This window comes from Mustela erminea, chromosome 7 (genome assembly GCF_009829155.1).
Source record: "Mustela erminea isolate mMusErm1 chromosome 7, mMusErm1.Pri, whole genome shotgun sequence".
Lineage (NCBI taxonomy): Eukaryota > Metazoa > Chordata > Mammalia > Carnivora > Mustelidae > Mustela > Mustela erminea.
This window is the reverse complement of record NC_045620.1, coordinates 45640935-45713023: the sequence shown is the minus strand read 5'-3', so window position 1 is coordinate 45713023 and position 72089 is coordinate 45640935. Positions and strand designations below refer to the sequence as shown.

General features: G+C 44.0%; 1 long non-coding RNA gene across 1 annotated transcript; it reads left to right on the top strand.

The window, feature by feature from the left end:
* Window positions 1–39652: 39652 nt before the first annotated feature.
* On the top strand, window positions 39653–57511 carry LOC116596493. The gene is made up of 3 exons (XR_004288139.1): window positions 39653–39663; window positions 44894–44900; window positions 57455–57511. It is a non-coding gene; the product is annotated as an uncharacterized LOC116596493 (long non-coding RNA).
* The last annotated feature ends 14578 nt before the right edge of the window (window positions 57512–72089 follow it).

The window sequence follows — 72089 nt, the reverse complement described above, 5'->3', positions numbered from 1 at the left end:
TTTCTTTTTTCTACTGCAGCCCTTCGGATTCTTCCCATAAAAACAGCCTGATTCTTAAGGCTGGTCTCAAGCCATGTACTTTCCATAGACATTAAAAGATGAAGGGCAGAAAGAGCATTCTACCCTCCTCCTCTGCTGAAGAGCTGGCCTCTTTTAAGCGTCTTTCCAGACCATGCAGCCGACACTCAAAACCCGATTCAGAGCCAGATCTCTAATTGCAATTCTAGAGGGGAAAAAAATGGAGCAAAAATAGAGATTCGAGGATTCCACACGTTTCTCTGACCGCATCAAAAATATTGTCTAGAGATTCAGAGAATCGTGAAGTTAACAGTTGAATAATCTCGGAAGAGCTCAGGCCAGCACTGAGGTATTCCAACAATGCATGTTTCTTTTTGCCCTTTAACCAAGGTCTACTGGCTTCAGCTTAAACCAGTGAGGGATTCTACCCTGACACTTTCCACCAACATCAGAGAACAAGGTGCCACAGTCACCACACACTTCTACTTGGGTCAACATTTGGGAAGTTCTGGTCTATGCAACATTGGGCATGAAATCATCAACAGAGATGGCTTCTCCACCATAGAGGGGTTGAGCAGAAGGGTATTTCAGTGGTGTCATGTAGCTAGGAACTCTTGTGTTTCCAGGGAAGAAAACCATCTTCAATTTAAACTCTTCTTAGGAAAAAGTTCTTTCTCCCTAAGGAATTTGGAATCCCCATTCTTCCATTGAGGAATGGCAGAAAATGCTGCATAGCCAACAAGGGAACACAGACAAATGCCTAGGACCCAGGTTAGAAGGTGGGAGAAAGCAGGCAACCATTCTAAGCTGCCATTCCCAGGGTCTCAGTTAGAGTGGAAAGCCAACTCTACTTATGAGATCTGGATCATGGGCAGGACAGTGTGAGAATGACACGACCTCAGAAGACATCAGGAGAAGAGAAATTCCCCCTTGGCCACTGCAATTTCACCATTTTTTTTTTTTTTTTTTTTTTTTTTTTGGTGAGAAGAAACTAATAGTTCACATCAAAATCTTTTAGCTGGTTATATTTCCATTTTGGTTTCTTTATGGTAAAATGCACATTGTTCTAATTCTCTGGGCATGGGTCCAATTGTTGGCACATCCATTTGTCATCTTCATAAAAGCTACAAGTTAATGAATCTTGCAAAACGATGTCATGTGTGGCCACCAGGATGGAATGGGCCATGCTTGGTTGTGTAGTCAGGATCCTAGAGTGCAGAGCAAAGTAGGCAAACAACTGCCCACATGGAACTGTGCTTTATGTAAGCTCATTTCTATCAGGTCATCTGAAGGCATGATATTAAAATATTGAGAATGAAATACCAAAAAATGATGTCTTTATTTTTGAATGCGTCTTTTCCCTTCTTTCCATTATATTATTATTTTTTTTATATATATATATATTTTTTATTTATTTCCAGCATAACAGTATTCATTATTTTTGCACCACACCCCGTGCTCCATGCAATCCGTGCCCTCTATAATACCCACCACCTGGTACCCCAACCTCCCACCCCCCGTTCCTTCAAAACCCTCAGATTGTTTTTCAGAGTCCATAGTCTCTCATGGTTCACCTCCCCTTCCAATTTCCCCCAACTCCCTTCTCCACTCTAAGTCCCCATGTCCTCCATGCTATTTGTTATGCTCCACAAATAAGTGAAACCATATGATAATTGACTCTCTCTGCTTGACTTATTTCACTCAGCATTCCATTATATTATTTTTTAAAAAATATTTAATTAATTTATTTATTTGACTGAGAGAGAGAAAGAGAAGGAGAAGCAGATTTCCACTGAGCGGGAGCCCTATGCAGGACTTGATCCCAAGACCCTGGGATCATGACCTGAACCAAAGGCAGGTACGCAACCAACTGAGCCACCCAGGCATCCCTTCCATTATATTTCTATGCCAAAGACTAAAATATTTGCCCAAACCATGCTAGCTCCATCTTTTCCCTCCTCTTCAAGAAATCTCTTGAGTGGTGGGAGCTTTCCAGCATGGATAAGGAGAAAATGCATAACATCAACCACACTGTAGGTGGGTAAATGGGCAAACAAATGGATTAGATGGGTTGGTGTAGAAAGCCATGTCTATTTGTTTTAGATTTTCCTTGGTGTGTAAAAATTGAGACTAAAGTCAATACATGTGTCATTTCCCTTGAATGTGGGGGTATATTAGAGACTCAATCTCCTAATCCCATCAAGTGCTCTATAACTCAAGGACTTTTTCTTTATTTCTCCACTAGAAATTTCTTGGGGTTTTCTAGAAGTGGGGACCTGAAACCCAAAAGGGCTTCCCCTTCACTGTGACTCTGACCTTTTGAAGAAGATGGCCACAGAAGAGACAGAGACATGGGCAAAACCAATGAGACACATGCACTGTTCCCTCACTGACGGCACACTAACATGCTCATAGTGATTCTGTGCGCTCTTGTTTTCTGCTGTTGAACATTTCTGTTCTTGGCATATTATGCTTCTATGCCTCTGTTATTAGATGCATCTGCTCAGACAAGTTTGCTATCATTTATCTCACTTACAGTAACATTGAGAACACCATTAGTGTTGCTGAGAATTACCTCGGCTCCATGAAGATGCCTTAATAGTTTTGAAGGAAAGTCACCCAAATTACAGTGTATGGGGGAGAGAGTTCACACCAGTCTATAAATGTGAAGATCCTCAAGCATTGTGCTGCATTCTTTTTTATTCGTTTTCCCTGGAGTAGGTTAAACCTCTTGAATTAAGATCCATGCTCAGATGCCAATGGGAATGGAGTGTGTACAGAAACTGATACGTTTACTTGAATGTGTTTATTGCTTAAGTATCATTTCTGCCTTCATCTCTTTCATTGCCTTTCCGAGCTTACAGAAAAGAATCTGGTATTTACGATTATTCTATCATTTCCCCCAAATGTGTGCTAGCAGTCTGCTGGGAGACATAACAAGTTTTTTTTTTTTTTTTTTCTTTCTTTAGTTCTTTTAAGTTATTGCTGTGGTCGATTTGTAAAATAATGGTTCTGGAAGTTCTAGCTGGCTTCTGATTTTTTAAAAAACAATGAAGAGATGCTACATAATTGCCTTTAGTTCAAACAGCAAAAAGAACTTGCATTACTTTTCTAAATCCATGTACAGCCTGACACCAAAGCCATTCCCTCCTAAACCGCAGAGGCGGAAGAGAAAGAAAATTGCCGTCAATGACAGAATTACAAGCAGTATTTCTCTCTCTGCAATGACACTACGTGTGTGCGCCCCCTGCTGACTCAGGTTATGGTAACAGCTGTTGAGGAATTTGGTCTCATTTTAGTATTTATTGTTAAGTGGCTCCAAGCAGGACACTTGGTCTTGGAGGAGGTAGCAGGGTGTGCTTGTGTGTGTGTGTGTGTGTGTGTGTGTGTGTATGAGAGAGAGAAAGAGAGAGAGAGATAGAGAGAGAGAGAGAGATTTAGTCTAAGTTTGCTCATTTATCAGCCCTTCCATTTTTGAAAAATATGGGCGGGCGCCTGGGTGGCTCAGTGGGTTGGGCCGCTGCCTTCGGCTCAGGTCATGATCTCAGGGTCCTGGGATCGAGTCCCGCATCGGGCTCTCTGCTCAGCGGGGAGCCTGCTTCCTCCTCTCTCTCTGCCTGCCTCTCTGCCTACTTGTGTTCTCTGTCAAATAAATAAATTAAATCTTTAAAAATAAATAAATAAATAAATAAATAAAGAAAGAAAGAAAGAAAGAAAGAAAAATATGGGCAAGTGGCATTTCCTCATGGGTGTTACACAACTTCTATAGGGTGTTATACAAATGCACATCCAAGACCCCCACTTCCACCTTTGCCATTTTCAGCCACATGACTGCTTCTAGATGGAAACTGTGGACCACTTACAACGTATTGAAATGTATCTGTTTACCTGTAATGGAAATGTTACCAAATGGTGACTCTGAAATTTCCATGTGCCTCCAAAACACGGCTCACTTTTCCAAAGCAGCCATACTGTGGTAACAAGCTAGTTCCCTAACCTCTAAACAGTTGGCTGAAGCCCAAGTGGTGTTCATCTCTGGATTCCAACACTCCTGGACACTTTAGGAGTGTGGAGGTGTTGACCTGGCAGGCACAAACTGGATCCAGTCATTAGTACTGTAAGTCAGTGGTCCTATGGTGCTGAGACCTCAGACTGGCACAGTAGGGAAATAGAATCTCCTTGGATTGGTGCAGAACAAATATGGTGTCTAATGCTTGGCCAGGGTGGGCTGTGGTGAAACAGCATTGCTTGGTGCAGTGGCAGGAAGGACCTGGGCTGTGGTGGCCTTCATGTCTCCACCATGGCCACACCCTGTCTATGTTACGGCTATGTCTCCCCCATTCTAATAACAATCTCACAACTGCTCTCTCCATTTCCATCTGTCCTCCTTCAACCTACAATTCCATTTGAGTCAAAGTGTTCCTTAAAACACCCAAACTGATCACCTCATTCTTTGGATTAAAACTTTTCAAAGGTTTCCAGTGCTTTTAGAATAAAGACTAAAATCCCCAACCCATAACTTACAAGGCTCATATCACAGTGGAGTGTCATATTGATCTTTTCAATCAACCTCAAATCTAAAGAGTTTCCTCTGTTTGCATTGCTTATTTTGTGAGTGCCTCTAACATCAGATTCTAACTTCCATAAGGTCAGGGTCAGAACTAGTCACTGTACACACCGTGCCTACATCAAAGCCTGGTATCCAGTAGTATAGTATTGGATACTATGGTATCTAATAATTGTAACTACTTAATGCATAAATGAAAGAATAACTCAGGTGGTGGCATGCATATCTTCAACAGCAGGGAGGCAGAGCCAAGAACAAGTAGCACCAGCCCCTTTGGGACCCACATACAGGAAAGAGCTGCCTTGGCAAGAGAATTGGTAACAGGAGCCAGCCTTCCTACTGTTATGGCTTTATTGGCTGCAAAATAATCAGCCACAAACATCTCCAAGTGGGGTCAGAACAGGGATGAAGGAAGATGGCGGGCACCATGCTTCAGCTGGGAGAACTTGATATTAAGCAGAGCTGAGACACCTCTTGGCCATATGTTGAGAAGTGTTGGGAGGGGTGGAATTCCAGAAATTTCTCTGGCAAGGCTGGAGTTCCAAGAAATATGCTTTCTCTATTGCTTTTCACTTGCCAAGATTTTAGGAGTAGGCATATCAAGTTACCAAGCAACAGGTAGTTTTCTGGTACTAGAACATAGGGAGAGGAGTATAACAGTTCAGAGAAGGAACATCAAAGATTCAATGAGCTTCAAGGGTTTCAGTGACATTTCAGTCAATGGGATCATACCACAAAAGCCTGCTCCAAGTCACTGAGATGTTGTCTCATCTGATTGCACTTCCTCTAGTCACATATCAGAGGGATAAAAATACTCACAACTTCAACATGTGGTTTAACTGTATCTTAATCCTCCTTATAAACCTATGTTTCTGGGATATTATAGTCTTATTTATTTATTTATTTGTTTGTTTATTTATTTATTTTTAAAGATTTTATTTATTTATTTGTCAGAGAGAGAGCGAACGAGAGCGAGCATAGGCAGACAGAGTGGAAGGCAGAGTCAGAGGGAGAAGCAGGCTCCCTGCGGAGCAAGGAGCCCGATGTGGGACTCCATCCCAGGACGCTAGGATCATGACCTGAGCCGAAGGCAGCTGCTTAACCAACTGCGCCACCCAGGCGTCCCTATTATAGTCTTTTAAACATTTTTTCTTAGATACCTTTTGTCATTTATGTGTCTCATCACATTGAGGGAGAGGGATAACTTTGGTTCCTCTTACATATTTCATGTTAGCCTCAGTAAGTCATTTGAGCCCTTTGTAACCTTGTAAAAGTCAAGTGTACACCACTGTGTCACATTAAACTTGTTCGGATTTCCTGGAGAGTTTAGTAAGATTCTCTATGGCATAATCAAAGACAATAGAAAGAGACCAATCTGGGTTCCTCCAGAACCAGTTGGTTCCTCCAACTGGTCTGCTCCAAACACCACCAGTATAGATACTACAAAACACCATCTCAGTGCCCCCCTGTACTTCCCTATGTGATCCTTGGTGAATGACGCCTGCTGGAGCTTTTCTTTCCCCTCCTTGGCAAGAACGACAGCCTCTGTGGTACTTTCTGTATCATCCAGAACCTCTTAAGCAGGGAAGCCACCCCTCTTACTCTGCTTCCAACTCCAGGGATATTTCAATGCAGCATGAGTCTCTAAGTATGTTCTGGGCATCAAAGGTTCAATTAACCCCACTCAGAGAAAACTCCAGATGACCATAAGGCTTAATCTCTTGCAATCTCTTGCACCAATCTAACCAAATTATTTAAGGGAAAAACATAAAGTGAGTGGAAAAATGAGCAATGTGAAGTTCTTTCTAAGTCTAGGAAGTGGTGTTATTTCTTTTAACCAGTATCCCCTGTAAAACATAATAATAATAATAATTTATAAATGTTATACATGTTTTATATGTAAATGTATATGTACTTATACATTTATATATAAATATAGCTATTTTATACATATACAAAGTGATTTATAAACATTATAAATAGTCCCTAGAACATCAAGCTCAACATATCAAGACGCTTTCATTATGTCCCCCTTCCAAACATGCAGTCCACCCTCAACTCTGATTTTGGTCAATGGCATGACCCACCTCTCAACAAGAAGGTTGCAAATTACATTTGATTTGTTTCTTGTCTCCTTCATCTCATTGGTTCCCCAGATAACATCTCTTTTCCATTCCTACTGCCACCTCCTGGGACTGAATTAAAAACACATCCCAACAGATCTTTCTGAATTCAATTCTTCCTTCTAACAGTATGTCTGCATAAAACCACCAGATTAATTTAGCTAGGTCCTCTATGGTTTGGTCAGGTACCCTGCTCAAAACTTTCAATCCCTTTGCAGACTTGGATTGCAAAACTCTTTGCAGACTGGTCAGAACCTGGCTGTCTAATCCCTATACTCTGAACAAATCTCATTACTTCCCATTTATATGCCTTTCCCTTTGCAGTCCTGCTCCCCCAGATGGTACACTCCATGTTGTAACTAAGAGCACTTATGGCTGAGCATCTCTAGATACCTCTTGGACAGGGGGTTCCTCAAGTTTTACTAAAGTAACTGTTCCTTCAAGCAACTCCCCTATTGTCCCAGTCTGAATTTCTTACTTTCTTTGGCTTTCTTCAAACTCCTCGGTGGTACCCTCTGATGGTCTTTGTGTACCTGCCTCTCTTCTTAGAAGGGAGTCACCTTCATGATTAGAGACCACATTTTTATATGTTTCTGCCACCACCACACATAACATCTTATTTAGGAGTCACTCACCATCTTAATAACGGTTTTCAGAAGGGAAGAATAGTCACTAGGTGATGTTGTCTGGCTTGAGTGTCTTCCTTTCTTCTAAAAGCAAACAAAAGGGCACACGTACAAAGAGAATGCCATCCACACAGTGGCAGGTACACATCTCCATCCACAAATGCCCTTATGCACTGAACTAAAATGACTTCATTGGGAAATTTTAAAAAATATGTTTCTTTTCTCATTTTCCCCCAACTAAGAAGCTAAGTGACAAAAGCCAAGGAAAAGAACAAGTACTTTCCTAAGCTCATGAAGAAGACTTGTAGATTGCCATGCTCAGAACTAACAGGAAACTCCAGTGGGGAAAATATTGACTACCTTTATGTAAGAATTATTCCCACTATTTTAGAGAGTTCTTACCCAAAATGGCTCTTGTGGACATTATCCTGCTTTTCTTTCAAAACAACAACAACAACAACAACAACAACAACAACAAAAACAAACAAAAACAAACCAACAACAACAACACATGGTTTTTATTCCCTTTAGCTAAAAAAATCTGATAATAATGAACCAGAAACAATAATCTAGAGCAGATATTTTCCAGAAGGAAATCTTTCTTCCTAATATAAGTCCACTGGAAAATATTTCGGTATATATAGTGACCTTTTCCTAATTGTGCTGCTATTAACATTGATTTTCAGGAATTTGTTCACCAACTGGAGGACAGTTTGCTAGGATTTGACAACACCTTATTTTAAATATAGTACTTGAATCCATAGCCACTCTTTCTTCATAAAGGTGATGATTCCACCATACTGTCCTGTAATGTCAAGGCTACACGCCTGGAAGGAGCCACCTGCTCCTGGGATGTCAAGAACCCACTTGGAAGCATTGGCAGTGATATAGCAGCTGTTCTTGGGGACGAATCATCTCTGCCTGCCTCCCAGCCCCTCCTGATCTGAAGGTTGATGGACATTTAGATCAAACCTAAGGAAATGAGTTTTTGCTCTCTCCCCATCTTTCACTTCCTCTCTGAGTTTTCCTGCAATAGAAATATCAACTAGGATTTCTACTAATTTAAAAACTCTCAAGACAAGATGAAAACTCAGAGATTTCTTAGTTCATTTCTTGCCCCTTGGTCCAACTGCTCTTAATCCATCTGGCAGGTGGTTCTACAAAAAACAATAAAAGAGCCCTACTAAACCAACTGTAACTTTCCCCTACGGTCTTTTTGGTCTTATTTAGTCTGTATTGTCTTATTTCTCTTTTTAAAAAGATTTTATTTATTTATTTATTTTTGTATGAGCGGTGTGTGTGAGAGAGAGGGAAAGAGAGAACAAGCACAAGAGGGAGGAGGGACAGGGGGAGAAGCACTAAGCAGGGAGCTCCCCACTAAGCAGGACCCTGGGATCATGACCTGATCTTAAGGCAGATGCTTAACTGACTAAGTCATCCAGGCACACTATTTTGTCTTATTTCTGAGCTGAGGCTTTATTAAAACCTGTTATTTGCTTATTTGAATGTCTTCATCTTCTGGCACTTAAGTTCCATGAAAGCAGACCTTTGTCTCAGCCACCGCTGCATCCGCAGCACTTAGAAGAGAATCGGGAACTTGGTAAGTGCTTAATCAGTACTTTTTGACCAATTGTCAAAGAAGGAAGGAAGCATCAGTTTTCCCTGATATTTTCACACAAGATGGAGAACTATGCAAAATGGTTGAGCTAGGTACGAAATGGATCTATCTATCCAGCCACCTACCTATCTAGAGACAGGCAAGCAGAATATGAGGAAAGTTGAAACTGATCTGTAGCAGCTGTGAGCACTAAGGAAAGTCAATCTGAAAAACAGAACCCCTCTCTCCCAACCAGACAGCCTTGAGATCAGTGTTTTTTAAACTTTTATAGGCATTGGAATTCCTTGGGGATCTTGTTAAGAATGCAGATTCTGATTTAGGACATGTTGCATGGAGTGCTCCAAATTCTGCATTCTGTCAAGGTCACGGAGAATGCCAACGCTACTTGTCCGTGAACCACATTTTGAGTAGTGAGGCTGTAGATAACCAAAGGATGTTTAAAATAACTGAATCTCTTATTTTGTCTTGAGAACAGAACACTGACCAGAAAACAAAGTTGGTTTTTTTCCCTTTTCTTTCTTTTTTTTTTCTTGCCAGACATTCTAACTCCAGAAAATTCACTAACATATAATCACAACAGAAATTATTCCAAATACAGAAATAAGCAGCTTGTTGGTTGTCAGGCTGCTTAATACACTGGGAAAAAATAGGGTTTGAAAAATTATATGGAAGCAATTTCATGCCCATTAGACGTTTTAACCTGTTTCTTTATGACCGTTGATGTAAAACAAATATACTCAGATTGATCCGGAAGGGAATCTTGAGTCTTCATACATATTATTTCATTGCTTCACAGATGTTTGGAAGAAGAAGAGGAAAGTGATTCATACGCGAAGAGTGACTGTCCTTCAAATCCACTCCACACAGAGATTTTCCAGTTCCTTTGCTGGTTCAGCCCACGTACCATTTTGCCTCTTTGTGGGGAAATATAAGATGTATTCTTCCTTTAAGCTATTTACTGTGGCTAAAATGATACTCGGCCCTCCAGATGTTTATGTAACAGAGAGCTAAAGAGAGAAAGACAAAAGGAGAACAGTTCTGCATCAGAGACACTGAGAGCTCCATTCATTGGGAAAGACCCGCTGACTTCCACGTTCAGCCCTGCTATTTATTCTAAAGTCACCAGACTGTTGAGGGTTGCTGCCCCACTGCTGGATGATCTTGGTGGGAGAAATCAGAACAGAAGGGTGTTAGCGCTTCTGGCACCTTCTGGGGGTGTTCACCCCTTGTAAGGCTATACAAGGGACACTAGAGTGTGAGGTCGCTCAAAGCTATGGCTACTTTGGAGCCCAATCCCCCTGACAGCCATGGTCCTATCCCTTTCCCTTGCCCAGCCCCCTTTTCTGAAACACAGGGAACTTCAATCTCCTAGTGTCTTGAACAGATGGAGGCCCCAGAAAGATAAACACAAATATAAAACATCTTCTGGCCTCTCTCTCTGGAGCCCTCTGTTCAGGACGAAGGAAGTTGTTTTGTCAAAGCTCACCTATCAGTTTGCCCATCTGACAGGTGGAAATTAAACATGGGTGAACGTCTTCTGAGAAAATGAAAGTAGACTTCAATCCCTCTCTTGATAAACACAGCCCACCATTGGATGTGGGGTTATTGCTCTCCGTCTTCTGGCCACCAACATCTAAACTGCTACACACACACACACATACACACACACACACACTCACACCCCTGCACATACTCACCCCTGCACACACACGTCTCTGCCCACGCTCATAAACACTCACCCCAAACCCCTGCATATGCACACACATACATTTCTCCACACACTCACATCCTTGCACACACATCTGCATACACCCACACACACCCTTGCACATGTGTTCCCTTACACTCTCACTTCCACACCCTGGGTACACATATAGACCTTTAAATTCACACTTTTAAACCTAATAATACCCAACCAGTGCCCCAGCACAAAAATGCCCTAGCTGGCACCCCACTTCTTTCTGCTGTTTTCATATTTAGGACCACACAGCAGCCCTTCCCAGGGTAGAAACTTTAATGTTCTAAGAAAATTTTTCAACAACTTCATAGTTCTGCAACACTTAGGCTACTTTGGGTTGTGTTTGCCCTCAAGGGTCTTGCCCCAACTCAAGCTCAAGTTCATTTACTTGCACCCACATCTCTTTGTCCTGCACATACCTCCTTTTGGGGAGCTTTCACACTAAGGGAACATTCTCTCTCTCTTGCTCTTCCAATGGACTGATGTCCCGTATCTGCAGCTGGCAGATGTCCCCAGTGCTGACCCGCTGCCTGGGTGTCTGAATAGTGCTTGCCTGCATGGCTGACTTCTGTGCGCACATCAGTCCCCATCATCTGGGCCCACAGTCACCCCTTGATGGACGTCCTCTAACCCTACTGGTTGCCCGGGTGACCGCTAGTTGCCTAGCATCGTATATTACCAGCCAGATGGGCTTTCTATCTTTGGCTGTCCTGGGTCTGTCACTATACTTCAGCACCTGGACCACCAGGTTCCATCTCCAGGGCCACCCCAACTCCCCCATTCTGGCATCTATCTATGTCAGGAGATAAAATTCTTAGATAAATAACAATAAGAGGACCCATTCTAACAACCTGCTCTGTATAATAACACTGCTGCATTATTTGTAACAAGAGACACCACCTACTAAGAAATGGATCACAAAAGCTGTCCCTCCATCTCCTTTTGGAATCTGCAATCTTTTCCTGATGTTCCATCACAACAGAGCTCAGTGGTTTCACAGGACAGAATGAATGTTACAAAAGGCACACAAGGCATTCAGAAGGAAATAAAAAGAACTTCTTTAAGCAAATTAAGGAAACATCTTGTCAGCCCAATTATGTGCAAAGTAGCAACATCCAATACTAAAATGATGTCACATCACCAAACAGAAACTAGAATACACTAAAAATAAACTCTTAACTGAAGAAAGGTATATACCTGTATATTGACAAAATAGAAAAACCAAGCTAGCAATAGTTTCTACCAGAAGACATTTGATTTCTTGGTCTGTTTCTGTGAGTCAGCACTGTTTTCTGAAGGAGGATTGTCTGAAGATGCTCAGGAATCCTTCGGAATCCACACTTTGGCTTTTGACCATGAAAACGACAAGTTCAGGTGCCTGGCAGGACAGGCGTGTGTTTAGATCAGTTGCATGAGAAAGGAAGTGGCTTATCTGAAGAGAAGGAAGAAAGGCCAAACAGCAGCTAAGGACGGAGGCCAGGGAAAAAGGACAATGACAGTGGGGGGTTTCCACCCCACGATTCCTCCCCTCAAGGCTTTGAGGACACTGAATACATCTGCCACATATCAAAGAATAGTTCCCCTGTGGGAGTAGGGGGCTCACACTGTTCAGACATTTTACATTTTAAAAAATCGTAAGTGTACATTCTGATGTGAAATACTGCAGTATTTTTAGACCGGTTAGAGAGACTAATATATTGATTGGGCACTTAAACAAGAAACTTTAAACTCCCTGGTCCTGGCTGGCAGGGCTCACAGGCATACAAGCCATAGGGAACTGCTTTGTCACCTCTCCCGGGATATCTGAGCAGTATCCTCGGCCCTATTCCTGAACCGGAGTTTACCAAGTTGCCCAGAGCCTGGAATGTCCACCGTGACTAAACTGGGTTTCTGTTTTTTCTTGCCTTATTTGGTGCATACACAAAATGAATGCCGATTCTGCTCTCTTTCTAGCTTATTAGGGCATATGACCTTGAACTTGCACAAAGCATCTGAAGACTGAAGCACCACGTCATTGAACAGAAGCTCCAGACCTCAGTCTCCCACTCAAGAACATACTCAGAAACACTCTGCTTGTTTCTGGGGGAGCCTACCTGCTGGTACAAGCTGCCAGTGTGGAGAGAGGGTGTCTCAAGTTATCCTTTTTACAAACCTACGAAATATACCATGTCGGGACAGGATGTTTCCTTGCCTGTATAAGAACAATTCCTCCTGTGGTGGCTCCTAATTTTTTGTTTGTCACTGATTCACTTTGATGACCTCCTAAAGTTTGGAGTTCTCTCCGTAGAGACCATCCCTGGAATAGACATGTAGAGCATTTGCAGGCTTCATGATGCCCAACCTTGGATCCCACAAGCTCCAGGTGAAGAGCCCCTGCTCTTTGTCATAACTGTTGGAAGAGAGTGTACTTCTATCAACATGGTTGTGGGAGGCTGCCTAGAGATAGCATAAGGACGACATCACTGCAAATTTTACCCTGCTGGTTGTGATAGGGACCTTCTCAGACCAAAGGTAGTACTTCGGGATGGAAGGGGAAAATGCAAATATGAATGCGGGGTGGTTATCTGGAGGGAGAAAGAATTTCAAACAGAAAGAAAAGCTCTTAGAACCCTTTACAATTTCATTGTCCAGGATACTACTTTTTCTATTTATTTATTTATTTATTTATTTATTTATTTATGAACATACATGGCACCGTTTGTCTGGATACTTCCTGAATTATACAATACCTCTGTGTGTCTGGTTCATGGCAGCCTCTTCTCAGCGCGTGTAATTGTTTTGCTGGTACATTTGGGCGTGGTGGTCATCCTTTCCAACACAGCAAAAGAACAACTTCAGTTGTGAAGCAAATGAACCCACACACACACCAATAATGTTACAGACACAACTTGAAAATCACATTATACAACCGTGCAGAGAAATATCCTTCAAGGGAAGCTTTTCAGGGGATGAGAGTTCTTGGAGCTTTTCTGTAAAATACACCACAGTGATGGCTCTCTGCACGCTCTCCCTTGACCCTCTCAAAAGTTCACTTGTGGAGCATGGAGGATCCAGTCTGGAGAGTGAGAAGCTTTCCCAGCTGAGGAGGGGCCCCTTCAGGGGAAGTGAGGGCTGCCAGGCTACAGGGGCCGGGGTTCAGATGGGGTGTGGAGGAGTTGGCAGGGGAAAGTATTAATGACTTTAATTGTGTCAGCTGCTTAGGGAGCGTCCACTGTGGACTGGGCTGCCATTTTCTCCAAAAGCTCTTTGTAGGTCAAGGAAGGACATGGGGTGGGGCGGAGCATGGTGGGAAGCTGAGAAAGTACACGGAGGAGGAGTGCTCCCCCTCCTGACCTCTCCTGTGGAAAAGGAGAACTTTCAGGCATCTTCAAGCTGGGGAAGCCAGCCAAAGGCCTCCAGAACGGCAGCAGACACTGTGTCACAAAGCCATAGGATGCCAGCACATTTTTGCAGTTTGGGAAAATAGGGTATGACCAGTTCCATGATATCTTTGAGAAACATCCAAATCAGAAGTCTAAAACCTTGTTAAATTTCAGGCTTCATGCTGCTGGAATATTATTTTAATACTTTACTATCAAATCCCATGAGGTCTGGGAGTGTCATAAAGAAGTGATAGCCCAGCATGGGGAGTGCAAAGGCCAGCCTTTCTTTGTGGGAGCAGTTTAGCTAACCAGGAGGAGGAGGACATGCACTGTCCCCATCCAAAACAGCATCACTGGGGATGCGCCCGCACTTTTCCATCCAAAGTCCAGGGGTCCTGGGATTTCTCACACTCCAAACTTTGCTCCTAACTTCCATGTGGCCTGGAAACTTTGTAAAAATATCCAAATATCAATAAATTGATCCAGATAATGTTTTCTTCTGGTCGGGAAGGAAGCTAAAGAAATGTTATGTCTAAATATGTATTTAAATGCACAACAGGGATGCCTGGGTGGCTCCATTCATTAACCGTCTCCCTTCAGCTCAGGTGGGGCAGAGCCCCACATCGGGCTCCTTGCTCAGCAGGAAGCCAGCTTCTCCCTCTCCCTCTACTCACTGCTTCCCTTGCTTGTGCTCACTCTCTGTCAAATAAATAAACAAAATCTTAAAAAAATAAAACATAAATGCACAACAAATGTTCTACTGAATCAAGATAAAGCACTTGAAAGAGAATCCCAGAAAATGGCAGAGGAAGGAGGCACTTTTCTGTCCATCGTAAGCCAGAAATGAGATATGATTTTTTAAAATCTTTTCTTTAATGTGCAAAATACACATGAAATGTAAGCTGTAACACACACATCCTCCTAGTCTTCTGAAGCCTCCGTTCCATCAGGAAACATCCTGGGGAGCTCACCCATCCCTTCCCTTCCCTAATACATGACGCCACGTGGGGTCTAAGTGTGCATGCTCTTTAGCTGATGACTTGGCTGTTCCCAAGGCATTCACTTTCCTCCCCAGCTAGAGAGTAAGCTTCTCAGACACAGGGGATCTCTTTTGTCTTTTCTTATAGTTTCAGCAGCATTAGGCATTGTCTTTCATCTGTTGTAATATACTTTCCTCCATAGTAATACATTCAGGTAAGATTTGTTTTATTCAAAGGCCACAGTGCTGGAAATTGTGGCACTTTATGCACCATGCCATCCCTGTGAGTTTGAAGGGGGAAAAAAAAAATGAGAGTTTGGGACTGTGGACCCTGCCAGTGGTATTCATTTCCTTTTCATTCAAGGGAGATGGGTCTGGAATCAGGAAAGCAGAGTTTCGTTCTCAGGTCTAGCCTGTAAAGACTCTTAAGAGTCATGGGATCTCAAGTCTCAATTTTCCCACCTATAAGATGGAAATGTTGATCACTGTCCTATGTGCATACATGCACAAATAATCTCATGTGAAGAGTGCTCTGTGTATCATGACACTGTTCCAGTGGAAATATTGGAGAGAAGCATGTTATCCTCTGGGTATAGTTCATCATGGCAATGTGCCCGTGCATCATCCAATGTTTATGTACCAAGAGGAATAGAGTGCACTGAGCTTTCATAGCCTTACATATTTGGATGAGATGTTATCCACCTTGTATGTCATGGTAAACTGATTTTAGGTCCTGAAACGGAATCACTGAAAGCCAGAGAGGAAACTGCATGCTGGAAAGCCAGCATGCCACCTGGAAGGTGGAGGGGTCAGTGTCTGGACTGCAGGCAGAGAACAAGTAGGCAGAACTGGACTTTGGCCCTGGAAAGACTTGGACATGAAGCTGGAATCTAGGTCTATTCCCAAGGATGGATTGACAGCAAGAAAGGAGACCCGGGCAGGGGACATCGCAGGTGCCCTGAATCTATCACTTAGAAGTTTTGTCCCTGGGTCTTACTGGAATTGAAGTGGTTTTGAAGGCTAGGATCTGAAAGGGGTGGGTGACTTAAAGACAGAACTCAGGTTATTAATGAAGGTAGAATACTGCCTCCCATTAGGTTTGGTCTAGGACCCAAGTCAGGACTGGGGTAGCTTGAGAAGTAGATTTATTTAATAAGCTTGAGACAGGCTTCTGATAAGTGATGTTAACAAGGAATGGTCTACTAGAAACTTCCAAACAAAGGTTAATTCCCAAGAGGTTGCAATGATTTAAAGATCACTAGATCACAGAAACTGAACTGTAGCCTTATATTATAAAATCTTTGATTTTGAGCTCCCAGCAAGTTGAAGATGTTATGACTGGCAAGGAAAACATATTCATTTATTCCATTTGCACATGAATGGGCTTGTGCCAATGAAAGTTAGGTTTATAGCTAGTGGTAGAGAGAGGACTGTACACCCATCTACTCTATACCCACAGCAAGTTTCTAGGTAAAGAAATTTCTTGCCAGAACTGGTCAGCCACTTCATTCTTCTGCTGCTTAACAAAGCATCCCTAACTTAGTGGTGACCAGAGCAATGGGGGTGGGGGTGGGTACCTGAACCAACTATCCCATGTCCTTCAGCAGGTTACCCCAGGCTTGCCCATACAGAAGTAAGGTAGGATTCTAAGATGTATAAAGGAGGCATACAAGACTTCTTGAGATTTAGGCTCAGAACTAACACACCATTGCTCTGCCACATTTAATGGGCCAGAGGAAGTCACAAGGGCAGTCGGAGTCAAGGGGTGGGAAACCAGACTCTACTTTTCAATGGGAGGAACAGCGGAGTCACACTGAAAGGCATAAATACAGGGAGGGGACTAATTGCAGCCCATTTTTGAAAATAATTTGCCAGAGCTTCAACCCCCAATGTATCCCAAGTTCTGGTTTAGACTTCGAGCCCTGCTCTTACCCTGTAACGAAGAGCTCAAACTGAATCCCTAGAAGGTATCTCACCCAACTCCCTCAGTCTTCCAGGAGCTGGGTTGGAAACTTCTGATGCAACTGGCCTTCTTGAGGCATTCACTGGGTCATGGGCTTCTGCAGGAGGACTTCCAGTTCTCTGGAGACTTTACTCTCCTGAAAGAGGAAATCACAGACTGGGGGGCCTTCTATTTCGCCAGTGCCACATGAGTGGTCAATATTGATGGAAGCAGCCTCACAGCTCAGTGCCCTCTCTCTGCTACCTACTGTGTTATCTTATGTAAAAACTTTGTGCCTGAGTGTAAGATAATTAGGAAAGTGCCTACCTGTCCCAAGGTCTGTCTGTGCCTTCAAGAAATCATTTTGGGAGGAAAGAATGATAGGTTATGATGGTTAATTTTATCTGTCAATGTAGCTGGGCCATAGATATTTGGCCAAACATTATTCTGGTTGTTTCTCAGAAAGTATTTTTGGGATGAGACTGACATTTAAATCAGTGGACCTTGAGTCAAGCATACTGTCCTCTGTAACGTGGGTGGGTCTCATCCAATCAGCTGAGGGTCTTGAAAGATAAAACTCAACCTCCCCAGAAAAAGAGAGGATTCTGCCATCAGACCACCTTTGGACTAAACTGCAACTCCTCCTTGGGTCTCCACACCAAACTGGTCTGCAAATTTGGTCTGCACACCGAATTTTAGACATTCCAATCTCCATAATGATGAGTCTATTTCTTAAAATCTCTCTCTTTCTCCCTTTCTTTCTCTCTCTCTCTCTCTCTCTCCACACACACACATACACACACACACATCCACACCACTGGTTCTATTTCTCTGGAGAACCCTAAGGCATGGATGAAAATACTTGGTGAAAGAACAATCCCCATCAAACACCCCAGATTCTGAATTAAACAAGAAGTTTAACAACTGGACCTAAAAACTGTACATTTCTAGTATCCTGGGTTAAATACTACTTTTTTTTTAGTAGGTAAATGGGGGAAGAAACAAAAAATGTGCACAAGGAAGGAAGGAGAGCAGAAAAAAATTGTAAATTCTATTCTCATATGTTATTCCACTTCAATAACTGAAGTGAGTTAAAGCTAAGGGACCACATTTCATATGACCTATTATACTTTCATTTCTATTTCCACGACTTTGTTTGTTCCTTTATTACCAGAATGATTGTTTAAATAGGATTTCTTTTGAAATTTTCCCCAAAGGACTCAGTTTTTCCCCTTAAATCTAAGTCAAGTGTTTTGCCAAGAACTGGGAGTCAAAGATGAATATTTTTTTAAAAATGTGACCTTGTTTTCATGTAAACCATCCAGGGAACCAAGATTTAGAAACAAATGTTTAAAAAAAACAATAAAAAAACAAAAAACCAATAGTGTAAACTGCTTTTACGTTGAAGATTTTTTCCCCCATTGGGTTGCAATACAGTTGCCATAAATCTCGGGGTTGAAGCAAAGAACAGCAAGGTTGCCAACAAGGGAGGGAGGGGGGAAGAAGCCAGAACAAGCCAGAAGCAGAACCCACCGGGTTGAATCCAATGAGCTAGCGAAGTGAAGGAACTCCAGAAGGCCACCCTGGTGACTGTAGGCCTTCGGAACCAGGTGCCTTGCTAGCTGCTTTGTGCGGTGGCCCTTTCCAGACTCGAGAGCTTTGTGCATAATGTGACTCTTGAGCCCCTTAACAGAAGGCCTTCTGGAAAACTAAAAGGCCTTTTAATTCAAAAGCTCTTCAAAAGTAGTAAATAAACCTGGAGCATCTTACCCCGAAAGCCTGAGGGCCCTGAAGAAGACATTTTTATTTTCTGGTGCACACTGCCACCTGCTGGTCTGGCCATCTCTCTACCGCAGACACCTGCTGTTTGTGGATCCAGTCATTTATAACCTTCTAGAGAAATCGTTATTAGAAGTGTTGCTTCACCGTGTTTCCAATAACATTAAGGGAAGCGCTTGATAAACCAATTCATGGAACACAAGTTCCTGATGTTGACTGTGGATATGAAGTGAAATAAGAGTCAAGAAGCTAAAAATATAAATAGGTGACTCTGCACATCCCAAATCTCATTTGGATAATTAATATCTGCACTTGTTGGCTGTGTGATTGCCCAGTAATTATGGTTTAAGTTAAACAGGTAAATCTGATGGGTACGTATTTGTTTGTGGACGGGGTTAACAACGCCTGTTGATGAAGCCTCTCTTCCTCATTCTTTTGGAGCTCCATGGTAATTAGTGAGCTGTTAGGGGGTTTTTATTTATGCAAATACATCTCTAACACAGAAATGTCTCTGGATGACAGACAACAGGTTCATGAGAAGCAGCCGTTTGTCATTAGCACAGACTACTTCAGGGACATCAGTTAATACAGGTAGTCAGGAAACTGTCAACATGTGTTTGGAAAGCCATTACAGAGGGTTTTCAAATAATTTGCTTATTTAGCTGTCAAATACATAATGAATTAGCAAAGTCCCTCATAGGTTAATAATGATGGTTCTCCCCCTTTTAGCCCTAATTTTACTCTCTCTTCTCATCACTTTTCACCGCTAAATAAATAAAGGAGAAGAAACTAAAGAGGTGTAAGGTGATAGAAAAAGAGTGAAAATAAGAAGAAAAAGACCCCCCACCCCCCACACACATGAAGTTCCTGGGGTAACTATCAAACAGTTGCATACATTTAAAAGAAATCCCTAGGTCCTCAATAATATACTTTGGTGGGGGCGGGGCTTGAAGTCCCTGTGTTTACTCTTTCAAGAAACACACACACACACACACACACACACACACACACACACACACGAAATGTTTTCAATGAACACAGAACTTCCAATATTCTCTGGTGAATAAATAGCATGTGTAAAACTAAGTGCGTTTGGGGGGCAGGGAAGTAAAGGGTAGGATTGACTGAGTCGCGGCTCGCAAATGATCAGACACCAGATCATCAGAGGAACACCTCGTTCTTCATCAGTTGCCCCTAATTTTCGGTACCCTAGTGATAGGACTGCTAATGGAACTGGAAGTTACCCTACACAGCAAGAGGGACCAGGATCCTTCTCCACTTAATGCTAAGATAGTCAACAGGCCACTGGTAGGTTCTAAAAGAAGCATAAATTTAGCAGAGGCCACGTCCTACTGTCCCAAACTCAGAGCTCCTTTGGGCAGCAGGTTGCGGGTTGCAGGAGTCAGGTGTGAGGCTCCAGGACCCTGGATTCTGCTCCTGGCTCTGATGTGAGTAGGGGATGACTTTGCACCAGCCCCATATGTATACCAAGTGGCTGGAATTATTACCGTGTCTCCTGCTCTTAAACAGAGAATAAAGTCACTGTTTAAGTAGCTCCACCACTTTTTAAATGCCTGGATCTTATCAAGAGGACCCTTTAAAAATCTTTCTTCTTCTCCTCCAGATAAAAGAAATGCATAAACATGGGCGGGGGGGAAGGAGAGCAGTGAGGAGTTAAAAAGCAGAGAAAAGACGAGGAAGCACAATGAGCATTCCTTCAGCTCCCCTTCCAGTGACCACCTCAGCCCTCTTCCCCCATCACCACCTTGCTTTTGAAAAGAGCTGCCTCTTGCTCTAAGTTGGCTCATTTTCTGGTCTCACCTTCGCCCACCCGTTCTCCCAGACATTACACTCCATGCAACTCAATCTGATGGACACTCTGCAAAACTTGCTCTTTAGCTTTTGAGCCACACCTCTCCTTGGCTGTTGCGGCTCCATATGGCCCTGGTTTGCTCTTGCTTCTCCAGCCACCTCTTCATCCTCATTTGGAGACTCATTCTTGTCCACCTGGCCATAATCTGGTGGACCCTTTGCTGCCCACTGGACAATCTACTCCTTGGCCTGAAGTTCCAGTCCTGTCTGTTATTAGAATTGCCTAGAGGCCTTTAAAATCTACTTATCAAATTAAAAATAGAGCTATCCTATGACCCTGCAATTGCACTACTGGGTATTTACCCCAAAGATACAGATGTAGTGAAAAGAAGGACCATATGTACTCCAATGTTTATACCAGTAATGGTCACAATTGCCAAACTGTGGAAAGAGCCAAGACGCCCTTCAGCGGACAAATGGACAAAGAAGATATGGTCCATATATACAATGGAGTATTATGCCTCCATCAGAAAGGATGAATACTCAACATTTGTATCAACATGGATGGACTGGAGGAGATTACGCTGAGTGAAATATGTCAAGCAGAGAGAGTCAAGTATCATATGGTTCCACTTACTTGTGGAGCATAAGAATAACATGGAGGACATTGGAGATGGGGAGGAGAAGTGAGTTGGGGAAAATTGGAGGGGGAGACAAACCATGAGAGATTGTGGACTCTGAGAAACAAACTGAGGGTTTTGGAGGGGAGGGGGGTGGGGGGTTGGGTGATCCTGGTGGTGGGTATTATGGAGGACGTGTATTCCATGGAGCCCTGGGTGTGGTGCATAAACAATGAATTCTGGAATACTGAAAAAATTTAAAGAATAAAAATTTTAAAAAATTTAAAAAGCATGTAAGCTACTTAAAACCAGGAGAGAAGGAGAATGGAGGTTTAAGTGAGCCTGGTGGTGGGTATTATGGAGGGCACATATTGCATGGAGCCCTGGGTGTGGTGCATAAACAATGAATCTTTTTTTTTTTTTTTAAAGATTTTATTTATTTATTTGACAGAGATCACAAGTAGGCAGAGAGGCAGGCAGAGAGAGAGAGGAGGATGCAGGCTCCCTGCTGAGCAGAGAGCCTGATGCAGGGCTCGATCCCAGGACCCTGAGATCATGACCTGAGCTGAAGGCAGAGGCTTTAACCCACTGAGCCACCCAGGGCTCTTGGAACACTGAAAAAATAAAATAAAATTTAAAATATTTATTTTAAATAAAATAAAATTTAAAAAATAAATGTGTAATTCCTTACTGAAAAAAATTAAAAATTTAAAATCTACTTATCCCTGGTAATTCAGAATTTCTATAAAAGGGTTCTAGGGAGCTCAGTATTTTTAAAAACTTCCCAGGGGATTCTTACGTTCAGCCAGGATGAACACCTGGGCCCTTCCGTATTTACACTAAGATTATCAGCAGGCCACTGTCCGTTTCTGAAATTAGTACAATTTCAGTAGTGACCTTCCTCTGGGGTCCAAAGCTGACAGCTTCTTTGGGCTGGGACACTGGTTCTTGAAGTTGGTTGCCCAGGTGGAATCACCTAGGGAATTGTAAGAGCTTCTGATGGCTGGATCTGAACTGTCTGGTTTGGGTGGTCTCCTGGGATGCAGGACTTTCAGAGTAAATCTGGGACAGGTCCAGAGAGCCCCAGGCAAGATTCGGATCCTGGTCCCAGAGTTCTGATGTAATGGTATATGACTGGTGTTGGAAATTTAAAAAACTCCCCAGATAATTTTAGTGTGAAACAAAGTCTGAGCTCTCCTGTGCATCTGGATCCCTTTGGTGGGCAGGTTAAAATACAAATGACTAGCCTCACTTAGCAATTTCTGACTCAGTAGGTCTGGGATGGGGCCAGGGATTCGGTATTTCTAACACGTTTCCAGATTCTGCTGCTGGGGTCCAGAGATCACACTTGGGCACTTGCATACCTGATTTCAACTCAAATTACCATCCTCGTAGTAACAAAGGCAATGTGCATCTCCAGCCCAATCCTCCTTCCAGCTCTTGACTCATGTGACTAGCTGTGCATTTATTTAACTTCTCCACCCGGTGCTTTCAAGGCTCCTCAAATTCAACATGACCGCAATGGAATTCATGGTTGTCTTCACCAAGCCTTGTTTTTTGTTTGTTTGTTTGTTTTTCTTTTTGTTCTTTTAAGATTTATTTATTTATTTGTGTGGAGGTTGAGGGGCAGAGGGAGGAGGGAGAGAGAGAATCCTCAAGCAGACTCCCCACTGAGTGTGGGGCCCCATGCAGTGTTAGGTCCTGGGCCCCATGCAGTGTTAGGTCCCAGGCCCCATGGTAATCTGAATCAAAATCCGACTGAGCCACCCAAACATCCTTCCCAAGCCTGGTTTCATCTGATGGTCCCCATCTGCCACAACTCAGAAAACTGGGTGGCAGTTTTCTGGAACCAAAATCTCCCTCTGTCTATCCCCAGACCTGAGTCACCACTAATTTTTTCTTGGTTTTACTACTTCTGGGTATCTTGGGTTCTATCTATTTCTCTCTCTCCTTCACACCAGCCCCTGGTCTAAGCCCCATCATGGCCCTCTTTCTTACAGAGCCTGTCCTAACTCACCAGCCCCACAGTGGCCCCTCCACTCTGCTGTCCATGGCATCTTTCCTGCAGTCAAATCTGATGGCGGCTTCCCCTGCTCAGATCTTCAGGAGTTGTGCATACCTGGGTTGGCCTTTGCCTCTCTGTGCCTCCCTCCTTCTATTTTATCCCTTTCCAGGCACACTGTTTCCTTTCAGGCCTTTCCTGTCCCTCACCCCCCCGATCCCCATACTCACTGTTCTTCATGTCCACATACATACTCCTTCACTCTGCTAGGTCATTATTGGGTCCCGCATTTGTCACCGTCCTGTCTGTGCTCTTCTTCCCTACACAGCTGCCCAGATATGGCTGTGGTGCCACCCCAGGGAGACCTGCTGGGACCATGACTCCCAAGGGCTCTCTCATGAACCATCACGAGCTCCCTGTGACTTCCCCACAGCCTCCCCATGGCCTCTCCCCACAACCCTTCCCACTCCCTCCCCACAGCCTCTCCACAACCTCCACAACCTTCATGACCTTCACATAGTCTTCCTACTGCCTTCTGATGACAGAACTTTCCCCTGACCCTCCTCAGCAGCTCCCCGCACCACCCCACCTCAGTCACTGGACATGCTTGCCCCAGGACCCCTCTAGCACTGACCTGTGGGCCTGCCCCAGGCTTCACAGGAATGGTCGATGCCTCCACTGATCCTCCACACCACTTTCCCAAACCTACATCCTGTCTCCTCCTCTTTGTGAAGGTCCAATCCCCACATCAGACCCTTGTTCCCCTGCTGCTTGCGGGGCTCTGGTCCCCTGCAAGAGCCAGACTGATGGCAGCACTCAGCAGAGTTCTCAGCAAAGATAGTCTCCATGGTGGCCACCACTTACTATTGCTGTCATCAGAGTTAATTTCAACTACTGGATTGTCTGTCTGTCTCTAGACCACTGTTTCTCAGCCTCGATGCTATTGGTGTTTGGGCCAGATCATTCTTTGCTGCGGGGGCTGTCCTGTGCATGAGCAGCATCTCTGACTCTGCCCACTGGATGCCAGTAGCTCCTCCCCTCCCAGTTGTCTCTGGACACTGTCAAATGTCCCCCTGGAGGATGGGGGCGGGGGGGCGCTTGCAAATAGTCCCCTGTGGAAAACCACTGATCTGGACTGTAAGAAGGCAGGAATTGAATATGTGTCCCGAATGCTCCTGGGGATAACCCAGAAGAGCATGCCTTCATGTCTTCATCTCTGATGGTAATGAGCATGAGCTTCTGGGGTCCAAGAGCACAATGGGGCAAACAGGTCCTGGACTTCGGGTGCTTGGGTGTCAGACAAAGTGACGGACTCTGGGACCTTGGCTGATTATCTTTCAAAGCCTCAATTTCCTCACCTGTAAAAAGTAGATAAGATTTTCCACCAAGACACTGGGGGTGGAGGCTGATAAAATTTGGCGGGGGTGGGGGACGGTAGGTTGGAAAAATATTGACTTGGAAAACATATCACTCAGTGACTAAGTCAGATGTGACTAAGGAACTGTTTCTTTAATCTAATGTAGTATTTTTATTTCACAAATACTCTCTCTCTAATCTTACAAAGAGTTGATCTGCACCCCGTGTAAGGTGCTGGAATCTAACTGGCCTGAGACTCTCTGCTTTTTACTTCATCTTTGGTGGATGGGCTTGTCACCTAAGCTTCTATCTACTTAAAGGTCATTCTTCCAGAGGATGCAAATAATTTAATATTTATATAAAATTAGGTAGCCATTTAAAAAGTGCTTGGCTTGGGATAGACTCCAAGCTGTGTTAACTCCTATCTAGAATATGAGAAAGAAGAAATATTGAAGACAGTTGTTATAAAATTTTACTTCCTTTTGTGTAATGCTTTGCAGTTTACAAAGTGTCTTTCTTCCAATTCCCATCTGAGTCTCAGAGTTGCTGCAAAAGGCTGGCAAGACCTTTATCATCATTTTTTGTTGTCAGTGAGCTCACGGAAATCCCAGCAGGGTGGAGAGCTTCACGGAGTGACACAGCTATAGGGTAGCAAAGCTGGGATCGTAATGTGGTGTCGCTGCCAATGCCAGGTGGTCTGCTTTGCACCCACTCCCTCTCTGCATTTCTCATATCTGGAAGCATCAAACTGACAGACCAGTATCAGACCAGGGAGTGTCAGAATCTTCACACATTTCCCCATGACTGTATCAACATGCATGTTAGTTTGGATTCCCTGGAGACAAGGATTCCAGTGCAAATGGTTTATGTTGGGGAGGAAGGGTATGCAGAGAACCTCGCAGGGGATTGAGGGGATTGAAATGGGGGTGGGAGTTTGACAAATAAAGGTACAATTAAGCTTTGACTCCTCAGTGCAGTCCTACAGGGATAGTCGGGAAGCAGCCTAGAGCACTCTCTCCAGAACCATCCCACAGGTTGGGTGGTGAAGGGGGATGTAATTCCCTGGCATTTCAAACCTGCTGGACATGCACTGAGATGTCTCTGAGGCTTGAAGGAATGGCCCCCAGAACTTGTTCACTCAGACCCTCAGGTTGTGGACTGCTGGCCTGGCACTGTCTATTACAACCTGACTTTTCCTCCTCTCCCACCTTTGGCTCCCAACCCAGGTGGGCTTTCTTTCTTTTCTTTTCTTTCTTTTTTTTTTTTTTTTAAGATTTTATTTATTTATTTGACAGACAGAGATCACAAGTAGGCAGAGAGGCAGGCAGAGAGAGAGGAGGAAGCAGGCTCCCTGCCAAGCAGAGAGCCTGATGTGGGGCTCGATCCCAGGACCCTGACATCGTGACCTGAGCCAAAGGCAGAGGCTTTAACCCACTGAGCCACCAGGCACCCCCAAGTATACATGCCTGTCACTCACCACAAGAGGGATTAGACAGAGGAGGACAGGTAACTCCAGGTAAAACCATTCCCCCTTACAGAAGAGCCAGCAGTGAAATACCTCTACTTTTCTCATGGATCAATTAGGTAGATCTTGAGGTATGCAACTTAAGGGTCCTTGAATTTTTCTCTGTAAGCAAAATTCTTGCAAATCCAATACTTTTCCCAGAGGTTTTGTTTGTTTTGTTAAACTTTATTTATTTGTTTATTTATTATGTTCAGTTAGTCAACATATAGATAAAACATATCATTAGTTTTTTAAAAAAAATTAACATATAATGTATTATTTGCTTTAGGGGTACAGGTCTATGAATCATCAGTCTTACACAATTCACAGCACTCACCATAGCACATACCCTCCCCAATGTCCATAATCCAGAGGTTTTTCAAAGGACTCCCTTGCAACAATTTTTGAAAAGCAATGGCTCCTGCCAATTGTTTTGGGGGCATTGAAATCTTTCACAGAGATACAGACATGTTCAGTAAGTGAAAGTCCATTAATTTCAAAGAATGGCAGGTACAGAACAGAACGTGGGCTCTCAGAGGTTTGGTGGAGCAGGACCTAGAGAAAAGGGAGCCAAGGTGTAATGTGCAAGTGTGTAGAAAGGACACCTAATCTGGAACCTGCATCCCCAGCTGGGACAAACGCCATCCCAGGCTCCAGGTAGAGCTGCAACTCAGTTTACTATCAGGGTCCTCTGACTTCATTTTTATACCTTCCTCTCACCCTCAGTCACCACATATTGCCTGAGTGCCCATACATAGGGCATTTTCTGGGGCTCCCTCCACTCCCTTTCACTGAACTACAGCTCTCTTGGTTTCAGGTTCTCCTCTGCGGAGCCCTATCTACCCTAGAGTCATCTTATCTGACAACAGTAGGCAACATCTGTTCCTAATGAGAGAATGCACAAATCGCTTTAACTAGTGGACCCTCAGCCTCAGTAAACACCTTGTGAATAGGACCATGCTCCATTTTCCAACCTCCTTCCCTCTGACTCCTATCACATTCCCCTGTCTTAATAAATCTCAGTGTCAGCAGGAAAGCAATTCTGGTGACTCAGGAAGAGGAGGCAGGAGGCAGGGATGAGAAAAAAGAGGAGAAGGACCAGTATTCAGAATCGTCTGTGTGCCAGGAATGTCACATGCATTATCTTGTTTCTCAGCCCGAGCCTGTGGTGAAGGTGAGAGATGAAGAGAGAGCAGCTCAGAGAGGTTCCAAGACTCACCCAGGGACCTACAGCCAGGGAGTGAGTTTGAGTCAACACCAGTCTTTCCAAATTGTTAAGTAAACAACTGAAGGGCTTAAGTCTTCCAAGGAGTATTTGCATCTTAAAAAACAGAACCTGTGGTCAGTGTTTCAGATAACAAAAAGGGTTTCATCTGGCTTAATTAGTTCAAGATGACAGTCAGTCACAGTAGATAGCATTTGTTATTCCCCAAAAAACTCAGGGAGAAAGGCAATTCGCATTTGAATTTTGTATTTGAAATTATACGTAGAGTATTAACAAGAAAGTTGCTGTCTTATTAACTCAGGCAATGTGGCTGCTGGGGCAATGTGCCTGTCAGGTGTCCTGCTGTCACAAACATAATTGACCAAAGGCTCCAGGTGCTGCAGCTGACTCCATGCCCTGCGTCAGCTAATGACTGAGTTTAGCAGGGACACTGAGGCAGGTCTGTTCCTTGAGACCTGGGCAATTTTGGCTTAAAGACAGACTCCGCATCAGATTTGCTGAAGTGCAAAGACCTTTCCCCTCCCACCCCCCTTCCCTCCCTCCTTCCTTCTCTCCTTCACAGAGATCAGCCCTGCATCTTGTTCCATGAGTTCTGCCAGCCTCCTCTGGCTCTCTCCCCATTTTTTCCAATAAATCTCCTGCAAGTTTAATTTTATCTTGGCATCTGCTTCTTGGAGGGCCCAAACTTATACAATCAATAAGGAAGATACTACAAGACTATGAGGGTTGTCCGTAAACTTCCCAAAGCTTTCACCTGCTTTTCTTAGTTTAAGAGCTTTGCTGGCACCAGAGCTCTTTGTCTGTCCTCCAGTAGGCCAGGAGAGCCTGGGAATGAGCACAGATCATTCCTTGTTCGGTAGTTCTTTTAATGATGGAAGAGCATTAGAATGTATATACCCCAACAGCCTCATCCCTCTGGGGCATCTCTATACTGTTTCCCAGAGACATCAGCAAGATCATGCCCCAGAGGCCCATGGAGATAATCCACTTGGTAACACAGCCATTGCTGGCTGTCTTCTCTTCCTTGTCTTGTTCCCTCATTCACTTCCGAGGGTTTTTCTTCATATCCCAAATAAACTCTTAACTTGGTCCTTGCTCAGAGTATATTCTGGGAGAACCCACACTATATGGTGGTATGTTGATACAATGGGACACCATACTGCAGTGATAATGAATGGTCCATTACAGCATGCAACAATACAGCAAAATCTTATACACATGATATGGAGCAAATAAAGCCAGATAGAAAAGAAGACACATGCCACCAAAGGAGAACCCACTTAGATAAGAATTTCAATAAGAACAAGTAAGAAGCTGTAAATAAATAATAATTCTAAAAGAGAGAGGGCAATATATTATTCTACTTTAAGTACAAAAGAAGACCAAGCAATCCATGTGGCTAGTGGCCACTTCTAGGGACAGATTGTGACTGGTTGGTATGAGGACTGCATCTGGGAATGCTCCCTTTCTGGATCTGGGTACTATTTACAGAGGTGAGTTTAATTGTAAAAAATTCATCAAGCCATACAATCATTATTTTTTCACTTTTCTTTGCATAAAGACTTAAATGTTTAAAAAAGGAAACAATGAGAAAAAAAGATTATGTCATTTATTTGTCTTTCCATCTGTCTACCCATTCATCCATCAGACAATCAACCACTGAGCTCCAACGAGGTATAGGTATCTTTATCTCAAGAAACTTGGTCATAAGAAGGAAACAGGCAAGTAAATACTGCATGAAAATTGTATTTCAACATGGAGATACTTTGTTGTTGGCAAAAGTTTCCATATGCATAATATCGAGGGAGGGTCCTGGAGAATAGCACTTGTTTGTCATTTTGGAAGAAAAATATAAAAATAAATTCTAGATCTAATGATCTAATGTACTTACCCCTTCAACTTCAAGGATAAGTTTTGCTTTTTTGTTTTTGTTTTTGTTTTTGTTTTTTACAATCCCCTAAGAGGAATGGAAATGGAGCTAAAGAAACTCCAAGTGCCATCAGGAGGTGGACTTTACTGGTGACTGATTTATCACCTGACCACTGCTGAACAGGGAGGGCAGAGCCACACACCTGGCCAACCTCTCTGTTCACAGAATCAGGTTGGCAATTCTTATCTCAGGTGCCTCCTGAGATCACACTGGAGGCAGAGTCCTCCTCCCTGCCTCAGGAGTCCCTCCTTCCTCCCTCAAGAATGCCTCTTGACAGCCCAGGAGCTGCTGTTTTGTAGGAGGTGCTGGGCTTTGGAGAGAGCACTGTGAATCACTAGATAAGCCCCAGAACTGAAAAATACTCACTACGCATCCTAAATAAATAATTCTAGTTGTCCTCCAGCAGAGGGCACTAGAGAAGAGCCGGTCAAGCCCGAGAACCCTTGACCAAAACAAAATTTAATAAACCGAAGGAGCAGTCTCACTTCCCCAAGGTTTCTATCTCCTCACCAACTCAGCCCCTCCTAATTTTCCACTTCAAAATGGAGCCCCCAGCCCTGCTCTTGCACATATGACAGAGCAGGAAACAGACCTTGGAACATTTTCCTAATCAAAAACATATATGGTGGGTACCTGGGTCGTTCAGCTCGTTGAGTGTCTGTCTTTGGCTGGGGTCATGATCTCAGGGTCTTGGGAATGACTCCCTAATCAGGCTCCCTGCTCTGAGGGGAGTCTACTTCCCCCTCTACACACCCTTCACGGATAAATAAATAAAATCTTAAAAGAAAACAAAAAGAGCCTGTATGGTGTTTATAAGTGGTAGTCATTATTTTGGGGGTAAGACTTTGGACCCTTGCTTGATGCTCAGAGCACTTTATGGTGATCCATGGGGTGGGTGCCCACAATCTTCCATAGGTCACACTTTCTTTACATATGTCAGAGTAAGCCTCCCATTTCCGCTTTCTTTCTTCCTCCCTCCCTCCCTCCCTTCTTTCCTTCCTTCCTTTCTTCATCCTTCCGTCCATCCTTCCTTTCTTCCTTCCCTCCCCCCGCCACCTTCTCCTTCTCCTTCTTCTTCGTCATCATGGCTGGAGAGAAACTGGGAGCGGAGCAGAGGGGAGGGAAGAGGGCAGGGAGAGAGGCTGAGGCCTGGGAGACAGTTATCTATTGTTCCTCTGTGATTGTGCCAATACCCACCATCTCCAAATGCAGGTATTGAATTTCCCACAGCTTTTGTGGAAGAGGAATGCAGGCATAATGCGGTGTGTTTCCCCAACTTCAAGAGACCTCAGAGCCTGGGGCTGTGACTGAAGCTAGACTGCAGAGGATTTTCCCCCAAATTAGCTCCCATATTTCAAGAAGCCATTTGGACTCAGAATCTGAGTTCCTGTGTGTCTTTGGGCCTTGGCACTGTCTCAGCTCTGCCCTGTGAGCATGTATGGATGGCAGCTCAAAACATCTGTGCTTGATTTTTGGTTCAGAACTAGAGAAGAAAAAGGGAAAGAGGGAGAAGGAGAACATGAGAAAAGTAACTAGGAAGTGAGAAACTCTTTGCATGACATCTACAGAAACTCTACGCATGATATATCATCACATTGACTGTAACCTATGGCTCAGAAGGCAGTCCCTTACCACCTACAGGTTATAGAGCAATGCCTATACCATAGGTCAGGACCCCAGGGAGCCATTGTGAAGGCTTCTCCCCTCATAGACCAAAATGACGCAAAGGGGTCTCATTCTAAATCTAGATGGGAAGCGACTGAACAGTTTCTCTACAGAGGATGATAAAGCCTGCATCTTTGTGCATTTCTAACTCATTGTGGTCCCACATTATAATGTCAAGAAGGAAAGAGATAGTTCTAGCATTACATAGCTGGAACTTAGGCCTCCTTTGAGGGGTCCTCCAGGCCAAGTCCTACTCCTTCTTTTAATTCTTCCATCCTTCAATTGGCACTTCAGATACACATGATACCATCCCACACACATTATAAATAGGATCCACATACACCCGAATATGTCCAAAGGAAGTCGATTCTAGCCTGGCCCCACTATGCAGATTGAGAAAGTGGGGACTATGGGAGACACACAATGACGTAGGACACAGAACTGGGAAAGGAAACAGAAAAAAGCTCTGACTTCTGTTCTGTATCCTAAAAGGTCAGAACCTAGTTACATTTCCAGAGAGTTGTGCTTATGGCATTGTTGGCTTGTTGTGTAGTCTCAGAGATGACATGGGGAAGAAAGGTATATAGTCAACTGACAAGAAGGGTCTCTGAAAAAGTGTGACTGAATGAAGGGCCCCACATATTAGAATCTTGGAAGAGTGACCTCACATCCTTTGTGATAATCTCCAACTGAACTTACAACTTTGGTAACCAGGCAGCCATTTTCAAAAGACAACCTGCTCTCTAGCTCACTTGAGTGGAGACATTTGAGAGAACAAGATGTTCTGTTGTTGTATTCATAGGTTTGGGGCACTGGGCCCAAGAAAGCCCAGAGCGAGAGATGCTAATGTAATTGTAGATGTAGGCTCAGCCCTCTTTTTCAAAGCTTCTGGTCATGCGGCAGGAGAGACACCAACAGGTAACACAATGCAGCTCCGGTCAGCCCACTGGAGAGCCCACAACAACTGTGATCCCACCGCAGCAGGCCTACACTTATTGCCTCTCACTCTGTGTGTGTGTGTGTTTGTGTGTGTATATGTGTGTGTGTGTGTGTGTGTGTGTGTGTGTGTGTGTGTATAGAGGTGGGGACAGGGGATGAGGGACATGCCTTTCCTGAGCAGAAGCAAGCTACCAGGTTTTGGAAGCCTGACCCATCTTTTAGGTTCATATCCCAGGTCATAGCAGGCAGGATGAGAAGGTGAGTGCTGAGGAGCAAGCTCAATTCCCTGTATGGTAGTCATGAGTCTTAGAGTTTCCTCTGGCTACCTCCTTGTTGGAAGCCTTTTCAGCTGCCATTCTTAGGCTGAAATGGAAAACACGGTTTCTAATAGGGGTGTAGCCTTGTGGCAATGTCTAGGAAGGACACTGGTGTTTCTTGGACTTGAGTATATGGGGTACTGCATTTTCAGAGTGGCACCCAGGAGATCTTGGATGAGCTGGTCTGTGTCTTGACCTATACCAAGTCCCTGGACAAGTGTCAGGTGTCTCAGGTCACCCAGGATCAGTGTTGCTGTAAGGTGAGAATGGGAAGTGTTCTGCAACCCAGGGCCCCCACACAAATATGGGGACACACCTAGGGCCTTCTCATAGTGTTTCCACTTGAGTGTCCCACAGGCCCAACCACAGAGTAACCTGAACATCCACATGTCTGCCACTAGCAATGGCTAGTGGGAAGACTACTCTTCACCTATGTGGGACTGGGAGAGAATAGAGTGAATGCCTTCTGTTGTTTGGAGGGGAGTTGTTTTCTTTCATTTGCTTTTGTTTGATTTTTCATGAATCCATGAGTACCTCTGTCTTTTACAACTGTTTTTATGGTTTTCCCTACTCACTGCAGCTATCCTGTGGAGAACCCAGCTAGTCTGTCCTTGGAGAACTTGTCCAAGCCCTTCTAAATCCTCATACCAAATAGGGTGATTGAACCGAAAAAAGGGACAGTAGAAGGAACTCATTCTATACATTTTTCTGTAATGTATCATCTCTCAGAACACATCAAGTCATTGTAGGTCCACCAGGCCACAAGCTGTGTCCTTACATGTCTTCAGAGTTCTCATAAAGGAACTCATCTGCCACAGGGGTTCAGCCTTCCAAGGCTGGTGGGACTTGACATGATTCAATTTTTTTGCCACTTCAGCAATGCTGTAAGGAACAAACACCTTAAGTGTCCTAACAGACATTCTGAGTTGCTAGATCTGCCAGAACATAGAACCACAAGATGGGTGGAAGGCCTCAGATGCCCCCTGGCCTGGATAGCTGGCTCTGTGTTTTCAGAGCTCCACCTGGGACATCTTTGGTAGGTTGCTGCAAGGGGTCAGTTCCTCCATCTCCATTAACAAGCAGCAGGGGCCTCAGGCTACCAACAATGTCCAATACTGGACTGGGGTGAGAATGGGTCCAGATTCATGCCCAGTCTCAGGATGCAGAGATGATCAGGGCAAGGACACAACCCAGACTATTACAAACAGTTGGCTGCCTTTGAGCCTGTCAAGGAAGGTGGTTTTGCCCTGAACCTTTTTCCCTACGTTAGGACAGACCAAGCCTCATCAGCATAGGGGAAATGCCATGCAGCCCATGCTCTTTGGACAGTTCTCAGGCCCAATACAGATGATTCTGAGCAGCGTTGCAGATTCTAAGCCTCTCTTTTCTGGAGAACAGAGCATCAAATGTGGTGTGCAACTTAGACTACTGGGTAAACTCAACTGCAAAGGCTCTTTCAAGAACATGCTAGTGAATCTGTGGACACTTGTTAACTGGGAGGCAGCAAATTCAGGCTGGCATGCTCCTCACACTGAACATCCTGCATTCTACCTTATTACAAAAGTTGGAACAAGGTTTGTATATCAAAAGATAGAGTAAAGCCATATGTGGGAATAACCTTCTTGGCAGTTAGCTCCCAGACACTGACTCAACTTGATAGAGGAATTAGAAGTTCCTTGAAGACATGTGTCACCCACACCACATTCATCACTCTTTTTCATGTAAGAGACTATGTCTCTCATGTGATGAAGAAACGCTTCAAACATTAATGTAGCAGAGTGCAGTAAAAGACTCACTTGAAGAAAGGCTGAGTTTGGGGACATGTCCAGTCATATGTCTCACTGCTCCCATCATCCACACAGGTGGTGCCCAAAATGGGCAGGGTACCATTTCCAATACACATTTCCTGCTGGCCCGGCGTACATATTCCTACCATCTTGCCATCACATAGCATCAGGACCTTGTCTTCAGGCCTGTGCTTCTCCAGTTCATGCTGCTGCCTGCCTCCACCAATGAACCTTCTTAATCTCTCAAGCTGGAGCTCAATTGTAGTCATCATCTCAGCTTCACAAAACAGGATTTGTCAATGATTTAATGGATAGGACCTGCAAGGCACAGGATGGAAAAGAAAAATAAATTCACACACTGGACATTCAGAATAGCTAAAATCTTTGTGACTTTTAAAGACCTGGTCAACAAAGGAAAAGCACAGTCCACAGGATGGGATACCATATTTGCAAACCATGTATCTGACAGGGGCTCAATATCCACAATCCATAGAGATCACATAAACTCAACAGCAACAAACAAATCAAATGTAATGTGTGAATGTACAGGTAGGGAATAGACATATCCTCAAGGATAGGCACATGGAGAGAAATTTGAAAAGATACCTCCCATCACTAATTTTTGGGGAAATCCAAATTATGAAAAGCAATGAGATACTATATCACATCCATTAAGATGACTCGCCCCAGAAAAAGAAAGACTTAGAAGAAGAGAAAAGATCAAGTGCTGGCAAAGATGCAGAGAGGTTGGGACCTTGTACACTGTGTGTGGTAGGAATGTTTTAACAGTGTTGTTGTGAAATCAGTATGGCAGTTCTTCAAAACAATCAACATTAGAATTACCATGTGGTTGAGTAATTCCACTTCTGGGGTAGCTACCCAACTCAATTGACAGCATGGTCTTGAAGATGTATCTGAACACACCATTTCATGGCACCATCGTTCATACGAGCTAAACCGAGAACACAAATGAAGAATCTGTCCAGGGAGGAGCAGATGTTGCATACACACACCCACTGGAATAGAGACGGGGGTTGCGTTATGGACACTGGGGAAGGTATGTGCTATGGTGAGTGCTGTGAAGTGTGTAAACCTGGTGATCCATAGACCGGTACTGGTGCTAATAATACATTATATGTTAATAAAAAATAAAAAAACATTTTAAAAATATTTTTCTGGGGGTGATATTTGGACATTGTATGTTCTGCAAAATAAAATATATTTGCAGATGTCAATAAAAAGAGAAGGAAAACATTGACACATGCCATAACATGGGTGAACATTGAAGATATTATGCTAAGTGAAATGAGTATTCATAAAAATACAAACTCTGATACCACTCTTAGCACCTCCCTAAAGTAGATTCCAAAAGACAGAAAGTAGAATGCTGTTTGCCAAGGGCTGGAAATAGGTGGTCATGGGAATATTCTGATTCATGGTGAAGAGTTTTAGTTTCACAAGATGCCATGAGATGTGAAGACAGGGTACAGGGAGGTGGTACAAAGATATTAGTGCATTTAAAACATTTAGAACATACTCCATGAACTTCATGTACTTAATGATATAAAAGTAAATTATGCTGAAACACTGCAGAGACAGAGTAATGAATTTCATCGGGCTATTTATACCTTCCCATATAGGTCCTATCTCGGGCATTTTACTTCAGCCATTTTCCCCAAGACAACTTGGATCAAATTAAATGTTACCATTCTGCATCCACATCAAACCTAAAAATCAGAGTTGTTCAAAATATGAAAACTTTGAGATGATAATTTTCAGAGGCAATTTATGAAGGTATTTTATTCCTTGATCAATTATTTTACATAGAACACAAATTTAAAATTCTACTTCATCTTCTTTCATTTTAATTCACTGATTTTTCAACTCAGAATCCCTTGATTATGCAAGTGGCTTGGATGCTTTTAGCCCTATCATACTCTACTGACTTTAGGTTCTGCTGGTTTCAGTTTTGTTTACCCGTCATTCTTTTTACCAAGTCAACTTTACTGAGGCTCGTTATGAATAGTAAAATATTTTTTGCCCCAGTTTTATTGATATTGACACAGAGCACTGTGTATGTTTCAGGTGCACAACACAATGATTTCACTTTCATAGGCCCTAAGAAGATTACCAGAATAAGTTGAGTTCACCACCACCATCCCTTAGATACAAAAAGAAAGGAAAGAGAAAAGAAAGGACACCATTTTCTTTGTATGATGAGAACTCTCCGAATTGGCTTTCTTTTAACACCTCTCAAATATACCATAGAGTAGTATGAACTGTAGTCATCATGTTGCACACTACAACTCTATCACTTATTTCTCATAAAACTGGAAGTTTGTACCATTTCACCATTCACTCCATCCCTGCCCCACTCTCCGCCCTCTGCTTTTGGTTCCTTCAATGTGATCTTCTTCTGAATTCGTTTGACTCCATTTCACTCCTTTGTTTCTGATTCCATGTCTGTCTGTCTGTCTATCTATCTATCCATCTATCTATCTATATCTACCTAGTATCTACATATGTATATGTCTATACCTGCATATACAAAGTATTGGCCTTCCTCTGTCTCACTTATCTCACTCAGTATAACCCTTTTACTGTTGTCACACCTAGCAGGATTTCCTCCTCTTATGGGTGATTAATATCCCATTATATTAGTAAACACTTCTTTATCCAGTCACCATGAATGGGCACTGATGTTTTTGGTGTCTTGGCTGTTGAAAATAATTCTTCTTGAATGTGGCGGTGGGTGCAGGGATTTCTTGGACACATTCCTTGTGTTTCTACAGGATGTTACTAGACGTGGAACTGTGGGATCCTATGGTAGATTTATTTATATATTTTTCAAGGAACGTACATACTGTTTTGCATAGTGACTGTCCCAATGCGCATTCCCACCAATGGTGCCCAGGGCTTCCCTTTCCTCCATATCCTCAGCAGCATTACATAGCTCTTATCTTTTTTATGATAGCTAAATTCCAATTGATGTGATGTGATATCTCATTATGCTCTTGGTTGCATTTTTCCAATGGTTAGTCATGGTGAGGATGTTTTTTCCTACCTGTTTCTCATGGGTTTATGTTGTCTGGGAAAATGCCAGAGCACTACACACTGTGGCTGGGATCCAGCAACAAGACTAGTCTCCATGAGAAGTACAGGGTCATCTTTGGACATACTGGGGTGGGTGCAGAAGCACTCTTCTGGCTGAGGTGAGGGTGCCAGAATAGTAAAGAGGACACCATGGGAGTGGACAGAAAAGAAGGAAAGGGAGGGTTCTGAGATCCTTTCCTCTGCCCCTGGAGCCTGCAGATCTTGCTCCTTTGGCCCTGTGATTCTGGAAAACCAGTACCTTGAGGACCCCCGAGAAAAGGAATCTCTTTTGTGGCTGGTCTGCCTGCTGGGGCTGTCCCAGAAGAGCTAGAGAACAGGATGCTGGGTGTTTCCCTGTCCATGGTACCTAGGGAGATCTGCTGGAGGAACCGAAGCAGGAAGAGCCAGACCCAGGCCATCGTGGTTGTCCCTCTGCCCAGAAACAGCTTGAAACTTGGAGTACCACTTCTCCCTGCTGTCTAGGTGCTTAAAAGGGGAGGTGGGCTTCGAGAACTTCTCAATTATTCATTCACTAGCTCTACACTTAAGCAATCCTCTACACCTGGTACACTGGTGGGCCCTGCAAGCCACTGAAGATACCAAGACTTCTTCCCTTTTAGAAGCCCACAGTCTAGACATGGCCCATAGCAGAGAATAAAGACATGTGAAAGAAAAGACAAAAGGCTATATAGGACAAATGAAGTGTTCTCTGAAGAAAGGCTGCAGAGACATTGGACAGGAAAGCCTGAAAGGCCTCACTGAGGGCGATGTTGCTGAGAACAGAATGAAAAAAAAAAAAAAAAGGGAGTTAGCCCTGCATAAGTCTGGGTGCCGTGTGTCAGAAAGAAGGGACCTCTGCTGCAGAGACTCATGACCAGAAGCTTGTTTGACCAAAGGAGAGGAAAAAGGCATCCAGCATGGCTGAGCAAAACTGGGAGCAGAGCAGAAGGAAGGGAAGAAGGCAGGAAGAGAGAGGCTAAGGCCTGGGAGACAGTTATCTATTGTTCCTCTGTGACTGCATTGCACCAATACCCAGCATCTCCAAATGCAGATAGTGAATTTCCCACAGCTTTTGTGGAAGAGGAATGCAGGCATAATGCGGTGTGTTTCCCCAACTTCAAGATACCTCAGAGCCTGGGGCTGTGACTGAAGCTAGACTGGCAGAGGATTTTCCCCAGGTTAGCTCCCATATTTCAGGAAGCCATTTGGACTCAGAATCTGAGTTCCTGTGTGTCTTTGGGCCTTGGCACTGCCTCAGTTCTCTGCCCCATGAGCCTCTATGGATGGCAGCTCAAAATATCTGTGCTTGATTTTTGGTTCAGAGCTAAAGAAAAAGGGAAAGAGGGAGAAGCAGAACATGAGAAAAGTAACTAGGAAGTGAGAAACTCTTTGCATGACGTCTAGAGAAACTCTAGACATGATATTTCATCACAACTGTATCCTATGGCTCAGAAGGAGGTCCCTCACCACCTAGAGATTACAGAACAATGCCTATACCACAGGTCAGGATCCCAGGGAGCCATTGTAAAGGCTGCTCCCCTCATACACCAAAATGAGGCAAAGGGGTCTCATTCTAAATCCAGATGGAAAATTGAACAGTTTCACTAGAGAGGATGATAAAGTCTGCATCTTTGTGCATTTCCAACCCATCATGGTCCCACATTATAATAAGGTCAAGAAGGAAAGTGATGGTTCCAGCATTACATGGCTGGAACCCAGGCCTTCTTTGAGGGGTCCTCCAGGCGAAGTCCCACTCCTCCTTGTAATTCTTCCATCCTTCAATTGGTGCCTCAGATAGATAATACCATCCCACACACATTATAAATAGGATCCATCCACATACATGTAAAGATGTCCCAAGGAAGTAGATTCTAGTCTGGTCCCCACTACGCAGGTTGGGAAAGTGGGGACTATGAGACACACAATGACTTAGGACACAGAACTGGGGAAGGAAACAGAAAAAAAGCTCTAACTTCTACTTTGTCTCCTAAAAGGTAGGAACCTAGTTACATTTCCAGAGAGTTGTGCCTATGGCATTGTTGGCTCATGTGTACTCTCGGAGATGACATGGGGACGAAAGGTAAATAGTCAACTGACAAAAAGGGGCTCCGAAGAGGTGTGACTGAATGAAAGGACCCACGTATTAGAATCCTGAAAGAGGGACCTCACATCCTTTGTGATGGGCCCCAACTGAACTTAGAACTCTGGTAACCAGGCAGCCACTTTCAAAAGACAACCTGCTCTCCAGCTCACTTGAGTGGAGTCATTTGAGAGAATAAGATGTTCTATCATTGTATTCATAGGTTCAGGGGCACTGGACCCAAGAAAGCCCAGAGCAAGAGACGTTATTGTAATTGTAGATGTCAGCTCAGCCCTCTTTTCCAAAACTTCTGGTCATGTGGCAGGAGAGACACCACAAGGTAACACAAGGCATCTCTGGTTAGCCCACTGGAGAGCCCACAAAAACTGTGATCCCACCTCAGAGAGTCCACACTTATTGCTCCTCATTCTGGGTGCGTGTATGTGTATGTGTGTGTGTGTGTGTGTGTGTGTGTGTGTGTGTGTGTAAAGGGAACAGGGGATAAGGCACATGCCTATCCTGGGCAGAAGCAAGCTTCCAGGTGTTGGAAACCTGACCCATCTTTCAAGTTCATACCCCAGGTCATAGAAGGCAGGATGAGAAGGAGAGTACTGGGGACCAAGATCAACCTCCTGTATGGTAGTCAGGAACCTTAGAATTTCCTGTGGCTACCTCCTTATTCAAAGCCTTTTTGGTTGCCCCTCTTAGCCTGAACTGGAAGACATGATTTCTAATGATGGTTTCCCTATGTGGCAATGTCTTGGGAGGACACTAATGTCTCTTGGCCCTGAGTACATGGAGAACTGCCTTTTCGGGGCTGCACTCAAGAGATCTTGGATGAGCTGGTCTATGACTTTAAATACACCAAGTCCCTGGATAAGTGTCAGGTGTCCCAAGCCACCTAGGATCACTGTTGCTTTGAGGTGAGCTTGGGAAGAGCATTCTCCAAACCCAGGGCCCCCACACAAATATGGGGACACAACTGGCTGCCTTGGGGCCTGCCAAGGAAGGTTTTTTTTACATGAACCTTTCACCCCACATCAGGAACAGACCAAGACTCATCAACATAGAGGAAATGCCAGCCCAGGAGGTCTTGGGCCAATGGTTCAATAGGTGAGTGCCCACCCCATGCACAGCACAGGGGGGAGCCTCCCATCTACTAGTTGCATGCCTTGGAATGTCACTGCCCCTCTCTGATCTTCACTTTCCTCTTCTGAAGAGTGGGGGTTCTAAGAGGATGAACCTCATAGGGCAATGGTAAGATATCATGGGAAGAAACATGGTACAGTCTTCCTGGTGACTGGTTCTGTAGAAAGGGCTGCTGGACATGCTGAGCCAATTCATGGCTAATAGTTGTCTTTCCAGGGAAGACACTCTCAGGCTCTACCCTCACAGGCCTCTGGCCCTTCTGGGTTTATGTAAAGGAAATGGAAAGCAGGCAGTTTCCTATTTTCAAAGGACACCATCTAGCTGGCCCTGGTGTCCTATGTGTGACCACATTACAGGGACACTGGGAACAGGCAGAGTAGCCCAAGGGCCACTCAGTATTTGAAAAGTCTTGGTTGGGATTCTTTCATTCTATAGTGTATATCAAGCACCTAAGAATGCAGGCACTTTCTAGTCACTAAGATAAGATACCTGAATGGACAAAGTAAAGACAATGTAGAGGTCTCAATTCTAGTCTGAGGGCCAGATAGGCACTCTACACATCCTGAGCATGAATTTCTAGAGTTTGTCAGTGTTACGGTCTATGATCAAAGGAACAAGACTGATGCAAAGCGAAAGTCAAGCAAAGCTTTATTTCGTGCCAAGCATCAAAAATCAAACCGACTGGTAGGGGCTGTCTCTTACAAAGAGGCGATGATGACTACCCTGTCGAGGCCGCTCCCGACAATGAAGAGGCGACGACGACGAGGACGACGAGGACGACAACCTCGACGATGCAGACTCTGCTCCCCATGACACTGCTCCCAACGAGGCTGCTCCTAGGATGAGGCCACTCCCCAGACAAGGCCACTCCCCAGAAGGACAGCAACGAGGTTGACAACCCTGATGACGCAGACTCTGCTCCCCATGACGCTGCTCTTGACGAGGCCACTCCCCGTATGAGGCCATTCCCCCATGACTACGCTAATGACTACAACCCCGACGATGCCACTTCCCAGACGAGGCCACTTGTGGACCCCAAGATCGCCGCTCACGGCAGAGCTGCTACCAACAGCGCCACTCCCAATGACTATCACCCAACGACTACCCCAAGAGCTGCTACTACTACTGCCCCAATGGCTATCCCAATGGCTATCCCAATGACTACTCCAATGGCTATTGCAACACCTCCTACTACTCACCCCCCGCCACTCAGCCTCATAGACCAACCTTTATAGAACTGGTTGAGCTCAGCCCACACACAGATGGCCTATGAGATTTCAACACAGGACAGTAAATATATACCCACCCCACTGATTGGATGTCTCCATCCGGCCTGGCCCATCCCTATATCCAGGGTTTGCAAGTATGTTCCTCTAGCTAAACAGACCCTTATATAGGCCCTCACATTCCCCCCTTTTCCTTGGAAATTAGTCAAATCCTTGATTTTTCAGCCAGTTCTATGTTCTCCTGTTGTAAGGGGTTATATTGAGCAGGTAAGACTAACATTTTGTTGCTCTAATTTTCTTTGGTACAAATGACATTAGGGTGTTTATAACAGAGGGGCCAAAAAGTAACAGTAGTGCACAGTCGGCTGATGAGTTAGCCATTCAACGCTTTGTATAACCTTTTCTATTTTTCCTAATTCTGTTCATCTAATTTCCCACCTATACTTTACATAAACAGGTAACAATAGAAGCAACAATAAACTCATAGTTTTTTAGTCTTAGCTTTAGTCCACGGTCAGCAGAGTCTGTCAACTGCGGCTTCCATCTCTGGGGGGCGTCCTTGTCCTTGGCTCGTTTGACATGACCCACATGAATCCAGGCCCTGATGCCTTCTACTTTTATTGCGGTGGGGGCGTCAAGATAACAGTAAATGGTCCCTTCCAGCGAGGCTCCAAGTTTCCCACTTGATAGCGACGTATCCAAACCAAGTCTCTGGGTTGGTAAGGATGTGGTTCCACCTCCATCTCCATTCCAGCATGGGCAGTCCGGAATCCTCCATGAGCTTTTTAAAAGACAGACTATAATGCCTGCAGTGACTGGAGTACAGACTGATCAGTCATTTTTTTCTTTTGTTTTTTTAACAGTATTTTAATTTATTTTTTTATTTTACGCATAACAGTATTCATTATTTTTGCATCACACCCAGTGCTCCATGCAATCCGTGCCCTCTATAATACCCACCACCTGGTACCCCGACCTCCCACCCCCCCTGCCCCTTCAAAACCCTCAGATTGTTTTTCAGAGTCCATAGTGTCTCATGGTTCACCTCCCCTTCCAATTTCCCTCAACTCCCTTCTCCTCTCCATCTCCCCTTGTCCTCCATGTTACTTGTTATGCTCCACAAATAAGTGAAACCATATGATAATTGACTCTCTCTGCTTCACTTATTTCACTCAGCATAATCTCTTCCAGTCCCGTCCATGTTGCTACAAAAGTTGGGTATTCGTCCTTTCAGATGGAGGCATAATACTCCATAGTGTATATGGGCCACATTTTCCTTATGCATTTGTCAGTTGAAGGGCATCTTGGTTCTTTCCACAGTTTGGTGACCATGGCCATTGCTGCTATAAACATTGTGGTACAGATGGCCCTTCTTTTCACTACATCTGTATCTTTGGGGTAAATACCCAGGAGTGCAATGGCAGGGTCATAGGGAAGTTCTATTTTTAAATTCTTGAGGAATCTCCACACTGTTCTCCACAGAGGCTGCACCAACTTGCATTCCCACCAACAGTGGAAGAGGGTTCCCCTTTCTTCACACTCCTCCAACACATGTTGTTTCCTGTCTTGCTCATTTTGGCCATTCTAACTGGTGGAAGGTGATATCTCAATGTGGTTTTGATTTGAACCTCCCTGATGGCTAGTGATGATGAGCATTTTTTCATGTGTCTGATAGCCATTTGTATGTCTTTATTGGAGAAGTGTCTGTCCATATCTTCTGCTTTTGATATGATTGTCTGTTTTGTGTGTGTTGAGTTTGAGGAGTTCATTATAGATCCTGGATATCAACCTTTGTCTGTATTGTCATTTGCAAATATGTTCTCCCATTCCGTGGGTTGCCTCTTTGTTTTCTTGACTGTTTCCCTGGCTGTGCAGAAGCTTTTGATTTTGATAAAGTCCCAGAAGTTCATCTTTGCTTTTGTTTCCTTTGCCTTTGGAGACATATCTTGAAAGAAGTTGCTGTGGCTGATATCGAAGAGATTACTGCCTATGTTCTCCTCTAGGATTCTGATAGATTCCTGTCTCACATTGAGGTCTTTTATCCATTTTGAGTTTATCTTTGTGTATGGTGTAAGAGAATGGTCGAGTTTCATTCTTCGATATATAGCTGTCCAGTTTTCCCAGCACCATTTATTGAAGAGACTGTCTTTTTTCCACTGTATATTTTTTCCTGTTTTGTCAAAGATTATTTGCCCATAGAGTTGAGTGTCCATATCTGGGCTCTCTACTCTGTTCCACTGGTCTATGTGTCTGTTGTCTTGGTGATCACAGCTTTGTAGTAAAGCTTGAAATCAGGTAACATGATGCCCCCCGTTTTATTTTTGTTTTTCAATATTTCCTTAGCGATTCGGGGTCTCTTCTGATTCCATACAAATTGTAGGATTATTTGCTCCAGCTCTTTGAAGAATGTTGGTGGAATTTTGATCGGAATGGCATTAAAAGTATAGATTGCTCTAGGCAGTATAGACATTTTAACAATGTTTATTCTTCCTATCCAAGAGCATGGAATGGTCTTCCATCTTTTTGTGTCTTCTTCAATTTCTTTCATGAGTGTTCTGTAGTTCCTCGAATACAGATCCTTTACCTCTTTGGTTAGGTTTATTCCCAGGTATCTTATGGTTCTTGGTGCTATAGTAAATGGAATCAGTTCTCTAATTTCCCTTTCTGTATTTTCATTGTTAGTGTATAAGAAAGCCACTGATTTCTGTACATTGACTCTTTATCCTGCCACGTTGCTGAATTGCTGTATGAGTTCGAGTAGTTTGGGGGTGGAGTCTTTTGGGTTTTTCATATAAAGAATCATGTCATCTGCAAAGAGAGAGAGTTTGACTTCTTTATTACCAATTTGGATACCTTTTATTTCCCTTTGTTGTCTGATTGCTGTTGCTAGGACTTCTAATTCTATGTTGAACAAGAGTGGTGAGAGTGGGCATCCTTGTCATGTTCCTGATCTCAACGGGAAAAACGCAAACTTTTTCCCATTGAGGATTATATTTGCTGTGGGTCTTTCATAGATAGATTTGATGAAGTTCAGGAATGTTCCCTCTATCCCTATACTTTGAAGCGTTTTAATCTGGACCGGATGCTGGATTTTGTCAAATGCTTTTTCTGCATCAATTGAGAGGACCATGTGGTTCTTCTCTCTTCTCTTATTAATTTGTTCTATCACATTGATTGATTTGCAAATGTTGAACCATCCTTGTAGCCCAGGGATGAATCCCACCTGGTCATGGTGGATAATCTTTTTAATGTGCTGTTGCATCCTGTTTGCTAGGATCTTGTTGAGAATCTTAGCATCCATATTCATCAGTGATATTGGTCTGAAATTTTTTTTGATAGGGTCTTTGCCTGCTTTGGGGATCAGGGTAATGCTGGCTTCATAGAAAGAGTCTGGAAGTTTTCCTTCTGCTTCAATTTTTTGAAAGAGCTTCAGGAGAATAGGTGTTATTTCTTCTTTGGAAGTTTGGTACAATTCCCCAGGGAATCCATCAGGTCCTGGGCTCTTGTTTTTTGGGAGGTTTTTGATCACTGCTTCAATTTCATTACTAGATATTGGTCTATTCAGGTTGTCAATTTCTTCCTGATTCAATTTTGGGAGTTTATAGTTTTCCAGGAGTGAATCCATCTCATCTAGGTTGCCTAGCTTATTGGCATATAACTGTTGATAATAACTTCTGATGATTGTTTCTACTTCCTTGGTGTTCGTTGTGATCTCTCCCTTTTCATTCATAATTTTATGTGTTTGAGCTTTCTCTCTTTTCTTTTGGATTAGTGTCGCCAATGGTTTATCGATCTTATTGATTCTTTCAAAAAACCAGCTTCTAGTTTCATTGATACGTTCTGCTGTATCTCTGGTTTCTACCTCATCAATCTCAGCTCTAATCTTGATTATTTCCCTTATGTGTGGAGTTGGTTTGATTTGTTGTTGATTCTCCAGTTCCTTAAGGTGTCCAGACAGCTGGTGTGTTCTGGATTTTTCCATTTTTTTGAGGGAGGCTTGGATGGCTATATATTTCCCCCTTAGGACCACCTTTGCTGTATCCCATAGGTTTTGGATCGAAGTGTCTTCATTCTCATTGGTTTCCATGAATTGTTTCAGTTCTTCCTTGATCTCCTGGTTGATCCAAGCATTCTTAAGCAAGGTGGTCTTTAGCTTCCAGGTGTTTGATTTCCTTCTGAACTTTTCCTTGTGATTGAACTCCAGTTTCAAAACATTGTGATCTGAGAATGTGCAGGGAATAATCTCAGTACTTTGGTATCTGTTGAGTCCTGATTTGTGACCCAGTATGTGGTCTATTCTTGAGAACGTTCCATGTGTACTTGAGAAGAATGAGTATTCTGTTGTTTTAGGGTAGAATGTTCTGTATATATCTATGAGGTCCATCTGGTCCAATGTGTCATTCAATACTCTTGTTTCTTTATTGATTTTCTGCTTCGATGATCTGTCTATTTCTGAGACAGCTGTGTTAAGATCTCCTACGATTAGTGTATTCATATCAATATGACTCTTTATCTTGATTAACAGTTTTCTTATGTAATTGGCTGCTCCCATATTGGGGCATAGATATTTACAATTGTTAGATCATCTTGGTGGATAGTCCCTTTAAGAATGATGTAGTGTCCTTCTGTATCTTTGACTACAGTCTTTAGTTTAAATTCTAATTTTTCTGATATGAAAATCGCTACCGCAGCCTTTTTTTGAGGCCCATTGGCATGAAAGATGCTTCTCCATCCCTTCACTTTCAGTCTGGGTGTATCTTTAGGTTCAAAATGGGTCTCTTGCAGACAACATATGGATGGGTCCTGTCGTTTTATCCAATCTGCAACCCTGTGCCATTTTATGGGTGCATTTAGGCCATTCACATTGAGGGTGATTATTGATAGATACGTTTTTATTGATATCGTGTTACCTTTGAAGTATTTCTTTCTGAAGATTGTCTCTATATTTCTGTTCATTGCTATTCTTGGGCTTTTTCCTCCTTTAAAGAAGCTCCCTTAATATTTCCTGCCGTATCGGCTTGGTGGTTGCATAGTCTTTTAAGCCTTGCCGGTCCTGGAAACTCTATGTCTCCATCCATTTTGAATGTCAGTCTTGCTGGATGATCAGTCATTTCTGCTAGAGCAGCCTCTTGTAGCCAAGGACAGAGCGGGGGGGGGTGGTGAATTCCCAAACATTATTTCAAATGGGGCCATCTTGTTTAAATAGGGTGTACATTGTGCCCTGAGGAGGGCGAAAGGAAGGAGATCCACCCATCCACCGCCAGTCTCCAGAATTAGTTTTGTCAAGGTCTCTTTAAGAGTCTGGTTCATTCTCTCTACTTGCCCGGAATTCTGGGGCCGGTAGGAACAATGTAGTTTCCAATTAGTGCCCATGGCCTTGGCCAATGCCTGTGAGACTGAACTCACAAATGCAGGGCATTCTCTGACCCGATCGCAAGAGGCAGCCCAAACCTAGGAATTATTTCTTCTAGTGGCTTTTTGGCTACCAATCCTGCCGTCTCATGTTTGGCAGAAAAAGCCTCTACCCAGCCTGAAAAGGTATCTACAAAAACTAACATATACTTGTGCCCATATTTTCCAGGTTTCATTTCTGTAAAATCTATTTCCCAATAAATTCCTGGTTCCTTACCTCTTTCTCTTTTCCCTCTTCCCATTTTAGTTCTTCCCACATTAACTGCCTGGCATTGAGCATATCTATCAACTACATCCTGAATCATACTCCCTAATTTAGAAACCTGGAACTGCTTGCCTATAAGCTCCTTGAGTTTGTGTATCCCCAAATGAATACCCTGATGTATCTGGTCTACTTCTTACCTAGTCTTCAAGGAAGAAGTATTTTTCCTGCTTTAGTCTTAGCCTAGTCCCCTTCATAGTCCAATTTAACCCATTTCTGTAAATACTTTAAATCTTCTGAATAGCTCAGTTTTTCTGGTAGGGCTGGAGCCAGGGGTGTAACTAGTTCTTGTACTGTTTCTCGGGCTGCTTGCTTTGTGGCTTGATCTGCTAATTGGTTTCCTTTTGAAATCAGATCAGTCCCCTTTTGGTGTCCTGGGCAATGCATAACAGCAACCTCTTTTGGGTCCCAAATAGCCTGGAGAAGAGCCAGTATTTCTCCTCTGTTTTTAATTCCTTTTCCTTCTGCTGTTCATAGACGCCTTTCTTTATAAATAGCCCCATGTATATGGAGAGTAGCAAAGGCATACCTGCTGTCTGTATAGATGTTGGCAGTTTTACCTTTGGCCATCTGCAATGCAATGAGTGCAATCAGTTCCGCTTTTTGTGCCGAAGTTCTGTGTAGCAGGGCTGCTGTCCAGAGTTCCTGCTCAGGAGAAACCACTGCAGCCCCTGCATACCTCTTTCATTGATCAGGTAGCTACTCCCATCTGTGAACAGAGCCATCTCAGCATCCGGGAGGGGAATGTCTCTGAGATCCGGCCTTATTCCTGCGACTTGTGTTAGGACCTCCCTGCAGTCATGTGGATGGTCAGCCAGCTCCTCTGGCAGCAGCGTGGCTGGATTTAGCACTGCCAGGGGCTGGAAGGTCACTCTTGGTTCATTGAGAAGGAGGGCCTGATACCCCGTCACTCAGTGTTCTTCATCCATCGGTCTAGTGGAGTCCGGAGAAGACCCTCAATAGCGTGTGTGGTGGTTATGATGAGATTTTGACCTAAAGTCAATTTATGTGCATCCTTGACCAGGAGGGCCATGGCAGCAATTATGTGGAGGCAAGGGGGGAACCCAGCTGCTACTGGATCTAGTTTCTTGCTAAGATAGGCTACTGGCCTTTGCCAAGGTCCCAAAGTCTGAGTTAAAACTCTTTTGGCCACCCCTGCTTTTTCATCCACATACAAGTGGAAGAACTTGATAACATCTGGGATGGCCAATGCTGTGGCACTCATTAAGGCTTTTTTAATTCCAGAAATTCTCCTTCAACCTCAGCTGTTCACTCTATCATAGTGATCCCCCCTTTTGCCAGTTCTTAGAGAGGTCGGGCAATCTCTGCAAACCGGGGTATCCACAGCCTACAGTAGCCCACCATCCCAAGAGACTCCCTCACTTGTTGAGATGTGGTGGGGTGGGGGTATCAAGTGATCACCTGTTTCCTGGACTCAGACAGTGAATGTACTCCCTTGTGGAGATCAAAGCCTAGATAAGTGGTGTGGCTCTGACAGAGCTGTGCTTTCTTTGCTGACACCTGATACACTTTTTCTTGCAGAGTATGTAAGAGAGGTCTCGTCACCCCGCAAACATGACTTATAGTCCTCAGCAGCTATTAGCAAGTTGTCAACATACTGTAAAAAAGTGACTCCTGGGTTGGAGGTTCTGTACTCACGCAAATCTTTGTGTAGGGCCTCGTCAAAAATGGTGGGCGAATTCTTGAATCCTTGGGAAAGTCTTGTCCAGGTGAGCTGGCCTTGGAACCCTTCCTGTGGGTCGGACCACTCAAAAACAAAAAGGGGCTGAGGTTCCCTTGTTAAAGATATGCAGAAAAATGCATCCTTGAGATCTAAGACGGTATACACAGTTCTTTTGGGGCCCAGGAGGGAGAGTAGGGTATAGGGGTTAGGCGCCATGGGTGGATATCTTCAACCCATTTACTAACTTCCCTCAAGTCCTGAACGGGTGAGTACTCCCCAGTCTCAGCCTTTTTGATGGGCAGCAAAGGTGTGTTCCATGGAGATTTGCAAGGAACTAGGATTCCGTCTCCTCAGAGGCGGTTAATGTGTTTTCAGATCCCTTCTTTTGCTTCCTGGGCAAGGGGGTACTGCCAAAAGTGAACAGCCATAGCCGTCACCTTTAATTGTACCACCACTGGAGGTTGTCCCCTGACCAAGCCAGGGGGCTTCCCTTCTGCCCAGACCTTGGGAAACTCGATCTGTAGGATTTGGAGAAGGCTTCCCCCCACCCTTTGTCTCCTCTGGTTTTGAGACTGGCTCATAAAGGAGGTATTCATCTACTGCTGCCATAAACACCTATACAGTGGGTTGTATCAAGGTTACAGTCATGTCTCCTTTTTTTTAAAATTTTTTTATTTTTTATAAAAATATAATATATTTTTATCCCCAGGGGTACAGGTCTGTGAATCGCCAGGTTTACACACTTCACAGCACTCACCAAAGCACATACCCTCCCCAATGTCCATAGTCCCACCGCCCTCCCCCCGGCAACCCTCAGTTTGTTTTGTGAGATTAAGAGTCACTTATGGTTTGTCTCCCTCCCAATCCCATCTTGTTTCATTTCTTCTTCTCCTGCCCACTTAAGCCCCCATGTTGCATCACCACTTCCTCATATCAGGGAGATCATATGATAGTTGTCTTTCTCCGCTTGACTTATTTTGCTAAGCATGATACGCTTTAGTTCCCTCCACATTGTCGCAAATGGCAAGATTTCATTTCTTTTGATGGATGCATAGTAGTCCATTGTGTATATATACCACATCTTCTTTATCCATTCATCTGTTGATGGACATATAGGTTCTTTCCATAGTTTGGCTATTGTGGACATTGCTGGTATTTGGGTGCACGTGCCCCTTCGGATCACTACGTTTGTATCTTTAGGGTAAAAACCCAGTAGTGAATTGCTGGGTCATAGGGCAGTTCTATTTTCAACATTTTGAGGAACCTCCATGTTGTTTTCCAGAGCGGTTGCACCAGCTTGCATTCCCACCAACAGTGTAGGAGGGTTCCCCTTTCTCCGCATCCTCGCCAGAACCTGTCATTTCCTGACTTGTTAATTTTAGCCATTCTGACTGGTGTGAGGTGATATCTCATTGTGGTTTTGATTTGTATTTCCCTGATGCCGAGTGATAAGGAGCACTTTTTCATGTGTCTGTTGGCCATCTGGATGTCTTCTTTGCAGAAATGTCTGTTCATGTCTTCTGCCCATTTCTTGGATTATTTGTTCTTTGGGTGTTGAGTTTGCTAAGTTCTTTATAGATTTTGGACACTAGCCCTTTATCTGATATGTCGTTTGCAAATATCTTCTCCCATTCTGTCAGTTGTCTTTTGGTTTTGTTAACTGTTTCCTTGGCTGTGCAAAAGCTTTTGAACTTGATAAAATCCCAATAGTTCATTTTTGCCCTTGCTTCCCTTGCCTTTGGCGATGTTCCTAGGAAGATGTTGCTGCGGTGGAGGTCAAAGAGATTGCTGCCTGTGTTCCCAAGGATTTTGATGGATTTCTTTCTCACATTGAGGTCCTTCATCCATTTGGAGTCTATTTTCATGTGTGGTGTAACGAAATGGTCCAATTTTATTTTTCTGCATGTAGCTGTCCAATTTTCCCAACACCATTTATTGAAGAGGCTGTCTTTTATCCATTGGACATTCTTTCCTGCTTTGTCGAAGATTAGTTGACCATAGAGTTGAGGGTCTATTTCTGGGCTTTCTATTCTGTTCTATTGATCTATTTGTCTGTTTTTGTGCCAGTACCATGCTGTCTTGATGATGATGGCTTTGTAATAGAGCTTGAAGTCCGGAATTGTGATGCCACCAACTTTGGCTTCCTTTTTCAATATTTCTTTGGCTATTCGAGGTCTTTTCTGGTTCCATATAAATTTTAGGATTATTTGTTCCATTTCTTTGAAAAAGATGGATGGTACTTTGATAGGAATTGCATTAAATGTGTAGATTGCTTTAGGTAGCATCGACATTTTCACAATATTTATTCTTCCAATCCAGGAGCATGGAACATTTTTACATTTCTTTGTGTCTTCCTCAAATTCTTTCATGAGTACTTTATAGTTTTCTGAGTATAGATTCTGTGCCTCTTTGGTTAGGTTTATTCCTAGGTATCTTATGGTTTGGGGTGCAATTGTAAATGGGATTGACTCCTTAATTTCTCTTTCCTCTGTCTTGCTGTTGGTTTAGAGAAATGCAACTGATTTCTGTGCATTGATTTTATATCCTGACACTTGACTGAATTCCTGTACAAGTTCTAGCAGTTTTGGAGTGGAGTCTTTGGGGTTTTCCACATATAGTATCATATCATCTGCAAAGAGTGATAGTTTAAATTCTTCTTTGCCAATTTGGATGCCTTTAATTTCCTTTTGTTTTCTGATTGCTGAGGCTAGGACTTCTAGTACTATGTTGAATAGCAGTGGTGATAATGGACATCCCTGCTGTGTTCCTGACCTTAGCGGAAAAGCTTTCAGTTTTTCTCCATTGAGAATGATATTTTCAGTGGGTTTTTCATAAATGGCTTTGATAATGTTGATGTTTGTGCCCTCTATCCCTACACTTTGAAGAGTTTTGATCAGGAAGGGAAGCTGTACTTTGTCAAATGCTTTTTCAGCATCTATTGAGAGTATCATATGGTTCTTGTTCTTTCTTTTATTGAAGTGTTGTATCACATTGACTGATTTGCGGATGTTGAACCAACCTTGCAGCCCTGGAATAAATCCCACTTGGTCGTGGTGAATAATCCTTTTAGTGTACTGTTGAATCCTATTGGCTAGTATTTTGTTGAGTATTTTCACATCTGTGCTCATCAAGGATATCGGTCTATAGCTCTCTTTTTTGGTGGGATCCTTGTCTGGTTTTGGGATCAAGGTGATGCTAGCCTCATAAAATGAGTTTGGAAGTTTTCCTTCCATTTCTATTTTTTGGAACAGTTTCAGGAGAATAGGATTTAGTTCTTCTTTAAATGTTTGGTAGAATTCCCCCGGGAAGCCATCTGGCCCTGGTCTTTTGTTTGTTTGGAGATTTTTGATGACTGTTTCAATCTCTTTACTGGTTATGGGTCTGTTCAGGCTTTCTATTTCTTCCTGGTTCACTTGTGGTAGTTTATATGTTTCTAGGAATGCATCCATTTCTTCCAGATCGTCAAATTTGTTGGCATAGAGTTGCTCATAGTATGTTCTTATAATTGTTTGTATTTCTTTGGTGTTAGTTGTGATCTCTCCTCTTTCATTCATGATTTTATTTATTTGGGTCCTTTCTCTTTTCTTCATGATAAGTCTGACCGGGGGTTTATCAATTTTATTAATTCTTTCAAAGAACCAGCTCCTAGTTTCATTGATTTGTTCTATTGTTTTTTTGGTTTTATTTCATTGATTTCTGCTCTGATCTTTATGATTTCTCTTCTCCTGCTGGGTTTAGGGTTTCTTTCCTGTTCTTTCTCCAGCTCCTTTAGGTGTAGGGTTAGGTTGTGTACCTGAGACATTTCTTGTTTCTTGAGAAAGGCTTGTACCACTATATATTTTCCTCTCAGGACTGCCTTTGTTGTGTCCCGCATATTTTGAGCCATTGTGTTTTCATTATCATTTGTTTCCATGATTTTTTTCAATTCTTCTTTAATTTCCCGGTTGACCCATTCATTCTTTAGAAGGATTCTGTTTAGTCTCCATGTATTTGGGTTCTTTCTAAACTTCCTCTTGTGGTTGAGTTCTAACTTCAGAGCATTGTGGTCTGAAAATATGCAGGGAATGATCCCAATCTTTTGATACCGGTTGAGTCCTGATTTAGGACCGAGGATGTGATCTATTCTGGAGAATGTTCCATGTGCACTAGAGAAGAATGTGTATTCTATTGCTTTGGGATGAAATGTTCTGAATATATCTGTGATGTCCATCTGGTCCAGTGTGTCATTTAAGGCCTTTATTTCCTTGTTGATCTTTTGCTTGGATGATCTGTCCATTTCAGTGAGGGGAGTGTTAAAGTCCCCTACTATTATTGTATTATTGTTGATGTGTTTCTTTGATTTTGTTATTAATTGGTTTATATAGTTGGCTGCTCCCACGTTGGGGGCATAAACATTTAAAATTGTTAGATCTTCTTGTTGGACAGACCCTTTGAGTATGATATAGTGTCTTTCCTCATCTCTTATTATAGTCTTTGGCTTAAAATCTAATTGATCTGACATAAGGATTGGCACTCCTGCTTTCTTCTGATGTCCATTAGCATGATAAATTCTTTTCCACCCCCTCACTTTAAATCTGGAGGTGTCTTCTGGCTTAAAATGAGTTTCTTGTAGGCAACATATAGATTTTTTTTTTATATCCATTCTGATACCCTGTGTCTTTTGATTGGGGCATTTAGCCCATTAACATTCAGGGTAACTATTGAGAGATATGAATTTAGTGCCATTGTATTGCCTGTAAGGTGACTGTTATTGTATATTGTCTCTGTTCCTTTATGATCTACCACTTGTAGGCTCTCTCTTTGCCTAGAGGACCCCTTTCAATATTTCCTGTAGAGCTGGTTTGGTGTTTGCAAATTCTTTCAGTTTTTGTTTGTCCTGGAAGCTTTTAATCTCTCCTTCTATTTTTAATGATAGCCTAGCTAGATATAGTATTCTTGGCTGCATGTTTTTCTCGTTTAGTACTCTGAAAATATCATGCCAGCTCTTTCTGGCCTGCCAGGTCTCTGTGGATAAGTCAGCTGCCAATCTAATATTTTTACCATTGTATGTTACAGACTTCTTTTCCCGGGCTGCTTTCAGGATTGTCTCTTTGTCACTGAGACTTGTAAATTTTACTATTAGGTGACGGGGTGTGGGCCTATTCTTATTGATTTTGAGGGGCGTTCTCTGAACCTCCTTAATTTTGATGTTTGTTCTCTTTGCCATATTGGGGAAATTCTCCCCAATAATTCTCTCCAGTATACCTTCTGCTCCCCTCTTTCTTCTTCTTCTGGAATCCCAATTATTCTAATGTTGTTTCATCTTATGGTGTCACTTATCTCTCAAATTCTTCCCTCGTGGTCCCATAGCTCTTTGTCCCTCTTTTGCTCAGCTTCTTTATTCTCTGTCATTTGGTCTTCTATATCACTAATTCTTTCTTCCACCTCATTTATCCTAGCAGTGAGAGCCTCCATTTTTGATTGCACCTCATTAATAGCTTTTTTTATTTCAACTTGGTTAGATTTTAGTTCTTTTATTTCTCCAGAAAGGGCTTTAGTATCTCCCGAGAGGGTTTCTCTAATATCTTCCATGCCTTTTTGAAGCCCGGCTAGAACCTTGAGAATTGTCATTCTGAACTCTAGATCTGACATATTACCAATGTCTGTATTGATTAGGTCCCTAGCCTTCGGTATTGCCTCTTGTTCTTTTTTTTCTGTGGTGAATTTTTCCGTCTTTCATTTTGTCCAGATAAGAGTATATGAAGTAGCAAGTAAAATACTAAAAGGGTGGCAACTACCCCAGGAAAATATGCTTTAACCAAATCAGAAGAGATCCCAAATTGTGAGTGGGGAGAAAGGGGATAAAATGAGGTTCAGGAAGAAAGAAAGAAAGAAAGAAAGAAAGAAAGAAAGAAGAAAGAAAGAAAAGAAAGAATTAAAAATGAAAACGAATAAAGAAAAGTATAAAAAAGAAAAAAAATATATATATATATATTAGATAAACTAGTTAAAAAACGTTAAAAAAGAAAAGGGTAAAAGTTTAAAAAATTTTAGCACCAGAAGAGAAAAAAAATGAAAAAGAAAAAAAAAATTAAATTAACTGCAAGTCTAAAGAATCATAGGGAGAAAGCCATGAGTTCCGTGCTTTGCTTTCTCCTCCTCTGGAATTCTGCTGCTCTCCTTGGTATTGAAACTGCACTCCTTGGTAGGTGAACTTGTTCTTGGCTTTATTTCTTGTTGATATTCTGGGGGAGGGGCCTGTTGTAGTGATTCTCTAGTGTCTTTGCCCCAGGTGGAATTGCACCGCCCTTACCAGGGGCCGGGCTGAGTAATCCGCTAGGGGTTGCTTTCAGGAGCTTTTTTTCCCTGAATGCTTTCCATAGAGTTCCGGAGGACAGGAATGCAAATGGCAGCCTCCTGGTCTCCGGCCCAGAGGAGCCAAGAACCCGGGGCCCCACTCCTCAGTGCATCCTCAGAGAACAGCGCCCAGTAACTCTCGTCTGACTGACCTCCGACCGTGCTCCGAGCTCACCAAGCCTGCGACCGGTTCAAGGTACCCCCGAGCTGTGAGCTCACTCTTGGCTCTGTCTCTGTAGCCGGCTTCCCTGTTCTAATACCTGTAAGCTCTGTGACACTCAGACACACCCGATCCTTCTGTGACCCTGCGGGACCTGAGGCCACACTGACCCCGCTTGGGTTTCACCCCGGTTTAGCCTCTGGAGCGATGTCCCTCAGCAGAACAGACTTTTAAAAGTCCTGATTTTGTGCTCCATTGCTCCGCTGCTTGCCGGGAGCCGGCACCTCCTCCCGGGGTCTATCTTCCCGTCGCTTTGGATTCACTTCTCCGCCAGTCCTACCTTTCAGAAAGTGGTTGTTTTTCTGTTTCTAGAATTGCTGTTTTTCTTCTCTTCAATCTGCCGATGGATTTGTAGGTGTTTGCAATCTTTAGATAAGCTATCAAGCTGATCTGCTAGCTGAAGTAGTCTCATCCTGCTACTTCTCCGCCATCTTGACTCCTCCCCCTCGTCATGTCTCCTTCTGAGAACTGAATGCCAGCTTGTAACTTGCGGAGGAGATCTCTTCCCATCAAGTTATATGGGGCATTAGGGAGGACCAATAATCGATGTTTAACTATTCCCAAGGCCAAATTTAAAGTCCTTTCTGTTGTCCATTTGTGTCTTTTTGTGCCATTTTCTCCTTGTGCCTAGACGTCCTCTCCTCATAGTTTTCCCATAGGTTTAAGTAATGGTGAAAATTGGGCTCCCGTGTCCACCAAAAAATCAACTGATTTCCCCTCCACTTCAATTTTTACCCGAGGTTTGGGGAGGGGCTCAGAACCATGGCCCCTTCAGTCTCTGGTGGTGAGCATTGCTGTCTTCCTTTTGGGGCACTCCCTGGCCCAATGTCCTTTTTCCTTAAAGTAAGTGCACTGATCTGAATCTAAGTCTTCACACCTGCCTTCTCTGTGCTTAGGTTTTTCCTTCCATTTACTATCGCCTAGCTGTCTCCTCCCCACCTCATGTAATGCCAAAATCCTTAACCAGCTTTTTGTCTGTTTTTTCATCCTCCTGTGCATCCATGTTGTTAAACACCTTTTCTGCTATTCCCACTAACTCAGATTCTTCCCTTCAAATCCTTCAATTTTCTGAAGTTTCCTCCCTATATCAGGGGCTGACTGACTGGCAAAAGCAAGATTCACTGCCCCCTGATTTTTGGGTGCCTCAGGGTCAATCGGGCTATACATTTTATAGGCTTCAATAAGCCTTTCTAGGAAAGCTCCTGGAGACTCATTCTTACCTTGAGTCACTGTACTAATTCTGGTTTAGTCTGAGTGCAGCTTTTAATTCTGGAAATTCTTACCCATTTCAGTTCCAGGATTTCAACACATTCAAGACCTTTATTTGTTCTGGAAGTCTCCCATATGAATTTCCTTTAAGGCAGAATTCATCTTACAAGAGAATTAAAACAATTACAAATGACAAAAACTCAGAATAGATATGATTAAATATCAAATGACGACCCTTATCAAAACATTAAAACTTTAGGAAATGTATAGAACCTCTGGAGTAGTTACAACATTTACCCAAATGTAACTCAAGGTTTATCATTGATTTAGCAGTACTTTCTGAGTAACTTAGCATATCAAGGAAAAGCCTTAAGAGTCAAAGAGATCTCATTTAACAATTCTGGGGGTGCAAAGAGAAAACCATTTACATTTTCTTAGAAACATCTCAATTTCTAGTGAAGACTAAATATTAACCAATTGTGAACTGTTGCAACAGCAGTTAAGCACAAAACAAGTCTACCAACAGATTTCAAAAGCTCAAATCCAGTTCCAGCAAATAGCGCCCTAGCACCTCATCCCATTTTTCATCCAAGCAAAACTTCAAAGCTTCAGGTTACCAAAGACTCCAAAAGCTACTTTAACAATTACCCATTAAAACTCTGATACAGACAACTAACCATCAGCCCAGCCATCCCTCCGCCAACAGACCTCATGTTCCACCTGGGCCCATTCTACTTCAGATGCCATGCTTTCCCCACCAGCAAGGGGGAGGGGCTAGGCAGTCCATGTCGGGCCAGAGAAGGCAAGGAACTCCCCAAAACAAAGGGAGTTTTGGCAGCTGCTTGGGAATAATCCTTAAAGTCTCTGTCTCAAGTTTGGTTCATCCCGCAGCGCCAGTTCTGCTTACCAAAAGTGGCCCACTAGGCACTCATATTCCTCACCCAGCTACCATGAGCATCAGCATTGGGCACCTTAACCCAGCATTAGACTAACCCCAGTTGGCTCCAGTTATAGCCCTTAACACACGAAATGAGTGAGGGAGAAGCCCCACATCTATTATGAGGAATGGAAAGATGAAAGTCAGAGTCCCCTTACTCTCTGCTTGCCCCATTCCTTCAAGCACAACAAACAACACAACAAGACACAAAAAGATAACACAAAGACAACCGCAGACCCAGCTGTCCTGCTGCTGGTGGGGATTTTCTCAGTTCCCAGTGACCACCTAGGGGGACTTGAACCCCCCCGCCACCACCCAGGGGGACTTAAACCCCCCAGCAGGCCCCTGACCACCCAGGGGGACTTGAACCCCCTGGAGATCCCCTGACCACCCAGGGGGACTCAAACCCCCTGGCAACCACCTAGGGGGACTCGAACCCCCTGACTGCCTAGGGGGACTCAAATCCCCTGGCAGTCCCCTGCCAATCTACCAGCAGAGGGATGGGGTGTCCCTGCATCCACTCCAGCCCTGGGGAGCATGGCCGCATTCAGCTTCTCTCTGGTGGGCTATACCCTGGAGCTCCACAACCAGACAGACAGACAAGATCCTAATACCTCCAGAAGCTTTTCCCAGAAATTCCGATGCTGGCTCAGTTCTTTTGGGTTAATCCCAGATGAGCCCCCAGTGTTAGCGTCCGTGATCAAAGGAACGAGACTGATGCAAAGAGAAAGTCAAGCAAAGCTTTATTTCACACCAAGCATTGAAAATCAAACCAACTGGTAGGGGCCGTCTCATACAAAGAGGTGACGACGACGACCCCCTGCTCCCGACAACGAAGAGGCGATGACGATGAGGACGACAACCCCAACAATGCAGACTCTGCTCCCCATGACGCTGATCCTGCGAGGCCGCTCCCTGGACGAGGCTGCTCCCCGATGACTATGCTAGTGACCATAACCCTGACGATGACGCTCCCCAGACAAGGCCTCTCGCCGACCCCAGTGACGCCGCTTGCAGCAGCGAGGCCACTTGTGGCGGCGCCGCTCCCAACAACTATCACGCAGTGACTACCCCAACGGCTACTACTACTACTACCACAATGGCTATCCCAACGGCTATCCCAATGACTAGCCAATGGCTATCCCAATGGCTACTACAACTCCTCCTACTACTCCCCTCACCACCAGCCTCACAGACTAATCTTTATAGAGGTAGTTGAGCCCGGCCCACATACAGGTGGCCAATGAGATTTCAACTCACCACAGTAAATATATGCGTGCCCCACTGATTGGGTGTCTCCATCTGGCCTGGCTTGCCTTTATATCCGGGGTTTGCAAGTATGTTCCTCTGGCTAACCAGGCCCTCATACAGGCCCTCACAGTCAGATGGGACATCTTTGTGGTCTGTTCTAGGGAGGAATGCATCCACCTCTATTGGACCATGACGATGGACTCTAAGATCAAGGAAGAACATGATAGGTCTTGGGGTCCAGAAAGAGAGCCTGCTGCCTCAACGGGACAGAGACTACAGGGGTGGTTGCTGGAGAGGGACTTTCAGAACCATGGATCTCCCAGATCTCTTGATTTCCTTGGGAGGGCTTAATTGGGCAGTTTCCTATGAAGAAGCAAATGAGTCAAGGCGAGCTGTGGAGAGGGTGCCAAGTTCTTTGGGAAGCAGAGCACAGTCTTGGCTGAGTTGGTACCTAAAACACCCATCCCTTGTAGGGTCCATTCTTGTTCGGCCTGTCCCTCTCCATAGCCACCTCTGCTGGCCACCACAAGTGGGGCCAAGAACAAAAGGTGTGGTGAGCAGACCACTTAGCAGTTGGCCTCCAAACCAAGCCATGATACTGGTCTGCATGGAGGATGGAGTAGACTAGACCCATGGCAATGAAGAGGAGAGCCTAAGTGGAAAAACCAGACTCATACAGGTTTTCTGGATGGCTAGGCCTTCCATAGCAAGGACAGCTCTGGAGGAGTTGTAAGTGGTGGGGGCCATTCTGTGGGACCCACACAGAAAGAATGGTGCTGTGGGAGTAGCATGTGGAATGAAAGGCCAGGCCAATGACTCTGCTCCATGTACAACTCTCCCCAGCCCCCTGTGCCCCATCATGGGTACCTGGCCTGACCAGACATTGCAGGATATCTGGCAGTCCCCACACAGTGCCCATTTTGTGGTAAAGGGGGCCTATGTGCATCTGAAGTGGCATGGCTAGAACCTGAAGAACCATACTCCCATTCTCCTGATGCAGTGGGAAATTCTACAGCTCACTGAGGCTGAGGTGGAGGGTAAGGGACATTGTTAACTGGGAAGGCAATCTGGGATAGGGTTCATGGGATGGGTACTTCCTGATAGGCCATGGGATCGGTCCTGTTTTGGGAAAGGCACATGGAAAGTCAGTGATGTGGATGAACCCTTCATTTCTCCTTCCTTTCTCCTGCCCCAGTGTCAGCACCAGGACTCCATCCAGCAGCAGGGTGAACTAAAGGGTCTCCCATGGAGCTAGAGGCAACTCTGGCTCTCTTTCAACCATCACCTTCAGTGACAGAACCAGCCTCCCCTCCATCAGCTGATCCAGAACTGGAATAGGGGTTCCCATGTGGTGTATGGGTGCCGAGTCCTGAGCTGCAGAGAGCTGGACCATCAGCTTGCAGGAAATTTTTAACCCAGTGCTCCAGATAGACACCAAACCTGCCCCAGCCCCAGAGGCTTGCTGCCACCCCAAGAACCAGCTGAGGGAGGAAAAGCCTGCCCTCCTGGACTTCCCTCACAAGCTGGTGGCAGAGCAACTGACATACAAGGATGCAGTGAGCAGCTGGGCTCTCAGGGTGGGGAAGGGCCGGCTTTTCTTCTGCTCTCAGCTGCCCTATACCCACATTTCCCTGATGTGGCCTCCTATGATATGGGGCCAGATCTCAGCTGCACCCCTGACCAAACGTGGTAACCCATCAGTGTCCTTAAACCTGAGCTTTCACCTTCCAGCTGCAGACTGTGGAGACAGACACTAATAAGGACTGAGGCAGAGATAACATGGAGATGAAATGAGCCAGAACAGATAGACATGTGGTCCCTAGGGGGCAGGCTGACCTTAACTGGCATGGCCCAGTGTTGGGATGCACAGTTCCTACATGACTTCTTTGGAGTGAGGGAACATCCTCCCTCTCCCCAGCAGTGTTACTCTTTAGGGCTACCTGTGCCCTTCTTCAGATCCCCGGTCACCTGGTTCATTCAGGAGGGGAGCCATAAACGGAGGGGAGAATAAAGCTCTGGAGCAGATAGGGCTCCTGCTCTCTCCCTGACAGCTCCTCCTCTTCCCTCCCCCAGGCCCTTCAGATTCTGGGGAACTACTCCAAACTGCATGCCATCCTCTCAGCTCTGCAGACTGTCTCGATTCACTTCCTGAAGAGCACAAGGGAGGAAGTTTCCAGATGAGGAGGCTTCTCTCCATGGAGGGACCAGGAGGGATGAGGGATGTCCCACAGACCTGTCTTCCTCCTCAGTCAGCTTGAACCTCCTGGGAGGCAGCCCACCATGAGCAAAGAACCTGGCCCTGGGGCTTGTTCTCTCAGCTCCCTGGGGAAAGGCCACCATGCCTCCTGCTTTAGAAATCAGTTTTCCTCAATGTCCCACCCTGGGGGAGCTGAATCCAACATTTTCACGTGTTTACTTGACAGCCACTGAACTCTCTGCCCATGTGAAACCAAAATCCACCAAAACAGAGCTGCTCAATTAAGCTAGGAAAGGAGGCCCAGGATGACTCCCATGAGAATCCCTCCCATGTCCTACAAAGACCTTAGCGATCAGAGAAGCCCAGAGAAAACCCTCATCCAGGAAGTCTGACACATGGGCATTCTCAAAGAAAAGGGCCTTGCACTCTCCCTGCCCCATTATTCCTACACTGATCCTACCTTCTTTCCCTCTATTCTAGAAGAACATTCAAATGCTGTTTGCTCAAGACAGCACACAGGGCAGGAACTACCCATCGAGGTAGCATGGAATGTGCAGGTCTAGAAAGAGAGGAGGGGTGTGAGGGAACATAGTCTTGTGTGGATGGAGTAGGGAATGACCTGAAGGATTCCTTGGGGGGAAGGGAAGCCTTTGGCATGAATGTGGTAGCAGCCTGGGCTGAAGATTCTCTTGGTGGGGTGGTGGGACAAGCTGGTGTTGCCCATCCAGACTTTCTAGGCTACATTTCCTGTTTCTCTCTGTCCATAATTGGTCCACAAGCAGACCTGTTGAAACCCTGACAGTTTGAGAACAGGCTCCTTCACAGGGATGGGGTTGGGATGGGTTGAGGGCCACAACCATGATGACAGTCTTAGGATCCTGAGTCCTCAGGAGATCTTGGGAGGTAGGTGGAGTTCTCACTTTTCCCAATGAGAAGACAGGCTCAGGGAGGCCAGACTACAAGCTCAAGGTCACACATGGACTGAATGTGGTAGCTGAGATTGTTCTAGAAGGGCTCATGGCATGCTTCAGGATAATGGAGCATTGATATCAGTGGACTTAGGTCAGATGTCTAATGTCTGAAGGGTCTGACATCAAAGACAGTGGAAGCAAGTGGATAGAGGGTATTCTGGCCTCAAGGAACTTGCCCTTGGCCCTCTGGGAGCAGCCCTCTAATAAATTTGCCACCCTCATGAGTCACCTGGAGAGAGCCTGGAAGAGGCTGCCAAAGAGAAGGGGACTACAGGGCCTCCAAGGTCAGAGGAGAGAGGCTCTGCCCTGAAGGCTGGTAGCAGCCAAATCAGGACAGGTGGGACTTGCAACTCTAGCTCCACCTCCTGTTGACACATTTCCTGAATTTCTTATTTCCAGTGTCCAGGAGGAGTGTCAAGAAAGCTGGATACAGAATGCATTTGTGGGCATGGAGGGGCCCAGAGTTCCATACCCTGTGATTTTCGCCAAGCAGGTTCTGGAGTGATCAGGAGGAGTCTGATGTTCTGGGATGGTGAGGGGAAAGGGAATTGAAGGTAAACTACTAAGGGTCCATGCCCCCCCCCCCCACACACACACCTTGTGGAAAGCAGGGGTTGGCCAGGAGGCTGAAGCATCTTCAGGGGAGGCTCCCTGTGGCACAGAGTGCAGGGACTCATCCCAACCCTGCCCCTCATGACAATGGGTTTCATCCCCTACCTTGGCACTTTCCTCACTGACTTGGTGAAGTTGGATACTGCAATAGAGGACTATCTGGAGGTGGGGGGGCCTTAGCATTGTGGAGCAGGGACCAGAGTCCTGAGGTTTGGGAGCAGAGAGTCCCCGTACTGAGCCCTGAGGTCTCTGTACTTGGAAAACCTCTCCTTATGACAGCCTCACAGTTTCCCCTGTGACCTGGGGTCTCCTGCCCATCTCAGTGCTGATTGAAGGGAGGCTGCACCTAGACTGGTGCCCAAGACTGATAATGGAGCAGAATTTCCTGAAGGCAAAGCTGCATGAGGTCTGTCTGAGTGGTCCACTGGCTCTCCGCCAGAGCTTGCCTGTCAAAGGAGAGTGAAGTCAGGACCCTGCACATCAGCAACACTTGAGTAGCCCAGCAGCCCCTGCCTGCCTGAAGCTTGGGTTGCCCCCTTCTGTGATCACAGGGATTGTGCTGCAGGGTCCTGACCTGGAGCCTATTCATCTGTCCCACATCCTGCTTTCTCTGGACCCCAGGCCTTGCTTACATCCCATTCCCGTTCTCTGCATCTGAGTGAGCCCCTCCTGTGTCTTGGCCCAGTACAGCCTAGGAAGGGGTGGTTGTAAGGTGCTAGTACTAACCAGGCAACTCTTTCTGAGGGACATTGGTTGTCTACTTTCCAGGGGAATGGGACCATCCACCAAAACAAGAATAAGGTGAACATTTGGGCCACTTCCTGTAGGGAAGGAGAGGGAGTGGGAATCAGAGATGTCCCTGGGAAGAACATTCCTTGGCTCCACCCCCTCCATCTCACATTTACTGGGATTGGTGGCTAAAAGAAGTAGAAGATCCATGTAGTTAGTCAGTAGGGATAGAGGAAAGGCATCAAGGAGAACTTCCCGGAGTTTCTACTATTTCTACTTGCATCTGAGAACAGGTTGGGACTGGATGAATTTTTAGGCAGGAGGGTGGCCACTTGTGCCAAGACCCTGTCCCGCTGCTTAGACTTCACCAGGCCCTGCAGCTTCCCTACCCAGGCTCTGTCTCCATCCTGTGCTTCTGTCTTGGCCCAGGAATACTGAGTTCTCATGGACATGATGCTGCTCCAGGAAGATGCAGAGAATTACACCTTAGAGCCCCAGAATCCATTCAGGGTCTGGTTCCCGTCTGTGGAGTGGCTCAGCGAGGATGAGAGGTGAGGCCCAGAAGGAGCTGGATGAGGGTTGGGGTGGATGTCCCTGCTAGCCCCTCCAGGGATCCTTCTTCTTCTTTGGCTTCCTGTGCAACCACAGGCCTCACTGCTGGGGTGCCAGACTCCACCTGTGGGATAAGCCTGGGAGGGACTCCTGAAGTCAATCTGCTGCTCAACTCACAGGTGTCCCTCTGTCCTTAGCTATATCCTGTCCTGATAGCTCAAGCCCCATTCATAGCTGGCCAGCAGAACTCAAGCACCAGGAGACTTGGCCACAGCCACCATCAGGGCTGAGCCTGTGTCACCAGTGGCCGAGCAAGGATTCCTCCTCAGTAGTTGGTGTACTTGTTGCATGTGTGCCATATTTACTCAACACTTCTTCCTCCCACCTATTTCCTTATTTGGGGGGCAATAGTTAATAGCATTAAATAGTTTTTGATAGGTTAGAATAGTATTATATTAAAGCTCCCCCCCACCCTTTCCCTCTTCTTGCTCAGGAGTATGGTTTGGTTCTTTTACTTCTTACAGCAATGGAAAAGATGCACAGACACTCCTATTCATTCCTGAACTAAGAAACTTTATAGAGTCATCAACTAATCTATGTGGGAAGGAGAAGAGCTAGCCCTTGTCACTAGCTACTGGTGGCACCTGCAAATACCCTTTCCCAGAGGATAGACTCATTTCAGTGTAAGGAATCTGGGCAAGCAGGAGTTACAGCCTGCAGGACTCCTGAAGTGGAGAGGTTGCAGGTACTTTCCCAGGCATAGCAGCAACTAGCACTGAGCTGGTGAGGCATTAAGGATTCCTCACACTCCCCAGAACTATGTCCTGCCAAGGAGAGGGGCTGCCTTTCTCCACTCTAAAGCAAGGGAGACCAGGTCTTGCTTCCTTTGTGACATTGCGTTTTTTGTTTCTGTGTTTTTGTGTTGGTGTTTGTGTTTGTTTGAACTCAGTATTTAGAACTGGTAGTGTTCTAGTTCAGTCTCTGGAATTGTATCAGGACTAAGTGGGAAAAAGCATGTAAAGAGATCTAATCCTGTCTGCGGGAGAGACAAAGCTAGAGGAGGATAATTTATAAGTGGACAAAGGGCAGGCAGGACTTCAATCCTCAGTCTCCCTCCAGGCTTTCCAGGTTCACCCTTTACCAAGATTGGAATCTTCCTGGCATCATCATCATCTTCTTCTTCTTCTTCTTTTTTTTTTTTAAGGATTTTATTTATTTGACAGAGAGAGATCGCAAGTAGGCAGAGAGGCAAGCAGAGAGAGAGAGAGAGAGAGAAAGGAGGAGGAAGAGGAGGAGGAGGAGGAGGAGGAGGAAGCAAGCTCCCAGGCCCAGCATAGAGCCATATGCAAGACTCGATCCCAGGACCCTGAGATCATGACCTGAGCTGAAGGCAGAGGCTTAACCCACTGAACCACCCAGGCAGTCCCTTCCTGGCATCTTGTCCATGATCTCTGGATTCCTTTCCATGCTTATTTTGGGTGTGGGAGAAAAATGGAAGGTGTACCTTGCAGACCACTGCTGCGCCTGGTTCCATTCACATCTACACTGACCCAGGAGCTAGGATTTCCAGCACTCCTGCATTTCCTTAAGCAGTCCTTTGGAAGGCAACAATGCCCTCCAGGCCCCAGCCTCTTGGTCAGATCCATGGTAGCCACTGTTCCCTGGATGGGGCCTGATGAAGCAGGGATTGGTTCTCTCTTGCTAGAATAATTTCCACACTCTTCCTTGCTGGACAAGGGGACTGTTAAGTCCATGTTGTTCTGAAGTTTGTGGTCTGAAGCATTCACATGTTTACAACTCAGTCTCTTTTGACAGAGTTCCACTGACCTGTGTGAAATAGGGAACTCATATGACCCCATAAACCTAGGTACAGATTGAAAGTGAGCAGGTAAGAAGCATCTATCATGGAAATTGATGCCCTAACAAAGCAGGTAGGAATATTTCTACCAGACAAAACAGAATGTATTAAAAGAGTGTAGTACAACATAAAGAAGGACACTATTTCATATTAATGGAGACCATGCAATAAGATAGAACAACTTGAAATATTTAGACACCCAAAATAGGAGCACCAAAATGCGTAAGAGTTCATAACAAACATAAAGGAAAATTTTTACAGTAATACCATACAGTAGTGGACTCTAACACCAACTCTTTAAAAATTTTTTTTATTTTTTAAATTTCTTTTCAATATACCAGAATTCATTGTTTATGCACCACACCCAGTGCTCCATGCAATACGTACCCTCAGTAATACCCACCACCAGGCTCACCCAACTTCCTGCCCCCTTCGTCCCTTAAAAATCCTCAGATTGTGTTTCAGAGTCCATAGTCTCTCATGGTTCATGTCCCCCTCCAATTTCCCTCAACTCCCTTCTCCTCTCCATCTCCCCATGTCCTCCATGTTATTTCTTATTTCCACAAGTAAGTGAAACCATATGATAATTGACTTTCTCTGATGACTTATTTCACTCAGCATAATCTCTTCCAGTCCCATCCATGCTGATACAAAAGTTGGGTATTCATCCTTTCTGATGGAGGCATAATACTCCATAGTGTATATGGACCACATCTTCCTTATCCATTTAACCGTTGAAGGGCATCTTGGTTCTTTCCACAGTTTGGCGATTGTGGCCATTGCTGCTATGAACGCTGGAGTTCAGATGGCCCTTCTTTTTCTTTTTTAATTTATATTTTCTTTATTTTCAGCATAACAGTGTTCATTATTTTTTTCACCACACCCAGTGCTCCATGTAATCCGTACCCTCTCTAATACTCACCACCTGGTTCCCCCAACCTCCCACCCCCCCGCCACTACAAACCCCTCAGATTGTTTTTCAGAGTCCATAGTCTCTCATGGTTCACCTCCGCTTCCAATTTCCCCCAACTCCCTTCTCCTCTCTAACTCCCCATGTCCTCCATGCTATTTATTATGCTCCACAAATAAGTGAAACCATATGATAATTGACCCTCTCTGCTTCAATTATTTCACTCAGCATAATCTCTTCCAGCCCCGTCCATGTTGCTACAAAAGTTGGGTATTCATCCTTTCTGATGGAGGCATAATACTCCATAGTGTATATGGACCACATCTTCCTTATTCATTTGTCTGTTGAAGGGCATCTTGGTTCTTTCCACAGTTTGGCGACCGTGGCCATTGTTGCTATAAACATTGGGGTACAGATGGCCCTTCTTTTCACTACATCTGTATCTTTGGGGTAAGTACCCAGTGGTGCAATGGCAGGGTCATAGGGAAGCTCTATTTTTAATTTCTTGAGGAATCTCCACGTTGTTCTCCAAAGAGGCTGCACCAACTTGCATTCCCACCAACAGTGTAAGAGGGTTCCCCTTTCTCCACATCCCTTCCGACACATGTTGTTTCCTGTCTTGCTAATTTTGGCCATTCTAACCGGTGTAAGGTGATATCTCAATGTGGTTTTAATTTGAATCTTCCTGATGGCTAGTGATGATGAACATATTTTTCATGTGTCTGATAGCACAGATGGCCCTTCTTTTCACTGCATCTATATCTTTGGGGTAAATACCCAGTAGATCAATTGCAGGGTCATAGGGAAGCTCTATTTTTAATTTCTTAAGGAATCTCCACACTGTTCTCCAATGTGGCTGCACCAACTTGCATTTCCACCAATAGTTTAAGTGGGTTCCCCTTTCGCCACACCCTCTCCAACACATGTTGTTTCCTGTCTTCTTAATTTTGGCCATTCTATCTAGTGTAAGGTGGTATCTCAATGTGGTTTTGATTTGAATCTCCCTGATGGCTAGTGATGATGAACATAAAAATGCTTGTGTCTGATAGCTATTTTTATGTCTTCATTGGAGAAGTGTCTGTTCATGTCTTCTGCCCATTTTTTGGCATGGTTATCTGGTTTGTGTGAGTTGAGATTGAGGAGTTCTTTATAGATCCTGGATATCAGCCTTTTGTCTGTACTGTCATTTGCAAACATCTTCTCCCATTCCGTGGGTTGCCTATTTGTTTTGTATAACACCCACTTCTATTAATGAGACATGATGCAAACTGATAATCAACAAGGAAACAATGTTTTGAGTTATGCACTGGTTTGAACAGATAGATGCAGAACATTCTGCCCTAAAACAGAAGAATACTCATTCCTTTCAAGTGCACATAGAACATTTTCCAGAATAGATCACATGTTAAGGCCACAAAACAAGTCCCAACAAATTTAAAAATAAGCATGTCATACCATGCTTCTTTTCTGACCATGATGCTATGGAACTAGAAATGAACCACAAGAGAAAACCTTGAAATACCATGAATCCATAGAGGTTAAAGAACATGCTACCAAACAGTGAATTGGTCAGCCAAGAATTCAAAGAGGAAATTAAAAACTACATGGAAATAAATCAAAATGACAAGCCAAGGGACCCAAACCTTTGAGATAAAGCAAAAGTGAATCTTACAGGATGAGTTCCAGCAATGTAGACCCACCTCCAAAAGCAAGAAAAATCTCCAAAACATACCTGACACAAAAGGATCTTGCAGAAGAACAACATAGAGCTCTAGAGGGGTCACTCAGCCTTGGCAAGTTGGAGGCCCTGCCGCTGGGCCTATGCATAGCTTCCAACTTAATTCTAAGTCCAAGCCTGAACAGTGTTTTTCCCTTCTTCAAGCTCAATTCCTACAAGGGTCACTGTGAAATCAACCCTTCAGGGGATTCTAGAATGAGAGAAACTGCCCAAAAGGCAAAGGAAGCAACAACCCCTTCCCTATTGGTGTATATATATGTGGTTGATTAATTTTCTCTTTGTGGAACATTCCACAGTGGTTTTTTGGGAAGATCCTCCAGACTCTGATTCCCTGGGCATCTTGTGAAAATGCAGATTCAGATTGAGGACCCTGGGAGTCTGCATTTCCAAGATACACTGAGCTGATGCCAAGGCAACTTGTCCATAGACCACATGGAGAAACAAGGTACCAGCAGACCAACTGACCAAAGTTCATCTCTTTCACCACCAAAAAGAGATTAATCAGCAGCAGATTGGCAATAACAAAGAGGTATTTTTATTATCAGGAAGATGAACTGCCAGGGCAGGACTTTGTCCACACCTGCAGGCCTCTCCTCATGTTTTCTTCCAGAGTCAGATCAAGGCAGAATGGAATGGGTCCATAGTGTATGGATTTCATTAGCCCGATGGCTTTCTTTCCTGTTCTCCCCTGTATCTCTGATGTGTGTAGAGCACAGACTCCTTTCGAGAGGGATGGCCAAGGCTGAAACCAGGGTGGAAGCCTGAGCTCCTGAGTCAGCCCTGGCACATGGGCAGAGGCATGCTGTGGTGGCCACTCTTTGTGTGGTGTGCGAGGTCCCTTGGAAATCTCCATGAATGGGGGAACTTGTGACAGGATTGGCATAAGGCAATGCTGTACACCACACTGATTTCCCAATTGATTTTACAAGAACTCACAAAACTTTTAACCTGAGCCCTGTGGGTCTTTTATGAACAGGGAGATTATGGTAGGGCTTCACCACAGCCTAATGGTGCAGAATAACAGGGCCTTTGTGGAGTGAGGCATTCACATTGAAGATAAAATGTTTGGGTGGTCTGGGGTAATGAAGGTATTTAAGTTAAGCATGTGTATTTCAGACTGAACCACAAGTTTCCCATACAGAGTCTTGGCTCATGAGGACTCCAGAGGGGTGAGGCTGGCCAGGTATAGATTTGGGATAAAGGCGACAGGCAGCCTGCTTCCCCCACTGCCTTCTGCTTTCCTCTTTGCCTACTTGTGATCTCTCTCTGTCAAATAAATAAATAAAATCTTAAAAAAATACATATATATATATATATCTATATATATCTATATAGATCTATATAGATCTATATAGATATATATAGATATATATATATATCTTAAAAAGATAATTTGGAAGCCTTGATGGAATACCTCTCTGTGAATGCCAGGTAAGGAGAAGAATTTTCCAGAATAGGGGTACCGAATGTGTCAGGTACCACACCCCCTTATCATCTTTAGGAGAAAATTTTTTTAAGCAAACACAATTTGAAGAGTTTTGACACATGTATATATCCAGGATTATGAAAAGAGACATCATTCTCAAAAGTTCCCTCATGCCCTTATAATTCTTCCCTCCCCCAACCATCCCATTACCAGGTAATCACTTTTGCTTCATTCACTCATTCATTCATTCATTCATTCATTCATTCTTGTGCAAGGGTGCTCTTTATTTATTTAAATTCAATGAATTAACATATAATGTATTATTAGTTTCAGAGGTAGGGACCAGTAATTCCTCAGTCTCTTATAATGCCCAGTGCTCATCACATCATGTGGCCTCCTTAATGTCCATCACTCAATTAGCCCATCCCCCCACCCACCTTTCCTTCAGCAATTCTCAGTTTGTTTCCTATGATTAAGAGTCTCTTATGGTTAATCTCCTTCTCTTTGGCTTATTTTCCCTCTCTTCCTCTATGATCCATTTGTTTCTTAAATTCTACATATGAGTGAGATCATATGATAATTGTCTTTCTCTGATTAACTTATTTTGCTTAGTATAATACCCTCTAGTTCCATCCACATCGTTGCAAATTGAAAGAGTTCATTTTTTTGGTGGCTGAGTACTATTCCGTTGTACATACCACATATATAGCATTCCACATATATACCACACCTTCTTTATGCATTAATCTGTCATTGGACATCTGGGTTCTTTCCACAGTTTGGCCATTGTGGACATTGCTGCTATAAAAATTCAGTGCATGAGCCCCTTTGGATAACTACATTTGTGTCTTCAGGGTAAATACCTCATAGTGCAATTGCTGGGTAATAGGGTAGTCCTATTTTTAACTTTTTCAGGAACCTCCAAATTGTTCTCCAGAGCACTTACCAGTTTGCATTTTCACCAACAGGGCCATAGGGTTCCCTTTTCTCCTCATCCTCACATGTCTCATTTCCTCACATGTTAATTTTAGCCATTATGACTAATGTGAAGTGGTGTCTCATTATGGTTTTGATTTGTATATTTCTGGTCCCAAGTGGTGTTGAGCATTCTTTCATGTGTCTGTTGGCCATTTGCATATTTTCTTTGGAGAAATGTTTGTTCATGTCCTCTGCCAATTTCTTTCTTTTTTTTTTTTAAGATTTTATTTATTTATTTGACAAACAGATCACAAGTAGGCAGAGAGGCAGGCAGAGAGAGAGGAGGAGGCAGGCTCCCTGCTGAGCAGAGAGCTGGATGCAGGGCTTGATTCCAGGACCCTGAGATCATGACCTGAGCGGAAGGCAGAGGCTTAATCCACTGAGCCACCCAGACACCCCCGCTGCCCATTTCTTGATTGGAATATTTATTTTTTGGGTGTTGAGTTTGGTAAGTTCTTCATAGATTTGGGATACTAGCCCTTTATCTGATAAGACATTTACAAATGCCTTCTCCTTTTCTATCAGTTGTCTCTTGGTTTTGTGGACTGTTTCCTTTGCTGTGCAAAAGCTTTTTGTCTTGATGAAGTCCCAATAGTTCTTTTTCACTTTTGTTTTGCCTGCTTTCTGTCCCTTTAGATTAATTTTGGATTCCCTAGAATTTTATATACATAGAAACAGGATGTACAGTATGTACATTATGGTTTGTTTTAGCCACCATAATAATTTTCAGATTCAACTTTGTTGTGTGCATCAATAGTCTGTTACTTTTCATTGTTGTCTAATATTCCATTATATGGCTACACTAAAATTTGTTCATCCATTCACCTGTTGATAAACATTTCAGTTTTGTCCAGTTTGCTTTTCTAGATTAAGCTATTGTGAATAGTCATGTTCACATCTTTGTATAAACATATGCTTTCATTCTTCTGGAAATGGGATATCTAGATTGAAAGGGAAGCATATAACTTTTGAAGAAAATTGCCAAATTATTTTCCCTAGTAGTTGTACCATTTTACACTTCTATCAGCAGACTGGGACAGTTGCTGTTGCTTCACATCCTTGTCAAACCTTGGTATGGCCAGACTTTTTAATGTTAATTGTACTTGTAGATTTTGTAGTGGTGTCTCAATATGATTTTCATTTCCTTTTCCTTAATGAATAATGATGTGGCACATCTTTTCATGCATATATTTGCCATTTTAAAACCTTCTTTGGTGAAGTGGCTCTTCAGATCCATTGCCCTTAAAAAAATTGGGATTGTCTTAATATAGAGTTGCAAGAATTGTTTATATATTCTAGATACAAGTCTTCTCCAGATATATATTTTCTAAACATCTTCTTCCACTTAAA